Source organism: Brienomyrus brachyistius, unplaced genomic scaffold, assembly GCF_023856365.1.
Source record: "Brienomyrus brachyistius isolate T26 unplaced genomic scaffold, BBRACH_0.4 scaffold202, whole genome shotgun sequence".
Lineage (NCBI taxonomy): Eukaryota > Metazoa > Chordata > Actinopteri > Osteoglossiformes > Mormyridae > Brienomyrus > Brienomyrus brachyistius.
The window spans coordinates 131,752-203,840 of record NW_026042477.1 but is presented as its reverse complement, the minus strand read 5'-3'; the positions used below and the strand labels follow the sequence as shown (position 1 = coordinate 203,840).

Sequence of the window (72,089 nt, the reverse complement as noted above, 5' to 3'; positions counted from 1 at the left end):
GCAGCCTGACACTGACAAAGCAGCAGCAGCCTGACACTGACAAAGCAGCAGCAGCCTGACACTGACAAAGCAGCAGCAGCCTGACACTGACAAAGCAGCAGCAGCCTGACACTGACAAAGCAGCAGCAGCCTGACACTGACAAAGCAGCAGCAGCCTGACACTGACAAAGCAGCAGCAGCCTGACACTGACAAAGCAGCAGCAGCCTGACACTGACAAAGCAGCAGCAGCCTGACACTGACAAACCAGCAGCAGCCTGACACTGACAAACCAGCAGCAGCCTGACACTGACAAAGCAGCAGCAGCCTGACACTGACAAACCAGCAGCAGCCTGACACTGACAAACCAGCAGCAGCCTGACACTGACAAACCAGCAGCAGCCTGACACTGACAAACCAGCAGCAGCCTGACACTGACAAACCAGCAGCAGCCTGACACTGACAAACCAGCAGCAGCCTGACACTGACAAACCAGCAGCAGCCTGACACTGACAAACCAGCAGCAGCCTGACACTGACAAACCAGCAGCAGCCTGACACTGACAAACCAGCAGCAGCCTGACACTGACAAACCAGCAGCAGCCTGACACTGACAAACCAGCAGCAGCCTGACACTGACAAACCAGCAGCAGCCTGACACTGACAAACAAGCAGCACCCTGACAAACCAGCAGCAGCACCCTGACAAACCAGCAGCAGCACCCTGACAAACCAGCAGCAGCACCCTGACAAACCAGCAGCAGCAGCCTGACAAACCAGCAGCAGCCTGACACTGACAAACCAGCAGCAGCCTGACACTGACAAACCAGCAGCAGCCTGACACTGACAAACCAGCAGCAGCCTGACACTGACAAACCAGCAGCAGCCTGACACTGACAAACCAGCAGCAGCCTGACACTGACAAACCAGCAGCAGCCTGACACTGACAAACCAGCAGCAGCCTGACACTGACAAACCAGCAGCAGCCTGACACTGACAAACCAGCAGCAGCCTGACAAACCAGCAGCAGCCTGACAAACCAGCAGCAGCCTGACAAACCAGCAGCAGCCTGACAAAGCAGCAGCAGCCTGACAAAGCAGCAGCACCCTGACAAACCAGCAGCAGCACCCTGACAAACCAGCAGCAGCACCCTGACAAACCAGCAGCAGCCTGACAAACCAGCAGCAGCCTGACAAACCAGCAGCAGCACCCTGACAAACCAGCAGCAGCACCCTGACAAACAAGCAGCACCCTGACAAACAAGCAGCACCCTGACAAACAAGCAGCACCCTGACAAACAAGCAGCACCCTGACAAACAAGCAGCACCCTGACAAACAAGCAGCACCCTGACAAACAAGCAGCACCCTGACAAACAAGCAGCACCCTGACAAACAAGCAGCACCCTGACAAACAAGCAGCACCCTGACAAACAAGCAGCACCCTGACAAACAAGCAGCACCCTGACAAACAAGCAGCACCCTGACAAACAAGCAGCACACTGACAAACAAGCAGCACGACACTGACAAACCAGCAGCACGACACTGACAAACCAGCAGCACGACACTGACAAACCAGCAGCACGACACTGACAAACCAGCAGCACGACACTGACAAACCAGCACCCGCCTGACAAACCAGCACCCGCCTGACAAACCAGCACCCGCCTGACAAACCAGCACCCGCCTGACCCTGACAAACCAGCACCCGCCTGACCCTGACAAACCAGCACCCGCCTGACCCTGACAAACCAGCACCCGCCTGACCCTGACAAACCAGCACCCGCCTGACCCTGACAAACCAGCACCCGCCTGACCCTGACAAACCAGCACCCGCCTGACCCTGACAAACCAGCAGCAGCCTGACCCTGACAAACCAGCAGCAGCCTGACCCTGACAAACCAGCAGCAGCCTGACCCTGACAAACCAGCAGCAGCCTGACCCTGACAAACCAGCAGCAGCCTGACCCTGACAAACCAGCAGCAGCCTGACCCTGACAAACCAGCAGCAGCCTGACCCTGACAAACCAGCAGCAGCCTGACCCTGACAAACCAGCAGCAGCCTGACCCTGACAAACCAGCAGCAGCCTGACCCTGACAAACCAGCAGCAGCCTGACCCTGACAAACCAGCAGCAGCCTGACCCTGACAAACCAGCAGCCTGACCCTGACAAACCAGCAGCAGCCTGACAAACCAGCAGCAGCCTGACAAACCAGCAGCAGCCTGACAAACCAGCAGCAGCCTGACAAACCAGCAGCAGCCTGACAAACCAGCAGCAGCCTGACAAGCCAGCAGCAGCCTGACAAACCAGCAGCAGCCTGACAAACCAGCAGCAGCCTGACAAACCAGCAGCAGCCTGACAAACCAGCAGCAGCCTGACAAACCAGCAGCAGCCTGACAAACCAGCAGCAGCCTGACAAACCAGCAGCAGGACCCTGACAAAGCAGGACCCTGACAAACAAGCAGCACCCTGACAAACCAGCAGCACCCTGACAAACCAGCACCCTGACAAAGCAGCAGCCTGACCCTGACAAACCAGCACCCTGACAAAGCAGCAGCCTGACACTGACAAAGCAGCAGCCTGACCCTGACAAAGCAGCAGCCTGACACTGACAAAGCAGCAGCCTGACAAAGCAGCAGCCTGACAAAGCAGCAGCCTGACAAAGCAGCAGCCTGACAAAGCAGCACCCTGACAAACCAGCACCCTGACAAAGCAGCAGCCTGACCCTGACAAACCAGCAGCCTGACAAACCAGCAGCCTGACAAACCAGCAGCCTGACAAACCAGCAGCCTGACAAACCAGCAGCCTGACAAACCAGCAGCCTGACAAACCAGCAGCCTGACAAACCAGCAGCACCCTGACAAACAAGCAGCAGCCTGACACACCAGCAGCAGCCTGACAAACCAGCAGCAGCCTGACAAACCAGCAGCACCCTGACACTGACAAAGCAGCAGCACCCTGACAAAGCAGCAGCCTGACACTGACAAAGCAGCCTGACACTGACAAAGCAGCACCAGCCTGACACTGACAAAGCAGCAGCAGCCTGACCCTGACAAAGCAGCAGCAGCCTGACAAAGCAGCAGCAGCCTGACAAAGCAGCAGCCTGACAAAGCAGCAGCCTGACAAAGCAGCAGCCTGACAAAGCAGCAGCCTGACAAAGCAGCAGCCTGACAAAGCAGCAGCCTGACAAAGCAGCAGCCTGACAAACCAGCAGCCTGACAAACCAGCAGCCTGACAAACAAGCAGCACCCTGACAAACAAGCAGCACCCTGACACTGACAAACAAGCAGCACCCTGACACTGACAAACAAGCAGCACCCTGACACTGACAAACAAGCAGCACCCTGACACTGACAAACAAGCAGCACCCTGACACTGACAAACAAGCAGCACCCTGACACTGACAAACAAGCAGCACCCTGACACTGACAAACAAGCAGCACCCTGACACTGACAAACAAGCAGCACCCTGACACTGACAAACAAGCAGCACCCTGACACTGACAAACAAGCAGCAGCCTGACCCTGACAAACCAGCAGCAGCCTGACCCTGACAAACCAGCAGCAGCCTGACCCTGACAAACCAGCAGCAGCCTGACCCTGACAAACCAGCAGCAGCCTGACCCTGACAAACCAGCAGCAGCCTGACCCTGACAAACCAGCAGCAGCCTGACACTGACAAAGCAGCAGCACCCTGACACTGACAAAGCAGCAGCAGCCTGACACTGACAAAGCAGCAGCAGCCTGACACTGACAAAGCAGCAGCAGCCTGACACTGACAAAGCAGCAGCAGCCTGACACTGACAAAGCAGCAGCAGCCTGACACTGACAAAGCAGCAGCAGCCTGACACTGACAAAGCAGCAGCAGCCTGACAAAGCAGCAGCAGCCTGACAAAGCAGCAGCAGCCTGACAAAGCAGCAGCAGCCTGACAAAGCAGCAGCAGCCTGACAAAGCAGCAGCAGCCTGACAAAGCAGCAGCAGCCTGACAAAGCAGCAGCAGCCTGACAAACCAGCAGCAGCCTGACAAACCAGCAGCCTGACAAAGCAGCAGCCTGACAAAGCAGCAGCCTGACAAAGCTGCACCCTGACAAAGCAGCAGCAGCCTGACACTGACAAAGCAGCAGCAGCCTGACACTGACAAACCAGCAGCAGCCTGACAAACCAGCAGCAGCCTGACACTGACAAAGCACCCTGACAAAGCAGCACCCTGACACTGACAAACCAGCAGCAGCCTGACACTGACAAACCAGCAGCAGCCTGACACTGACAAACCAGCAGCAGCCTGACACTGACAAACCAGCAGCAGCCTGACACTGACAAACCAGCAGCAGCCTGACACTGACAAACCAGCAGCACCCTGACAAAGCAGCAGCCTGACCCTGACAAACCAGCACCCTGACAAAGCAGCAGCCTGACCCTGACAAAGCAGCACCCTGACAAACCAGCAGCAGCCTGACACTGACAAACCAGCAGCAGCCTGACACTGACAAAGCAGCAGCCTGACCCTGACAAAGCAGCAGCCTGACCCTGACAAAGCAGCACCCTGACCCTGACAAAGCAGCAGCCTGACAAAGCAGCAGCCTGACAAAGCAGCAGCCTGACAAAGCAGCAGCCTGACAAAGCAGCAGCCTGACAAACCAGCAGCCCCCTGACAAACCAGCAGCCCCCTGACAAACCAGCAGCCCCCTGACAAACCAGCAGCCCCCTGACAAACCAGCAGCCCCCTGACAAACCAGCAGCCCCCTGACAAACAAGCAGCACCCTGACAAACAAGCAGCAGCCTGACAAACAAGCAGCACCCTGACAAACAAGCAGCAGCCTGACAAACAAGCAGCAGCCTGACAAACAAGCAGCAGCCTGACAAACAAGCAGCAGCCTGACAAACAAGCAGCACCCTGACAAACCAGCAGCACCCTGACAAAGCAGCAGCACCCTGACAAAGCAGCAGCACCCTGACAAAGCAGCAGCACCCTGACAAAGCAGCAGCACCCTGACAAAGCAGCCTGACACTGACAAAGCAGCCTGACACTGACAAAGCAGCCTGACACTGACAAAGCAGCCTGACACTGACAAAGCAGCAGCAGCCTGACACTGACAAAGCAGCAGCAGCCTGACACTGACAAAGCAGCAGCAGCCTGACACTGACAAAGCAGCAGCAGCCTGACACTGACAAAGCAGCAGCAGCCTGACACTGACAAAGCAGCAGCAGCCTGACACTGACAAAGCAGCAGCAGCCTGACACTGACAAAGCAGCAGCCTGACCCTGACAAAGCAGCAGCCTGACACTGACAAAGCAGCAGCCTGACACTGACAAAGCAGCAGCCTGACCCTGACAAACCAGCAGCCTGACAAAGCAGCAGCCTGACAAAGCAGCAGCCTGACAAAGCAGCAGCCTGACAAAGCAGCAGCCTGACAAAGCAGCAGCCTGACAAAGCAGCAGCCTGACAAAGCAGCAGCCTGACAAAGCAGCAGCCTGACAAAGCAGCAGCCTGACAAAGCAGCAGCCTGACAAAGCAGCAGCCTGACAAAGCAGCAGCCTGACAAACCAGCAGCCTGACAAACCAGCAGCCTGACAAACCAGCAGCCTGACAAACAAGCAGCACCCTGACACTGACAAACAAGCAGCACCCTGACAAACAAGCAGCACCCTGACACTGACAAACAAGCAGCACCCTGACAAACAAGCAGCACCCTGACAAACAAGCAGCAGCCTGACACTGACAAACCAGCACCAGCCTGACAAACCAGCACCAGCCTGACAAACCAGCAGCAGCCTGACCCTGACAAACCAGCAGCAGCCTGACCCTGACAAACCAGCAGCAGCCTGACAAACCAGCAGCAGCCTGACAAACCAGCAGCAGCCTGACAAACCAGCAGCAGCCTGACAAACCAGCAGCAGCCTGACAAACCAGCAGCAGCCTGACAAACCAGCAGCAGCCTGACAAACCAGCAGCAGCCTGACAAACCAGCAGCAGCCTGACAAACCAGCAGCAGCCTGACAAACAAGCAGCACCCTGACAAACAAGCAGCACCCTGACACTGACAAACCAGCACCCTGACAAACAAGCAGCAGCCTGACACTGACAAACCAGCACCAGCCTGACACTGACAAAGCAGCACCAGCCTGACCCTGACAAACCAGCACCAGCCTGACCCTGACAAACCAGCACCAGCCTGACCCTGACAAACCAGCACCAGCCTGACCCTGACAAACCAGCAGCAGCCTGACAAACCAGCAGCAGCCTGACAAACCAGCAGCACCCTGACAAACCAGCAGCACCCTGACAAACCAGCAGCACCCTGACAAACCAGCAGCACCCTGACAAACCAGCAGCACCCTGACAAACCAGCAGCAGCCTGACAAACCAGCAGCAGCCTGACAAACCAGCAGCAGCCTGACAAACCAGCAGCCGCCTGACAAACCAGCAGCCGCCTGACAAACCAGCAGCCGCCTGACACTGACAAACCAGCAGCAGCCTGACACTGACAAACCAGCAGCAGCCTGACAAACCAGCAGCAGCCTGACAAACCAGCAGCAGCCTGACAAACCAGCAGCAGCCTGACAAACCAGCAGCAGCCTGACAAACCAGCAGCACCCTGACAAACCAGCAGCACCCTGACAAACCAGCAGCACCCTGACAAACCAGCAGCACCCTGACAAACCAGCAGCACCCTGACAAACCAGCAGCACCCTGACAAACCAGCAGCACCCTGACAAACCAGCAGCACCCTGACAAACCAGCAGCACCCTGACAAACCAGCAGCACCCTGACAAACAAGCAGCACCCTGACAAACAAGCAGCACCCTGACAAACAAGCAGCACCCTGACAAACAAGCAGCACCCTGACAAACAAGCAGCACCCTGACAAACAAGCAGCACCCTGACAAACAAGCAGCACCCTGACAAACAAGCAGCACCCTGACAAACAAGCAGCAGCCTGACAAACAAGCAGCAGCCTGACAAACAAGCAGCACCCTGACACTGACAGACAAAGCAGCAGCAGCCTGACACTGACAGACAAAGCAGCAGCAGCCTGACACTGACAGACAAAGCAGCAGCAGCCTGACACTGACAGACAAAGCAGCAGCAGCCTGACACTGACAAAGCAGCAGCAGCCTGACAAACCAGCAGCAGCCTGACAAACCAGCAGCAGCCTGACAAAGCAGCACCCTGACACTGACAAAGCAGCACCCTGACACTGACAAAGCAGCACCCTGACACTGACAAAGCAGCAGCCTGACACTGACAAACCAGCAGCAGCCTGACACTGACAAACCAGCAGCAGCCTGACACTGACAAACCAGCAGCAGCCTGACACTGACAAACCAGCAGCAGCCTGACACTGACAAAGCAGCAGCCTGACCCTGACAAACCAGCACCCTGACAAAGCAGCAGCCTGACACTGACAAAGCAGCAGCCTGACAAAGCAGCAGCCTGACACTGACAAAGCAGCAGCCTGACAAAGCAGCAGCCTGACAAAGCAGCAGCCTGACAAAGCAGCACCCTGACAAAGCAGCACCCTGACAAAGCAGCACCCTGACAAAGCAGCAGCAGCCTGACACTGACAAAGCAGCAGCAGCCTGACACTGACAAACCAGCAGCAGCCTGACCCTGACAAAGCAGCAGCCTGACACTGACAAAGCAGCAGCCTGACACTGACAAAGCAGCAGCCTCACCCTGACAAAGCAGCACCCTGACAAAGCAGCAGCCTGACAAAGCAGCAGCCTGACAAAGCAGCAGCCTGACAAACCAGCAGCCTGACAAACCAGCAGCCTGACAAACCAGCAGCCTGACAAACCAGCAGCCTGACAAACCAGCAGCCTGACAAACAAGCAGCACCCTGACAAACAAGCAGCACCCTGACAAACAAGCAGCACCCTGACAAACAAGCAGCACCCTGACACTGACAAACAAGCAGCACCCTGACACTGACAAACAAGCAGCACCCTGACACTGACAAACAAGCAGCACCCTGACACTGACAAACAAGCAGCACCCTGACACTGACAAACAAGCAGCACCCTGACACTGACAAACAAGCAGCACCCTGACACTGACAAACAAGCAGCACCCTGACACTGACAAACAAGCAGCACCCTGACACTGACAAACAAGCAGCACCCTGACCCTGACAAACAAGCAGCACCCTGACCCTGACAAACAAGCAGCAGCCTGACCCTGACAAACAAGCAGCAGCCTGACCCTGACAAACAAGCAGCAGCCTGACCCTGACAAACAAGCAGCAGCCTGACCAAGCAGCAGCCTGACCAAGCAGCACCCTGACAAACAAGCAGCACCCTGACAAACAAGCAGCAGCCTGACACTGACAAACAAGCAGCAGCCTGACACTGACAAACAAGCAGCAGCCTGACACTGACAAAGCAGCAGCAGCCTGACACTGACAAAGCAGCAGCAGCCTGACACTGACAAAGCAGCAGCAGCCTGACACTGACAAAGCAGCAGCAGCCTGACACTGACAAAGCAGCAGCAGCCTGACACTGACAAAGCAGCAGCAGCCTGACACTGACAAAGCAGCAGCAGCCTGACACTGACAAAGCAGCAGCAGCCTGACACTGACAAAGCAGCAGCAGCCTGACACTGACAAAGCAGCAGCAGCCTGACACTGACAAAGCAGCAGCAGCCTGACACTGACAAAGCAGCAGCAGCCTGACACTGACAAAGCAGCAGCAGCCTGACACTGACAAAGCAGCAGCAGCCTGACACTGACAAAGCAGCAGCAGCCTGACACTGACAAAGCAGCAGCAGCCTGACACTGACAAAGCAGCAGCAGCCTGACACTGACAAAGCAGCAGCAGCCTGACACTGACAAAGCAGCAGCAGCCTGACACTGACAAAGCAGCAGCAGCCTGACACTGACAAAGCAGCAGCAGCCTGACACTGACAAAGCAGCAGCAGCCTGACACTGACAAAGCAGCAGCAGCCTGACACTGACAAAGCAGCAGCAGCCTGACACTGACAAAGCAGCAGCAGCCTGACACTGACAAAGCAGCAGCAGCCTGACACTGACAAAGCAGCAGCAGCCTGACAAAGCAGCAGCAGCCTGACAAAGCAGCAGCAGCCTGACAAAGCAGCAGCAGCCTGACAAAGCAGCAGCAGCCTGACAAAGCAGCAGCAGCCTGACAAAGCAGCAGCAGCCTGACACTGACAAAGCAGCAGCCTGACAAAGCAGCAGCCTGACAAAGCAGCAGCAGCAGCCTGACAAAGCAGCAGCAGCAGCCTGACAAAGCAGCACCCTGACAAAGCAGCACCCTGACAAAGCAGCACCCTGACAAAGCAGCACCCTGACAAAGCAGCAGCCTGACAAACCAGCAGCAGCCTGACACTGACAAACCAGCAGCAGCCTGACACTGACAAAGCAGCAGCCTGACACTGACAAAGCAGCAGCCTGACCCTGACAAACCAGCACCCTGACAAAGCAGCAGCCTGACCCTGACAAACCAGCACCCTGACAAAGCAGCAGCCTGACAAAGCAGCAGCCTGACCCTGACAAACCAGCACCCTGACACTGACAAAGCAGCAGCCTGACACTGACAAAGCAGCAGCCTGACACTGACAAACCAGCAGCCTGACAAACCAGCAGCACCCTGACAAAGCAGCAGCAGCCTGACAAACCAGCAGCAGCCTGACAAACCAGCAGCACCCTGACAAACCAGCAGCACCCTGACAAAGCAGCAGCCTGACAAAGCAGCACCCTGACAAAGCAGCACCCTGACAAAGCAGCACCCTGACAAAGCAGCACCCTGACAAAGCAGCACCCTGACAAAGCAGCACCCTGACAAAGCAGCACCCTGACAAACCAGCAGCCTGACACTGACAAAGCAGCACCCTGACACTGACAAAGCAGCAGCCTGACCCTGACAAACCAGCACCCTGACAAACCAGCACCCTGACAAACCAGCACCCTGACAAACCAGCAGCCTGACAAAGCAGCACCTTGACACTGACAAACCAGCAGCCTGACAAACCAGCAGCCTGACAAACCAGCAGCCTGACAAACCAGCAGCCTGACAAACCAGCAGCCTGACAAACCAGCAGCCTGACAAACCAGCAGCCCCCTGACAAACCAGCAGCCCCCTGACAAACCAGCAGCCCCCTGACAAACCAGCAGCCCCCTGACAAACAAGCAGCCCCCTGACAAACAAGCAGCACCCTGACAAACCAGCAGCCCCCTGACAAACAAGCAGCACCCTGACAAACAAGCAGCACCCTGACAAACAAGCAGCACCCTGACAAACAAGCAGCACCCTGACAAACAAGCAGCACCCTGACAAACAAGCAGCACCCTGACAAACAAGCAGCACCCTGACAAACAAGCAGCAGCCTGACAAACAAGCAGCAGCCTGACAAACAAGCAGCAGCCTGACAAAGCAGCAGCAGCCTGACAAAGCAGCAGCAGCCTGACAAAGCAGCCTGACACTGACAAAGCAGCCTGACACTGACAAAGCAGCCTGACACTGACAAAGCAGCCTGACACTGACAAAGCAGCCTGACACTGACAAAGCAGCCTGACACTGACAAAGCAGCCTGACACTGACAAAGCAGCCTGACACTGACAAAGCAGCCTGACACTGACAAAGCAGCAGCAGCCTGACACTGACAAAGCAGCAGCAGCCTGACACTGACAAAGCAGCAGCAGCCTGACAAAGCAGCAGCAGCCTGACAAAGCAGCAGCAGCCTGACAAAGCAGCAGCAGCCTGACAAAGCAGCAGCCTGACAAAGCAGCAGCCTGACAAAGCAGCAGCCTGACAAAGCAGCAGCCTGACAAAGCAGCAGCCTGACAAAGCAGCAGCCTGACAAAGCAGCAGCCTGACAAAGCAGCAGCAGCCTGACAAAGCAGCAGCAGCCTGACAAAGCAGCAGCAGCCTGACAAAGCAGCAGCAGCCTGACAAAGCAGCAGCAGCCTGACAAAGCAGCAGCAGCCTGACACTGACAAAGCAGCAGCAGCCTGACACTGACAAAGCAGCAGCAGCCTGACACTGACAAAGCAGCAGCAGCCTGACACTGACAAAGCAGCAGCAGCCTGACACTGACAAAGCAGCAGCAGCCTGACACTGACAAAGCAGCAGCAGCCTGACACTGACAAAGCAGCAGCAGCCTGACAAAGCAGCAGCAGCCTGACAAAGCAGCAGCAGCCTGACAAAGCAGCAGCAGCCTGACAAAGCAGCAGCAGCCTGACAAAGCAGCAGCAGCCTGACAAAGCAGCAGCAGCCTGACAAAGCAGCAGCAGCCTGACAAAGCAGCAGCAGCCTGACAAAGCAGCAGCAGCCTGACAAAGCAGCAGCAGCCTGACAAAGCAGCAGCAGCCTGACAAAGCAGCAGCAGCCTGACAAAGCAGCAGCAGCCTGACAAAGCAGCAGCAGCCTGACAAAGCAGCAGCAGCCTGACAAAGCAGCAGCAGCCTGACAAAGCAGCAGCAGCCTGACAAAGCAGCAGCAGCCTGACAAAGCAGCAGCAGCCTGACAAAGCAGCAGCAGCCTGACAAAGCAGCAGCAGCCTGACAAACCAGCAGCAGCCTGACAAACCAGCAGCAGCCTGACAAACCAGCAGCAGCCTGACAAACCAGCAGCACCCTGACAAACCAGCAGCACCCTGACAAACCAGCAGCACCCTGACAAACCAGCAGCAGCCTGACACTGACAAAGCAGCAGCAGCCTGACACTGACAAAGCAGCAGCAGCCTGACACTGACAAAGCAGCAGCAGCCTGACACTGACAAAGCAGCAGCAGCCTGACACTGACAAAGCAGCAGCAGCCTGACACTGACAAAGCAGCAGCAGCCTGACACTGACAAAGCAGCAGCAGCCTGACACTGACAAAGCAGCAGCAGCCTGACACTGACAAAGCAGCAGCAGCCTGACACTGACAAAGCAGCAGCAGCCTGACACTGACAAAGCAGCAGCAGCCTGACACTGACAAAGCAGCAGCAGCCTGACACTGACAAAGCAGCAGCAGCCTGACACTGACAAAGCAGCAGCAGCCTGACACTGACAAAGCAGCAGCAGCCTGACACTGACAAAGCAGCAGCAGCCTGACACTGACAAAGCAGCAGCAGCCTGACACTGACAAAGCAGCAGCAGCCTGACAAAGCAGCAGCAGCCTGACAAAGCAGCAGCAGCCTGACAAAGCAGCAGCAGCCTGACAAAGCAGCAGCAGCCTGACAAACCAGCAGCAGCCTGACAAAGCAGCAGCAGCCTGACACTGACAAAGCAGCAGCCTGACACTGACAAAGCAGCAGCCTGACAAAGCAGCAGCCTGACAAAGCAGCAGCCTGACAAAGCAGCAGCAGCAGCCTGACAAAGCAGCACCCTGACAAAGCAGCACCCTGACAAAGCAGCACCCTGACAAAGCAGCAGCCTGACAAACCAGCAGCAGCCTGACACTGACAAACCAGCAGCAGCCTGACACTGACAAAGCAGCAGCCTGACACTGACAAAGCAGCAGCCTGACCCTGACAAACCAGCACCCTGACAAAGCAGCAGCCTGACCCTGACAAACCAGCACCCTGACAAAGCAGCAGCCTGACAAAGCAGCAGCCTGACCCTGACAAACCAGCACCCTGACACTGACAAAGCAGCAGCCTGACACTGACAAACCAGCAGCCTGACACTGACAAACCAGCAGCCTGACAAACCAGCAGCACCCTGACAAAGCAGCAGCAGCCTGACAAACCAGCAGCACCCTGACAAACCAGCAGCACCCTGACAAAGCAGCAGCACCCTGACAAAGCAGCAGCCTGACAAAGCAGCACCCTGACAAAGCAGCAGCCTGACAAAGCAGCACCCTGACAAAGCAGCACCCTGACAAAGCAGCACCCTGACAAAGCAGCACCCTGACAAAGCAGCACCCTGACAAAGCAGCAGCCTGACAAACCAGCAGCAGCCTGACAAACCAGCAGCAGCCTGACACTGACAAAGCAGCACCCTGACACTGACAAAGCAGCAGCCTGACAAACCAGCACCCTGACAAAGCAGCAGCCTGACAAAGCAGCACCCTGACACTGACAAACCAGCAGCCTGACAAACCAGCAGCCTGACAAACCAGCAGCCTGACAAACCAGCAGCCTGACAAACCAGCAGCCTGACAAACCAGCAGCCTGACAAACCAGCAGCCTGACAAACCAGCAGCCTGACAAACCAGCAGCCTGACAAACCAGCAGCCCGACAAACCAGCAGCCCCCTGACAAACCAGCAGCCCCCTGACAAACCAGCAGCCCCCTGACAAACAAGCAGCACCCTGACAAACAAGCAGCACCCTGACAAACAAGCAGCACCCTGACAAACAAGCAGCACCCTGACAAACAAGCAGCAGCCTGACAAACAAGCAGCAGCCTGACAAACAAGCAGCAGCCTGACAAACAAGCAGCACCCTGACAAAGCAGCAGCACCCTGACAAAGCAGCAGCACCCTGACAAAGCAGCCTGACACTGACAAAGCAGCCTGACACTGACAAAGCAGCCTGACACTGACAAAGCAGCCTGACACTGACAAAGCAGCCTGACACTGACAAAGCAGCAGCAGCCTGACACTGACAAAGCAGCAGCAGCCTGACACTGACAAAGCAGCAGCAGCCTGACACTGACAAAGCAGCAGCAGCCTGACACTGACAAAGCAGCAGCAGCCTGACACTGACAAAGCAGCAGCAGCCTGACAAAGCAGCAGCAGCCTGACAAAGCAGCAGCAGCCTGACAAAGCAGCAGCAGCCTGACAAAGCAGCAGCAGCCTGACAAAGCAGCAGCAGCCTGACAAAGCAGCAGCAGCCTGACAAAGCAGCAGCAGCCTGACAAAGCAGCAGCAGCCTGACAAAGCAGCAGCAGCCTGACAAAGCAGCAGCAGCCTGACAAAGCAGCAGCAGCCTGACAAAGCAGCAGCAGCCTGACAAAGCAGCAGCCTGACAAAGCAGCAGCCTGACAAAGCAGCAGCCTGACAAAGCAGCAGCCTGACAAAGCAGCAGCCTGACAAAGCAGCAGCAGCCTGACAAAGCAGCAGCAGCCTGACAAAGCAGCAGCAGCCTGACAAAGCAGCAGCACCCTGACAAAGCAGCAGCAGCCTGACAAAGCAGCAGCACCCTGACAAAGCAGCAGCACCCTGACAAAGCAGCAGCACGACACTGACAAACCAGCAGCAGCACGACACTGACAAAGCAGCAGCAGCACGACACTGACAAAGCAGCAGCAGCACGACACTGACAAAGCAGCAGCAGCCTGACCCTGACAAAGCAGCAGCCTGACCCTGACAAACCAGCAGCAGCCTGACAAACCAGCAGCAGCCTGACAAACCAGCAGCAGCCTGACAAACCAGCAGCAGCCTGACAAACCAGCAGCAGCCTGACAAACCAGCAGCAGCCTGACAAACCAGCAGCAGCCTGACAAACCAGCAGCAGCCTGACAAACCAGCAGCAGCCTGACAAACCAGCAGCAGCCTGACAAACCAGCAGCAGCCTGACAAACCAGCAGCAGCCTGACAAACCAGCAGCAGCCTGACAAACCAGCAGCAGCCTGACAAACCAGCAGCAGCCTGACAAACCAGCAGCAGCCTGACAAACCAGCAGCAGCCTGACAAACCAGCAGCAGCCTGACAAACCAGCAGCAGCCTGACAAACCAGCAGCAGCCTGACAAACCAGCAGCAGCCTGACAAACCAGCAGCAGCCTGACAAACCAGCAGCAGCCTGACAAACCAGCAGCAGCCTGACAAACCAGCAGCAGCCTGACAAACCAGCAGCAGCCTGACAAACCAGCAGCAGCCTGACAAACCAGCAGCAGCCTGACAAACCAGCAGCAGCCTGACAAACCAGCAGCAGCCTGACAAACCAGCAGCAGCCTGACAAACCAGCAGCAGCCTGACAAACCAGCAGCAGCCTGACAAACCAGCAGCAGCCTGACAAACCAGCAGCAGCCTGACAAACCAGCAGCAGCCTGACAAACCAGCAGCAGCCTGACAAACCAGCAGCAGCCTGACAAACCAGCAGCAGCCTGACAAACCAGCAGCCTGACAAACCAGCAGCCTGACAAACCAGCAGCCTGACAAACCAGCAGCCTGACAAACCACCAGCCTGACAAACCAGCAGCCTGACAAACCACCAGCCTGACAAACCAGCACCCTGACAAACCAGCACCCTGACCCTGACCTGATGTGTGTCTTACATATAAGGTTCAGAATTACCTGTTTTAGTTTCCATTCATACCTTTATGAATTAAGATTTTCTGAGTGGAAATGTTAAAATCATATAACAATATTTTAACAGTGGAATGAATGCATAAGCAATTAAGGAACTGTTAGTTAAATCCACATGAAGCAACATAACGTCTTTAGTAGTAAAATGTGATGTATCTAGGAGTGACAATATGTTTCCAAACATTTGTATGTGCTGTGGTTTGCTGACACTAAATAATGTTAGGGGAAACAAAAAAACGACCTATTGACAGTTACAGGGTAGTGTGATTCTTGTAATAAACTTAGTTTTACCAAAGTCCTGTGTTAGTATTCAGTACAACATACACTGCATACATCCATCTTGCTTTCAGTGAGGGAAGATTTTTCTTTAAAAAAAAAAAAAAAATTTGTTCCTTGGTAAAGTTGGTTTGTCTCACAGGTACCGAATTTGTATAATTAAAATAAGATAAGATATTGACATAATATATTTTTGGTTTTATAAACAACTGACAGGAAAAACAAAAACCTGAGATATTACCATATCCAGTGGTAAACAATAATCAGTCCCAAAAGGGCTTTCCTATATTTTGCATTTGTGTCAAACGTCCACATTATCAGAAGTACTCAGGAGTCCAGACGGTCTCCAGCAGCACTGGCATACAGCTCTCAGCTCACAGACGCCACCTGGCGAGTGAACGTGGCAGAACCCTGTCTGTGCTGGAGCCGGACTGCCCGTGGCATCAGCCTAGAACCTGCTCTGCTGATGCTTGCCGCTGGTTCCGGGGATCGGAATGAGCATCTCGTCAGGAAGCCTCAGCTCTGTCCGTTTGTCTTGGGAAGCGGGGTGGAGGCGGGGGCGGGGCGGGGGGCGTATGGCATGGCACCAATCCGCGTCGCCTCATTTGAGAGATTTTTGGTCGAACAGCTGCAGGTCCAGGCGCACCCACACCTCGCCTGTCGGCACCTCGTGCAGCAGCAGGCGCCTTGTCGCTGCTCCCTTGTTTTCCAGCTCCTTCTTGATGGTGGCCACAGGAACTTCAGTGCGGCCCAGGAAGTCTAACAATGATACAAGCAGCCATGATGAAAGCGGCCACCATCAAACGCTAGTAATAGAACACAGGCCATTGTGGCACAATGAAAGAAATTAAGCAATAGGGGGGGGAAAGAAATAAACGGTCAAACACAAAAGAAATTATCTAGTAGAAGGGTTGCAGTGAGACTGCAGAATATACCAGGGCATAAAGTAGAGAACGTAGTTCATCTGTATGTGTTCTTGGGCTGTAGGAGTAACCCGTACAAATACAAAGAGAATGTTCAAACTCACACACACAGAACCAGGGGGAGGATATGGAACCAGAACCCTGAAGCATGAAACCACAGTGATACCCCATGGAGAAACTTAAAATGACGTGTAATAAATAAATAAATTAAAAATAAATTAAAAGTTAAATTAAAAAAAAAAAAAACAAGACGAAACTTCAAATATGACACCCAAATTTTTCTAAGGGAAATTTAACATCAGCACATTTAACATCAGAACTGTTCCCAAGACGAATTTCAGGAAGTGTCAACGTGTAAAAAGAGGAGAAATAAACATCTGAAGAAAGGACTAACCATCGGGAGAGAACTGGTCCCTCTTGAAGATGGTGACACATAGAACATCCTGGTACAGGTCCTTAATGAAGAACTGACAGTTGAAGTTCCACTTGGGGTTGATTGTGTCATTTATTGTCCGGGAGGTGAAACACTGTGCCCCCATGGTCACCTCGCAATATGGATTACTCTTTCCTGGAGGGTGTAGGCCATCAAAAAAAACCATTAAACCCAACCATCAAGCCATACATGAGGTACAAGGCATTAGGGGGTTAGCGGCTGGAGTTTCGGGAGATAGGACTTGACCTTTGACCCTCACCATTGGGCTTGCAGGGCTTGAGCTCTGTGGCCTCCAAAATAGTGACCAGCAGGCGGCCAATGCCACTGGTTTTCAGGGAACGAGCTGGAAATGCATACAGCAAGTGATGCATGAGTCGAAAGACCAAGGAACAATAAATAAGATTCATAATAAAGAAGTTAAGATGCAAGGAACTCCCAAGGAATTGGCAGAAATAAGATACAGCAACTGGAAAAAAAAACTGTAGTTAATGGGGCACTGCAGTCTATGATAGGGTTATCAAGGGTTCAGTAATGAAGGTCTGCATAAATAGACTGTACAGCAACCAAAAGGGAAAGTAGTAGGTTCTTAAACTGCAACGGATGTGTTCACTGGAAGGACAGGCTGTGTAAAAGAGGGAAACTCAAATTCAGGAAAAACCAGTGCTCAGCTACAAACTCAGACCAAGATTTTGTTTTTACAAACCAGTTGAGTAGCCTTTGACTGACTCTCTATGCTCAACTGGTTGGAAGAAACAAATTCTTGCTCATGGGGTTTGTAGGTTCTGGCTGTGAAACGTCCAACATGGACTAAAACATGGGGTCAGGGTTCTGAAACACTGAATAGGGTAATGAATATATACTGGTGACTTAGAGGATTTTATATTACAGATACATAAATATACACACACACACATACATATAACTAAATTAAATAGGAAAAGGACAAGCAATTTTGTAGACAGATGAATAAAACCATTACATAATCAAACTGGACTGAAGGGTTATGCTAAGACACTGAAAAGGATTAAATGCAAATAAAATAGTTCACCTTGGTAAGCTTTCTCTCGCTTCTTCTTCTCAGTCTCTATGAAATGTTCTGAAGCAGCTTTGATTTTCTGCGCCCAGGCAGTCCTGATTGATTAAATAAGAAGAAACACCTGATTTGTTACCAGAACAGGACACCGAGGGAGCCTCCTTGTGGACTGAAGCCACAGCTTCCTTGTTCAATTCTCCTTAGTCTCTTCTCTAACTCCCTTCCTTCCCCACTCATTGATGTTCTCTGTCCTGAGAGTATAAACACGGTCGATGTGGGAGATGTGGAAGATTGGCTCATCGCTAGACGGATCGGAGGGCATCTTCACCAGAACTTCATTTAGAAACACGGGCTGGTTGGATAGAAGACCAAAATCGGGTCATAGACTCGCATTAAATTGGAAGTACACACAGTAGAGAAAGCCCGTAAAAATGGGCTAAACATACAACTAAGGAAATGGCACCTCTTTCTAGAAAGTTCTACTCCGAATTGTATGGATATGAAAAGTTCATTTAAAACGCAATGTATGATTTTGTGCCGTAAATGTAACTGTCTGGTATTGCTAGCCCCCTCCATTACTCCCCAGCATGAAAAAGAGTCTCACGTTCTTGTACATCTTGAACTGCATGTTGCACTTGGGACTGAAGAGCTTATCCGTCCCTGATGAGGTGAACTGCTTCACTGCTTGGGTGAGCAGCAGGAAGTCATTGAAGAGGAAGGTGTATAACTCCTTGTTGCTCTTAGTTTTATAGACCTTGCCGCTGTGTAGCAGCTTTCGGGGACCCAGGCAGTTGGTCAAGGAGTTGAATATCAAGTTCTGTAGGGAAATGGAACAATTGGAAGTGTCCAGTAAACTGTAGGAAAGCTGCAAAAATCCAGACCCTAACTTGTAGTAGGATTAACTCTGTAGACGACTTTGTTAGAGGCTGTGCATGTAAACAAACATTTGTTAAGAACTTCAGGAGGGAATATTGTAGATTATATAAAACCCAGGCTATAGACAAGAGCTTCGTGATATAGTTGCATTAGATGTGCTCACCTCAGTGATGCCTTCACACTGGACATGGCTCTGAATCCACTCTAACCTGTCGGAGTTCTCCTTCTCCCGGACCCCCTCGTTGACCTGCAGACAGAGCTCCTCGGCCCTGTCCAGAGCCTCCCGCAAGTGTCCATGGTCCAAGTGATTCTCTGGAGTGTTCTCGAGAATCTGGGGAGCAGGAGATTTGGAAATAGGTCTGGGACCTGCCTAAGAATGAACTCTGTCTTTGGACAAGGACTGTGGAGTTCAGGGTAGAGTGAAGTTACTGGCGGTTTGATGTTAATCAGATCCATCCATCCATCCATCCATCCATCCATAAATAAACTGGTGCAGCACGTTTTGTAACAGTTGACATCCAACATTTCACAATACCCATACTCACTGTTAGGTTGAAGAAACAGTTGTTAATCATTTCTGTATGATCAGCAATGAGTGTAAATATATATGTATACGTTATTTCTTATCTTCTAGCCACATACTCTTAGCTATTGTACTCTAAGTAGGTGGTTAACAGCTGCCTACTTAGATAAGAATCTCACTTCCCTCTCTTGCGCCCCCCATTGACTATAAATAAAGAAGCCAAGGGGAACCACCCTTTGTAACACATTCTGCTGTAGTTTGCATTGCAGAGAGTGTGGGTACCCTTGCAAGTAAAACTGTAACCTGTGTGTGTCTCGTAAATGTGGAGTTGGGGTGGAAACGCCGGGCGCTTTCCCCAACATAGAATTTGGTCCTTCGAGCCGGATCCGAGGAACCCCGAAGACGTCTCCAGTACGCCGAGAGAAGCGACACCGAAGTCTGTCGACAGCCACTCGAAGTCGGGTGCAAGAAAGACCTGTGATGTGAATTCGTCATCAGGCCGGTGGTTAGAACTGCGCTCGACGTCTGGTGATGTCTGAAGGACCTCGGTGACGGATCAGAGAGCACACTATACAGGTGAGAGATACGGCACCTAAGTGAGTAGGTGGCCAAGACATGCATGTGGTTGAGGTTAGCCGAAATTAACCGGGAGAGAAAGTAGGCGTTGTTGGAAATATATATATTGATGTATGTGGATGTGTTTTTATAGGTTTTAGATTAACCTACACGATCCACCCTAAAAGCAACAACATACTGGTGACTGAAGGATCAAGGACGGGTTTCATCCCTGAAAACTAACACCGCTGCTCTAATAGGGAGCAGTAGAAGGCCGTGTTAGTGTCCTCCTGAGGTCTCATGCCAGATACTTGCTTTTAGGATTTTTTATTTTTTGTAGTGTATCCATTAAAAGGTAACAATGGGGAAGAATCAAAGTAAACAAATGGAACTAGAGGGAGATGAGAAGTTTATGGAAGGATATAAGCCAGGATCAGGACAAATAAGTAGATGGAGGAAAAAACATGGGTTTGAAGGAAAACTCCACACTCCAGATATATATAAAAGCTCACAGACTTTTGTATAAAAGCTAAACTTAAAACTGGAGATGTTACAGACTACCAATAAGAAAGAAGGTAAAGACAGAAAAAAAGAATATGTTTTTTCTGATGCATGGTTGGAACAAAGTAAGTTAAGAGATGTACGTAGAAAACAGAGTATGCAACAATTACATGGAAGGATAGAGATAGTGTTTATGAGACGAGCAGATTATGGCAGAATAGCGCAATGTAAACAAAAAGATGGAGAGGAACCTGAGGATTTTATGGATAGAATGAGAGTTGTATTTAGAGGAAACTCAGGGATCCCATTTGATGAAGAGGCAGTAGGAGTGTACCAACAACAGCTAAAACGAGCTTTTGTCGCAGGCCTAAAGCCCGAATTGCGAAAATATCTTGACAAACATTGGGTACATCAGAATACTGGTTCAGTCCAACAAGCACTAGAATATGCCCAACACGCGCAGAGAGCGCAGAAACAGGAAAAGACAGACACAATATTCAGCGCCTCAGATGTAGTAGCGTTAGTGCAAATGAATCCTCCGGGGAGGGGAGGATTCAGAGGAAGGTCAAGAGGCCGAGGAAGGGGGAGAGGTGTTTTCAGAAACAATTACAGGAATTCGTCTCAGCAAGATAACATTTGCTGGACATGCAGGAAACCTGGACACTTAGCTAGGAATTGTAGAGTAGGGAAACAACCATATAACCCAAACTCCATTGAAAACAATGATCAATGACCCCCCTCGGAGGCCCCTGTTACCGACACCATCCGAGGCAAAACAGAGGTGATTTTAAGAAAGGAAACGGAGGTCACTTTACAAGACCTTTTAGATAAGGAAATAGATTTACAAGCAGTGTGTCAGTTATTAGCAGAAAGGCAGTGGGAAACCTTGCCAAGTCGGAAGTTAGTCATAAACGGCAAAGTATATGAATGTCTGTGTGACACTGGAGCATGTAGGACTGTCCTAACCTCCAGTCCTCCCGGAGTCACATATTCTTCATCAGTCATAAATATAAAAACGGCAGGAGGTCAGACAGACAGACATCAGTTAACAAACCCAGTTGCAGTAAAAGATAAGGAAACTGGACTTGAATGTCAAGCACAGGTGTTAATAAGCCCTTCTTGTCCTGTTAACTTGTTAGGTCGAGACCTTATGGTACAAATGGGCATTAGCGTGGTTGCCACAGCCACTGGCATGAAAGCAATCGTAAATGAGGAAGCTTATGTTGTGCAAGGAACCACAACACCACAATATTACTGGTCTCTGGACCTAGGGGGAACTGCACAGACACGAGAATTATTGCGGAAAACTAGAGAAAAGCAGTCCCCTAGACAGGCCCAGTTCATGCCTGACGATGCCTTACACGTCACTATGTGGTACAAAGACACCCTTGGACCAGATTACGTCTATGACAAAACGTTTCATGCCCTCCAAGACACTTGTATAATATATGTATGTTAACCCCACCACTGGGTTTTCAGCAGCCTCAGTCATTTTATCTAACAAGCAACAAGCTGTATTTAGAGAGAGAACACCACACGTATCTCTTTCAAAACCACCCCAGATGCAGTGGAGAGATGTAGAGATGTTCTTACGAGATTCTATGCACAGTTACAATGACTACCAACCCGTATCTGGCTCCTGTTGGAGCTATGATGAGAAACACAATGTGTGGCGGTTTCCTTTGGGATGGAGAGTTCAAACCACTCCCACCACACACTTAAAGGACCCAACCTGACAAATTTTTTCAACCCTGGAGGAGGGATCATGTCCAGATCTAGATCGCCTTCCAGAAGGGTTGTGGTCGTCCTCCCCCACTGATGTAGGGCTGGTAAAGGGATTCCCACCTTACAAAGTAACTGTGAAATCAGAACACCGTCCGGCAATACCCATTAAAACCTGAAGCAGAGAAAGGTATAGCCCCTGTAGTGCAAGACATGTTAGCATCAGGAATATTGCGAGAGGCTCCTGAAGCCACTTGCAACACTCCTATCTTTCCAGTCCAGAAGGGACATACAGGGAAATGGCGCATGGTGCAGGATTTAAGACCTGTTAATAACATAGTGCAACATGCAGCACCAGACGTGCCTAACCCACACTTATTGCTCAACTCATTGACTCCTGATAAAAGCTACTTCTCAGTAGTGGATCTCTCAACATTTATTTGGATTTACCTATAAAGGGAAAAAATATACATATACTAGACTCCCTCAGGGATTTTCTGAAAGCCCACATGTATATACCATGGCCCTTAGATACTCTATGAGTACCTGTGAAATACCATCACATAGTCAGGTATTACTATACGTGGATGATATCTTAATAGCAGCAGATTCAGAACAACATTGCAAAGAAACTACCCTAACTGTGCTTCAGCATTTATACAATACTGGACATAAAGCTTCTAAACAGAAGTTGCAGTACTGCAAAAAGACAGTTGTCTATTTAGGGCATAACCTTTCACAAAAAGGTCGCTCGCTGCTAGAGATAAGGAAACAAGCTATACAGGAAGCACCTAAACCACAGACTAAACAACAGATGCAATTATTGTAGAGAATGGTTACCAGATTATGCTTTTCTAGTTCAACCTTTGCAAAATTTAATATACGGGAAGGAGATGACTCTAAAGGACAAAATACAATGGACTGAGGACGGAGAAAATGCTTTTACAAATTTAAAAAGAATGTTGCAAACCAATGTGACCCTTGCTCTACCAGATTATCAACAACCATTCACCCTATGTGTAGATGCTAATCAAGGTTATATGAAAGCAGTATTAACACAGCCATTCGGAGCAAAAGAGAGACCGTTAGCATTCTATTCAAAACGATTAGATGCAGTAGCAGCTGGCTTTCCACAGTGTTTACAGGCCTGTGCAGCTGCTGCAGAAGCAGTAAAGGTATCAGCAGAATTGGTACTTTGTCACCCCCTCATACTTAAAGTTCCTCATTCTGTGTCTCTAATCTTGTTGCAGACACCGCTTCCATTCTTAACACATACAAGACATCTTACCTTAGTGTCACTTTTGCTCTCACAACGTAACATTGAACTTCAGCGGTGTGGCCTATTGAACCCTAGTACGCTTCTCCCTACCGCAGAGGATGGGGAGCCACATTCTTGCAAAGCAACAATAGAAGAACAAACAAAACCAAGAGCAGATATTCTGCAAACTTTTATACCAGGATCAGAAGTTGTTTATGTAGATGGCTCAGCATCAAAAAATGATATGGAAAAAAATAAAGTTGGGTATGCTGTAGTTACATCTACTGAAGTGTTAGAAGCCAATGCACTCCCTTCTACTTGTTCAGCACAAGCGGCTGAACTTTATGCTGTGATCAGGGCATGTGAACTGTTCAAGAACAAGTCACTTACTATCTACACTGATAGTCAATATGTGTTTGCAGCTGTCCATCACCATGCAAGAGTCTGGAAAAATAGAGGTTTTAGAACATCACAGGGCACATCTCTTACTCATACGAATTTGCTACTTAGATTATTAGACGTTGTGCATTTACCGACTCACTTTGCACTGTGCAAATGCAAAGCACACCAGACTGATGACTCTGCAGAAACCGCAGGAAATAGTTTTGCAGATAAAACCGCCAAAGAAGCGGCACTGAAACAACCTACCTTATCAGTGGCAGACATTCTTTTTATAGATAGCGATGTGCTATGTGATGCACAGATTCATGCTCCTAAAATAGAAGTACAAAGTTGGATCAAAAGAGGAGCAATACAACGAGAGAAAGTTTACTATATGAATGACAAGCCCATCCTACCAAAAAATTTATACAAAACAGCTGCTTTGGTGAGCCATGGAAATACTCATGTCTCAACAGGAGGGATGGTACATATCATACAACAATATTTCTATGCTATAAATTTTTCTGATTATGCAAAACAATTTTGTAGGACATGCTTAATTTGTTGTAAACACAATGCACAAGGAAACATCAGACCAAAACGTGGCCAGTTCCCCAAGTTGTACATATGGATTTTATTGAATTATCTTGGTCACAAGGAAAGAAATACTGTCTAGTTATTATAGACACCTTTTCTAAGTGGGTAGAAATATACCCTGTAAAGCATTGTGATGCAATGACCGTTGCAAAATGTTTGGTAAGCCATTATTTCCCTACCTATGGCATACCTCATATTATAAGATCAGACAATGGGACTCATTTTGTAAATCAGACTATGTCCCTTTGCTCACAAGCATTAGGTTTTACGCTTAAGAATCATTGTGCGTATCACCCCCAGAGCGCAGGCTTAGTGGAAAGGACCAACGGCACTATTAAAACAAGGCTAAAAAAGACAATGGAAGAGACAAAAAGGCCGTGGCCAGAATGTTTGTCTCTAGTAAAATTATGGATGAGAATAACTCCCACTCCTGCAGGATTAACACCTTTTGAAATAGTGTATGGTAGACCATTTCCCCTAGCAACTGAAATGAATGACATAGAAAAAGCAGACCGAGAAAATACGCTGGCTGATTGGATGCGTAAACTACTAACATCACAACAAAAACATAGCCCCAGTAGTCTGCCGGTAAATTCTGTTTCTACTCAACAGGATAACTTGCAGCCGGGAGATTGGGTCCTGGTCAAGGTCCTGTTGCGGAAAGATTGGAGCACACCTCGGTGGGACGGTCCTTATCAAGTCCTCCTCACAACACCAACAGCAGTAAAGATCGCAGAACGACCTTCCTGGATACACAAAAGTCACTGTAAACCCATCAAGCCCTTATCAGAGGCCTCAGCAACAGAGTAGCAGTGGAAGTCCGCTACAAAGGCACAGTAACCAATAGGGTGCTGTTGTCTCAACCCGGTGAAGAAAACAACTGAGCTGCACTCTATTTAGGATGGCCCTGATAGGGTGGGGATGTGGTAAAGTGACTCTAGGGGTCATTCTTGTTGTAGGACTTGTATGGTTGTCCTGGCTCTCACCAGCTCCATTACAGCACCTACGGCGATGGACCCATGATGACTTCCATCTACGCCCGTTGCCCGCTGACCACTCACATCCATTTATGCAAAACTACTGGTAACCGATATGTACATGATACTGTAACAGCGAAAAATGTGACAAATTGCTATGTTTGTTCAGTAATGCCCACTCATAGTGAAGGACCTACGGTGTATGGTAAAGCTATGAACATATCCCAAGCCAAGTGCGCTGCTTCTTTCGCAGGAATAGGATACCAGAGCCGTCTTTCCCTTATATTTTCGCTAGCAGGGGAAGATGTGAACATAACTATACCTGGGACTAATAGAATGACAGTGGTCCGAATTAAGTATCAGGAGGCTACAGGAAACTACCCAGATGACGTTGGGTTTCAAAATGGTACCTGTATACAGGATTTCTGGGTAGACTTCGCTGTTGCTAAAACTAATGTCTCACTTCCTTTTTCTGTCTTGATGGACCGAGACCCACTGACATATCAGCATGCCATTTGTTTTAAGCAAGATAATGGTACGCGATGGATAGGAGGAAACACCACGAACTGTAACCTAACATATGTAGACAGCATGTATGGATCTCCAATTTCGATGCTTCGCCCCAGTAATGGAACATATTGGGTGGACGGAGTAGCATGGTTGTGTGGACCTCGTGCATACTTTGTCTTACCACCGAACTGGTTTGGAGTGTGCGCTCTTATTTTTGTTTCAGATCACACCTTCCTGATAGCACAGGAAAGTAAAACTTTCTTCAGAAGCAGGAGAAGGCGTTCGATATCAATACAACCCCATGATAGTGTGTGGGGAACCGACGTGCCCGCTGAACATAAATTGTGGGGAACAGGCAGTAAAGTTATGCTGGCCCTGTTCCCTGGGCTAGGAATTGGAAAACTCATGCTACGCGTAGAAACTCTAAATTATAGACTAGGTCTATTTATGAATGATTCGATACTGATTAACCAAAAACAAAATGAACAATTAGACATAACCAGACAGATGGTAATCCAGAATCGTATGGCATTAGACCTACTGACAGCCGCACAAGGAGGAGTATGTGTCCTCCTGAACCAAACGTGCTGCACTTACATTCCTGACAATGTGCACTCACCCAATATGACATCTGCCTTAGACCGCCTCCGAAACTTACAAAAAGTGATGACCATGGACAGTCGACCGCAGTCCTCCTCATCCTGGTTAGACTGGTTTATTACAGGAACATGGTGGTCAATACTGATGAAAACATGCCTACCTCTTCTTTTGTTTTTCATTTTATTTTTCTGTTGTTCTGTTATACCATGTTTGAAAATGTTTATTAATCAAGCTCTTAATGCTGCTTTTCGGACACGCAGTACAATGTTTCTCTCCCTTACCCAAACTATAGAGACAGAGCCTGTTTCCAGCGATGGCGATGAAGAAGACATATAATTCATAATGACGGCCGAGCCGAAAGCACCCGTGCAGGGCTCGGACCTGAAGAAACGGAATTAAATGTTTTCCAGGATAATGACAATGTGGTCTAAATGAAGGTTGTACCTAAAGTGCTTTTGCAACTTCTACAATGTTGATGCTTCTGATCATACTGTCATGATAAACAGGAGGGACTGTTAGGTTGAAGAAACAGTTGTTAATCAATTCTGTATGATCAGCAATGAGTGTAAATATATATGTATACGTTATTTCTTATCTTCTAGCCACATACTCTTAGCTATTGTACTCTAAGTAGGTGGTTAACAGCTGCCTACTTAGATAAGAATCTCACTTCCCTCTCTTGCGCCCCCCATTGACTATAAATAAAGAAGCCAAGGGGAACCACCCTTTGTAACACATTCTGCTGTAGTTTGCATTGCAGAGAGTGTGGGTACCCTTGCAAGTAAAACTGTAACCTGTGTGTGTCTCGTAAATGTGGAGTTGGGGTGGAAACGCCGGGCGCTTTCCCCAACACTCACTCTTCTGCCTGAAGTTTTTGCATTTCATTGGTATTTAACTCCAGCAAAACAGCACATTCTTTCTTGTATTTGCTGACCATGATGATGGTCACAACCATTATCATTTGGTCCCCAAAGGAATTGACACGAACTGCATCTTTGGCAGGGCAAAGTCATACGTAGCAGCAACCCAAATTGAGCTAAATCCAAGGCAAATTGGATGAGGCTAATTCGTCATGCCTCCCACATCGCACACTGAAGGAGGGACCACGGGTGACAATGTGCAGGACTTACGTTCTTTATGATGAGTGGATAGCGGGTGATTCTCTGCATAGGCTTCAGCAGGAAGCTGGACAGTGGCATACCTTTACACCGGTGATCTGTAGCGATTTTCTGAGAGAGAGACACACACACACTTAGGAGTCAGAAACCCTAGCCTACGTCCTTATCTAAAGCACCACTCTAAATTTCAGTCTAGGTGCTTTAGAAGAGTTGAGTCCAGAGGTCTCATAGAACATAGTATTGGCCCGCAAGATATCTTTGTAATTCATTTCAGAAGAAAATAAAGAACAGTTCAACATCCATTTAACCCGCTACCGCTTTTTCACTGAGGACATTTGGACGGCTGCAATTCTCCCGCTTACCGATCGCTCTGGAACAGCCTTTAACAATGAACTATCTACCCCTCCCATTTGTTCCAGGGCTGCTGCCCACCATTCCTCACCTTGAGGAAGTCCTTGAACTCGGGTTCCTTGTCAGTCTTTTGTTGCAGCAGGGCTGCACCGTTAAGCTGGCAGCTGCAGAAGCGGATGTAGGCCTGCATGTGCGAGAGCTCCGAGGCCAGGATGTCCCCAATCATCTGCACCGGCATCTTCTCGCCACCCGTTTTCTTCCTCACCCTCAGTGCCCTGCCATTCACAAACACAATCACCAAAACCGCAAAGGCCGCCAAGTCCAGTACCAAGCAATTTCTTCGTAAAAGTTCAGGTGAGTTTCAAAAACAGAATGCTGGCCAGTGCCATTCTCAACAAACATTCCAGTTTCCATGATCTTTAAGTGCAAAAACTGTGCAGCCTGTTTTGTTATTATCCATCGACTGCATAGATAATTCCTTTTCCTGGCACTTCTCTATTTCTGGGACTTCACTCTGCCTATGACATTTGCTGTTGTGGGACACGATACTCGCAGTTCGTATTCCTAGAGCAAGGTGGCAGCATCGGATCACGTTTCATTCCCAAGAATTTCAGCTACCAAGAAGAAACAAGCTTGTGGAAAGACACACTTGTGAAGTTTGGTGTTGGACATAATCAGGTCCTTCCAGTTGACGAAGATCATGGCCATTTCAACATCTGTCAGGCGTCCCGACTCAGACATGGGCTTGTAAAACACCTGGAGAAAAAAAAATGAGAGACGGGCAAAGTTGGAAAGGGTTAGTAAAGGTTAAGAGGGATAACAAAATGTTAGGGAAAATAAGTTAAACATGTTCTGGCACAAAAACCTACACTCAAAGCCCTATACATGAGATCCATGACAAGAATATAAAAACTCAAAACTGCAAATGCTTAAAGCAGACTGAAGTGCAAAGACCTCACGGGGGCCCCACTGCAGATCATACCTCCAGGACCAGCTGAAGGTCAGCCATGTATCGCTCCTCCGTCTCAATGAGCTCGTGGATGTAACCCTGTCGCTTCCTCTCCTGCGGACTCATGGTGTCCAGGCTGGTCAGGTCAGCACACCCTGCAGGGTCGGGGATGACGGGGGTGGGGGTGGGAGTGGGGGGGGGGGCAGCCGCGGTCAGCAGCTGTCTTGCGTGGCCCCAAACATGTGGCTAAACCACTGGCTTGAGAAGCCGCTACCCGGAGCTGTCGCTAAGTCACTGCGCGAGAACAACCCTCCCGTCCGTCTTACCTTTTGCTGAAAATTCAGATGCGCGCAGACGCTGAAACTCCATTGGGTAACTTTCAATACGCCTTTTTGCATGAGCCTCATCCCCAAGCCTTAAAAACCGCAGCCAGGTTTCCTCTCTCGAACCCATTTTGCCTGGGACTGTAACCATCCTAGTGCTTAGCTTCTTGAATAACCTGGTCCTGGATATATATATATATTAGACGCTAATAACCAAACCTCACACCATCCTTGTGTAAGACAATGACTTGCCAAAAAAAAGCAGGTGCTTTTTAAGCAAATCCTTTATTTTCACGATAAATGTACATATGTATAATTTGAGGCACATTTTCAAAGTAACACAGCTTGGGAACTTTAACACAGACAAACTGACTTGACTACTGCCAATGCACTGTGGGTAAATTCCCAGTGGGGCCAAATGAAACCTCAAACTGCATAGACTGTTTAACAATTAATGCAAGGGATTCATTCAAAATGCATCTCTCTTGCCAGCAGCATAAACAGATTGCAAATTTGCATAAACAGAGCAAACCTTTAATTGCTTGCAAAATGTTTTCCAAGTAGAGGATATTTTTCAGCTGTTAAATACCTTATTCAGACATTTCTATGCCTTACTGCAAGTAATCACACATATTGTAGACTGAGCACACAATATCACAGTCATCCATTTTTTTTTCATTAAACTGCACTTTCATATAAAATAAAATAAGTCAATACAACTAAGAGTAAAATCTGGGCAAACCAGGTTACATTCAAAATGCTTGTAGTTTTACTACAAAGTGCCGCAGCAGTGATGATTTCTTGAACACTGAGGCACAGAGAGTTTCACCCTGATGTGAGAGCAAAAGACCACACTTTATAAACCACCAAATCTGCCATTTTTATCCTTAACCGAGTAATACGATTCTTTAGCATTTGTTCCAAGGACATTGTCAACACATGAATTTACCTCTGGCTAATAGTTACACTGGCATGGACCAAATAGTCAGCAGGCACCATGCAGAAGGATAATCTTCAGAGTCTAAACCTTAGTGACCAAAAAAAGAATTAGCCCATCTAACATCTGAATTTTATCAATAACCAAATAATCAATGGTATCTAACTGCAAGGCAGATTTTCATTTTAAGTTGCATGAAAAAGCAAAGTGTGAGGCTCAGTGGGCTAAAGCCTCGTTTTTCGCCCAGCCTCAGTACATCTGCGGGTCCTTCAGCAAGGCCCTTAACCCCCAGCTCCCTGGATGCTGCTATGGGTGGCTACCCTTTGCGGCCAGCTTGCTGTCACTTACAGAAAGCAAACTGGGGGTGGCGTAAAGAGAATTTCCCCATAGGGCTCAATAAAGTATCAATTATTATTAAATAAAGACATGTATCTTAGTTATAACTAGTTTTTAAACTTGTTAGAACCCAGAAACCGCAAAACATGTACTGTTAAACACCAGCAGGCCTTGTTTCGTTAAAGGTTATGCATATAATTACCTGAATTAACCACTCCATCTTGGTGGGGGGGGGGGGCATTTACATTGACGTTACCTCCCTAAGGTCACTTAAAGCAAAAAAAAATATATTCTAAAACATTTCCAGTATTATGGCAGATCAGCTGAAAACTCACAGCATCCTGGTCCAAACCCCCTCAGGCGGGAAAGCGGCAGACACTGCACCGGGGCACTAACAGGGCAAACCAAAGTCCACCAAAGCCCGCCGCGAGTGTTCGGAAAAAACAGCAAACAGTGAAGCAAGGACCCAGAACTTTGACCCTCGAATGGCTCACCGACCCCCACATAGGGAAAAGATGAAGGCTGCAACCAGTGTATGACTGCCTGCTTGAATACCCTTCCACTCCATACATTATAACAAATAACACCCTCAAAATACACAACTACATGTAAGGCAACAAAGGTTTCCCCTTAGTCTAGGTATGTATGACGAATATTCTACACACTATACCCATAGGCAAAACACAGTACTTAAAGAAGTACGTAAACAGCCAGTAATCGTTGAAGCTCATGTGTCGCCGTAGGCAAGCTACACCACCAGGGCCCCCTGTCTGCGACAAAGTGATATTGGCTGGCTAAGGCAGCGCCTCACCAAAAGATGGCACCCCAGGTGGCTGCCTATGTCACCTAATGGGTTGACCAGCACTGAGCACAGTACTATAGCTAAAGCCATGGGATTTCGTAGAGGGAGAGGATTAGGGTTAGGGTTAGGGTTAGGGTTAGCAGGGTTAGGGTTAGGGTTAGGGTTAGGGTTAGGGTTAGGTTTGCACTCATGGGGTTGGCAAAAAAAACCTACCAATGGAAAGCATGTGTCTGTGTACATGTGAATTCATACTGTGAACACACGCACACACACTTATGCAATTACCCAACGGTACGTAGCCCATAACTGAACTACAAGCTAAGCGTAAACGCACCGTTGCCTGCACAGATTATCCCAGATTTTCCATCTGCGCAGTAACATTCAGATATAACTGTCAGTGAGAGACGTTTTAACAAACAAACAAAAAAAAGTTAGGATACTCAATTGCACTTAGGGTAAAAAGCCATTTTTGAAAGAAAAATATGTTTTAAATAGTTAATGACTATGACTCTACATACCTTCACGCTCTCCCAAAAAGCTGTTTAAATGATATGCTTTATACTTTAAATATGGCATCAGCATCTATCACTGGCATTGTAATTGCTTTGCATCATAAGCAAGAACAATTTTAAAGACTAAAAACATGAATATAAAAATTACAGAGGGGGGCACTTGCTGTTGGACTGGTAGGTGTGTGGGACCTGCTTCAACACATGAGGAAAAAAATTTAAATAATAATAATAATAATAATATTAAAGCAGAAGTAAAAGAAAGTGAATTTGATGAGAAGGCAGGCCCTATCCAGCGAGGAAGCATTGACTGATATGGAGCACCTAAAGGGTATCTGAACAGCTCTGAGAAGCTGTGGAGGAAGAGGCAACGATGCCGTCCTACAAGAACAACACAGATAGAGGGAAAGATGGAGGGAAAGGTGGGGGGGAAAGAAGGGAAAGATGGCAGGAGAAGAGTGTAAGGAGGGTGGACGGATGGATGGAAGGAGAGGAGTGCTTCTCTGAAGCACAACTCTGAGAAGAAACCCAGTCCTAATAGGCGGATGGCAGAAGAGAGAGTATGCACGCCATGATGTGGAAACTCATCGACCCTCTCATCATGGTTTTTTATGAAGACATTTGCCAATACCAGGTAGTATCTTTCAAACTGCCCTACTTCACATCACCAGGCCTCCCATGAGGTCACCAATGAATCATTTCTTATCTGTGTTTAGGTTTCCCCTGCAGCACACAGCTACTGCAAACTCTCTCGATTCATCTTTGGACACAAACCATTTCTGTTCAGAAAGTCAGACCCAAGCAGGAAGCCAAACCGTAGCCTTGGTAGAGCTGCAGTCAGCAGGAGAACAGCCCTTTGAGAGACCCATACAATGCAGGTGGGCACTGTAACGTGGGTCAACTTTTACCCGAAGGTCACTTTCCACCTTAGATTTTGGAACTACCGCTCTCTCATTTATTGCCAACAGCATGAAACACTAGGCTGCAAACTTTGTATCTTAAGACATTTGCAACTATCAACAAGACAAACAAATATTACTTGGGGGGGGAAAAAAATTAAACTTACATTGTTGACTGGGATCGGACTCCGTGGTCATCTTGACGTAATTGGTGGGGAACAAGCCGACGACGCCATTCAGCTCCCCTTTCCACCAATCAGCATCGTCCTTGTTCAGCACATTGATCAGTTGACTTTTGGAGAAGCTCATCTCATCCTCGTTGCCCGCCTTGTAGTCGTACATGGTGATGACCTGGCAAACTGAAGGAACAGCCAACATGTAGGAAAGGCTGTTACGGAAGATGCAGACGGAGATCATCGCAGATCTTGGCATGTGATGCTGTTGATCTTACTTGGAACTGGAGCTGGTGTGGACTTCCCACTGGTGGGGCCCAAGAGCTTGACGTGGGAGGCGGGGAACCATCCGTTCTGGCGTTTTTTACCCCTAGCCTGGACAGATACAAGACAAGAGGTTCCTCATCAGGACATACATGCCAACCTAATTTAGGACAAATGCATCTGACCTGAGAGAGACCCGCAACTCAACTTCAATGCCTCCTCCCAAAAACAGCCCAGGATTAGACCTCATTATGGGCGGCCTCCACATTTGATTAACGTCACTATCATGACAACACGGGTCCACAGACCTGCAGAACCCCTTGCCACCACCCAGATGGGTTCTTGCCCTGGATGAGGATAAGCTGTCCCGGGGCCAGGCTCAGCTGCTCCGCTCCGGTGGCCGTGTACGCAGTCGTCACTTGGGCAACCTCTGTCATACACATTCACAAATGAATGCGAACGCAAACAAGCACACGTGTTCAAGGTAGATAGAGCTTCGCAACAGTCGGCACTCGCAAAGACTATTGAACACAGCTGTGTTTCATCTGTATACAGGACACAGCCTAGCTGCAGATGCACCAGCATCAACGGAAAGGCAAAGATAAAGGTGTGTGGTGGCTGCCAGTGAATTTCTTGGCTCTTTACTGAGTGGTGACTGTGGGATCCCGCATCCTTACCTGGCTTTTTGCCGACTCCACCTGACTTTCCAGTGGTGCTATATGTCTGTAGACAGACACAGAGTAGCAAAAGTTAGCCTGTCATGATTTATTATTTATAGACAATAAACTCTGCAGTTTAAGTATCTCTGAGAAAAGTCGTTCATGACAATTTACTTCAGATTCCTTTGGCGTTACGTAGTTGGAGGGGAAGACTCCACTCCTGTCTCCGATGTACCCTTTCCACCAGTCCCCTTCTCTTTCCGTCACAACGACGGTGTCTCCTTCGTTGAAAGTGAGGTCTCCTGACTCTGGGCTTTCATAGGTATATAAGGCTACATACTCTGATTGGATGAGAGACAGAATGGCCAAATGATTTTTAACTGCCACAAAACCTGCCTTCTGATTAGACAGAAAATCAACGGTCAACAGCCAGTGACAAAATCCGGCTTTCTCCTTTTCGACAATGGCCTCTCACACCAGACCCTGTTTCAAGGTTACTTCTGACATGCTAGCAGCAATACCATTAATATCAAGATGATTAAAAGGTACGCAAGAGAAGTCAAGATGACAATATGCTAGATTACAGATGGCCAAACAAAGTGAAGAGTAGTGACTGGCTAAAATGGAATGTTGGGTATCAAAGAAAGACACAATGTATGCAAAATGCGCTTCTGCTTAGCTTAATTTAACTTCTTTTCATTCAAATTCTTCCCTGGAAAAGAAACTTACCTTCTTGTAGAGTATTGTCAGGGTTATTGAACTCATCCACAGAAGAATATAGGGGTCTGGCAAAATAAAGTGAAAAAAAATGGATCGGCGATTCTGCTCATACGCATTTTTCAATAGAAAAAGAAAAAAATCCCTTACAAATTGATCTCGCTTATCTCAACCAATAATATAAGCACAAAAACATCACAATAGCATTCATAAGTGTTGAGTCAATCAGTCAAACCAAATTTACCATACTAAATCTAGCACATTTTCTCAAACATGTCACAAAGAAAAGGCAGGGATTATTTAAAATCACTCCTAGATGCCTGCCCCGAAAAATGCAAATCAAATACCACTTCAGTAATAAATACGTAGAAATATGGAATTAGAATAAGGAAATGGCTCAGTAAATGACCACCAGTCTCCAGGTAGCTGACAGGCTTTGGTCTGAGCAGAACCAGAACCCTTCTGGAACCTCCCGAGGAACCGCCAAGAGTGTCACTTACTCATTCCGGCTCAGCCCTGCACCCCATTCAGCTCCCCCAGCCACCAGTTTTCCTGCTGCTCCAGCACCGTGATGATGTCATCCTTGGAGAAGTTCAGGTGGTTGTCCGTCTTGGCCGTCCAGGAGCACAGCGCTTGCACCTGGAGGCCACTTGCCACCTGACAACGCAGAAAACATGTCTGTCAGCCGGGACACCACTCAGGAAACAAGATCTGATCTAGACGTACTTGAAACTACCTTAAAAATCCCCCCAAAAATGGACATTTTGATAAATGTTAACATGAAAGTTTACCAACTTATGAATATACCTAGAAAGTTAACACTCTCGTGCATACATGGTACATCTCAGTGTATTGTTATATATGTGCAAACACATGCACAAATATGACCAAAAAAACAACATATATACAAACTACACTATTAGCAAACATAGTTGACTTGTTTATGGCGATAAAATCATGCATTTGTGTTGGGGGCCCCTTGCTGGCCACAAAGTCACCACCTTGTGGAGGGGCCCCAAAGTGGCTTTTTAAATGGGTCCCCAGAAACAGCAAACCTGCTTCTGATTGTTATATATAAATAAAGAAAAAGCATAGTACAGAACAAAATACTGCAGTAACGTGCAAGACAGTCGCAGAAGCAGTTGAAGGCTTCTGAACAGACATGGTTCAGATGCAGCCATGCAAACAGGCCACAGACTCACTGGCACATAAATACGCATAGGCATGCAGTGGAAATACAGAAAAAGAACACGACCGATCGGGTGGGGCCAGTTCTGAATTCTCACTCGAGACAGTTACGGTATTCTTCAGGTAGGGGGCGCTCCCAGGATAACTACCTGTCCATACTCCATAGAGGCAGAGCCTGGAGGGTGGGTGGGAGTGAAGGCAGAGTTCTGCCCTGCCCCCCCAGGAGTGCTCTGTCCTGCTGGGAAGGTACTGGAATTAGCCTCCGCCTTGCTGAAGTAGGGACAGACCAGGAGAAAACGGTCAGTGAGACCCACATAAGCATTCAGATATGACACAGGACCAGTTTAGATGCTGGACACCAAGGGGCAACATTACCTTGCAGAGACTGAGGTAGATGCAGTTGTGGGCATCAGAGCCTGCTTGGTGCTGGCCGCAGATTCCGGTTGGCTGTGCTTCTCGACGTAGCTCTCAGGGAACCAGCCCATCTTGCCCTGGTAGCTGCCATACAGCCAGCCCTGCTCGCCTTCCGTCTTCTCGTCCACCTGCGGACTCAAGGCGATTGGTTAAGGGCTACCACATGACACACATGGGCGTACTATCCAAAACCAGGTCACGACTGGCCAGAAAACACCCTAAAACATATGAAAGGAGAAATGTGCCATTAATAAATTAAATATGTCTACATGTTTATTTATTTTGTCACAGGGGCACTTGTACCCCTCTGTCCTCCCCCCCCCAAAAAACTGCTCCTTGTTGCACTTTATGGTGAACAAAAGGATTCTAGATCTAACTGTAAAACACCCGAAAAGGATTCAGAAAAAAAGAGCTAATCAGGCACCAGGGCAATGATTCAGCACATTTAATTTATGGTACAAACAGATTAACATATGGGGGTGCACTCTGTATACCTCAATCAAGCTGTCCGTGTCAAAGGTGAGCTCGTCCGCGTTCCGTGCTGTGAAGGGGTACAGGGCTCTGTAGGTTGTCAGGGAGGCCGATTTCCTGTGCGTTGACTTGACGGGTCTCAAATTCCCTGCAACGACAGTGAGTCAGTCACCTCCTTGTGTGACTGTTCTTCAGAACGCTGTGTCACTAATGACGCACTGCAGCTATTGAACCAGCACACGACACCTCGGGTCTGCTGATGGGACACTTGCATTTGGAGGCTGATGAAGAAACTGTACAAACCCCACCGCTAATGGTAGCTTTACGTGTCTGAGATTGTGATTTGTCACTGCGTTTCCACACCTCCCGAAGGGGGCTGCATCGAGGCCATAATCCTTACCTTTTCGCTCCTCTAGGCCCCTGATCAGGGCCGACAGCTTCTCATGAATGTCTGTCTTGCCTAAATTGTGCTGCTGCTGCTGCTTTTGCTGCCGGGCCTCTTCCTCCCGCTGTCTGGCCACGGCCTCCTCCTCCTGTTGCTTTCTCCTCCTGTCCTCCTCTCGCCGTCTCTCCTCTTCCTGTCTCTTCTTCTCCTCTTCCAGCCTCCTCCGCTCCTCCTCCTGTCTCCTCCGCTCCTCTTCCTGTCTCCTCCGCTCCTCTTCCTGTCTCCTCCGCTCCTCTGCATCCCTGACAGCAGCTATCTGAGCCCGCTGACGTCTTCTCTCCTCCTCCTCCCTCTCCAGCTCCTGCTCCTCCTCCTTCTTCCTTCTGTTCTCTTCCTCTTGCCTCCTTCTCTCTTCCTCCTGCCTCCTCCTCTCTTCCTCAAATCTCTTTTTCTCTTCTTCCAGTCTTTTCCTCTCCAGCTCTAGCTTCCTTCTCTCTGCCTCCACCTTTCTCCGCTCCTCCTCTTGCCGCCTCCTCTCCTCTTCCTTCTGCCTCCTCTCCTCCTCCGCCCTTTTATGTTCCTCTCGCCGCCTCTCCTCCTCTATCCTCTTCTCCTCCTCCCTCTTCTGGGCTTCCTCCTGCCTCCTCCTCTCCAGCGGCCCGGCGGTTCCGCTCAGCCTGCTCCTGAGCGGCGCGCAGTTTGGCCCGGAGTTCACGCTCACGTTCTTCCTCCTCCTTCAGCTTGGCCTCCCGCTCCTCCTGGATCCTCCTCCGCCGCTCCTCCTCCTCCCGCTCCAACTTCACACGCCACTGCCGCTCTTTCTCCAGCTTGGCTTGCCTGTGAATGACATGATGCATCACATTGAAGCTGAATTTGGCCCAGCACCACATCATGGCCCTTCAATCACGTGATGCAGCTATATTTTCTTTAAACAAACCATCAAGGTCACGTCATCCATTCAAATTTAATGCTTTAACTGAACTTTGTCACACTGGGTCTGTAATTGACATTAAAATTGCTCTTAGCCATCTGACATGTTCTGACATTATGTAGGTGATGTGTTGACCCACTTAAAAATAGAAAAACAAACAAAAAATAAGTAAAAGGGAGCTCTGGATCCCCAAGGACCAGCTTGGGAAGCACAGTGTTAAAGTGATATTAAAAAGCGATTTAGGACAGGTCAGTCACCATTGCAGGGAAACCAAACCTGGCACCATGACAGCCAACAGAAATGCAAAAACGACAACAGAGCATGCAGGCCTTGCAGGAGGCCTAGCTCACCTGACCGCCTCCTCCTCCTCTCTCTTCCTCCTCTCCAACTCCAGTTCTCGCCTCCGCTGCAGGTCACATAGCTTGTCGGCCTTGACCTGCCGCAGTCTGTCCAGGACCTGCTGCTGCTTGGTCTGGCTTTCCCGGAGCTCCTGTGGGAAGGGACCGGGCCCGCACCACCATTAGCGCAGAGCACCAAGCCACACCGCCAACCACCACTCGCTATACAAGGTACAGACACCAGATCCAATTCAGAACACACGGGATTCTGGGCCATAGATTATGGATGTTTTGAGGCTTCACTTCTCCACTTTATTCTATTTACAAATGCTACTGGCCCCTGTACAGCACACATTGATGCCTTTCTACCACCAGTAATGCCTCCTCACCTTGATGTCCACGTTGTACTGGTCCATCTCCGACAGTTTTGCCACGGTATCCTTCTCCAGCACATCCAGCTGCTCCTTGAGTTTCCGACAGACGATGTCCTTCTCAGTCACGCCCCTCTTTACGGAGGAAAGTGTCGGACCTGTATACAGAAACACTACCTCTAAGCAAGACCCTTCACCTGCAATTGCTTCATCCTGGGACTGACAATCTACATCTAAGCCCTGCAAGGAAGTCCTCCAACTTGCAGGGAAAACTGCAAGGGGGTTGGTGGCAGGGTTGGCACTCCAGCCACCGGAAAAAAATGTACACTGTTCCATTCCATTCGGACTAGTGTGATGCTGAGGTGTCACCCGCTGCACGACTACACTCAGGTTCTCATCCCTGAGGTGGTTCGTGTGGAGGGTGCAGCAACGCGCTGTATCAGCAGGGGGCCCTTACATTAACAACCCTAAGTGCACCTCGAGGTTATATGGTAAGTATTTTCTTGTTGACATGTGAGAGGGAGGGCTGTGACAGATAACCTGGCCCCCACAATCCCCCACTCCACCCAAACCCTACAGAGCCGAGATGAGTTGGTAGCCGACTTGTGCCCAGAACTTCTGGAAACTCCTGTACTGCTGGAAAAGCCTTCCAGGGGGGGTTACATCTGAAAGCTGGCTGAAAGAACGCCAAGATTCTGCATTGCTGTCATCGAAGCAAAACTGTCGACTGCCTCCAAGCCTTTTACTCTAAGGTGAATAATGTAGCTAAAATATAAAGATGTATTACAAGTGGGTGCATCCAAACTTTTGTCTGGTAGTGTACACCTACATTTTAGAAGCACAAGAAGCATGTACCACCCATGTGCCACCATGACATTTAAGTACTTCAAGAATGACTGCAGGGGGGGGGGGGGCGCCAGGTAACGCAGGGAGAAGCAGGGAGATCAGACTCACCAGACCTACTGTTCAGCCCCATGTTGCATAGGATCTCCTTGCATCTCTGCTGCTCCACAATCAGCTGAGAATGTTTCCTCTGCCCCTCCTGCACAAAAACAGGCCAAACTCCCTCAGAAAGCTGGAGAATCCTGAAATAAACCCTCCCTGGAAACTTCACCCTATCTATCTATTGCTTTTATAGTAAATTCCCCCCCAAAAAAACTGCACATTCTCCAGGAAAGGTGTGAAGAACAGTCTCTCCCTTGGTTGCCAAAATCTGAAGACTGCTAATCAGACAGGAGTGGCACAGCTGTTGTATAACGCACAGCAGACATAACGCCAGATCACATGGAAAAAGAACCGTGTTGAATCTATTTATCAGTGTTGCAGCTGGTGCTCGTCCCATAGCTGCTGGGATCTTGGACGGCAGCGGAGGAAGGCCGCAGACCTCAAGCTGCCGCTGCAGGGCGTTGACCTCCAGCAGGCAGCTGTCCTGCTTCTGACTGATCAGTTCCAGCTCTCCCTTCTGGATGCTCCTCTTGCTCTGGACGTCCCTGAGTCGGTCAGAGATCTGCTTGTGCTTGTCTCTCTGAAATTAAACAGTGGTCTTATGAGTCCTGAGGGCGGGAATATTGTCGCTGTGGACACAAGCATGTGTACCATTGACATCTGAAAGGAAAACGTGCGTCTCTGATAGTGCGATTTCAACAGCTGGCTGTTCCTCGTTCCTGAAGGGGAATGCAGTCGGTCGGGGCAAACAGGTGCAGGACGGCCTGGTCCTCACCACAGCCTCCAGCTCCAGCTCCAAGCTCCTCTTCTTGGCCTTAAGCTTGATGATGTCCTCTTGTTCTTGGTTCCTCTGATTCAGCAGCTCCTGTCGCCTCCTCCACTCCCACTCCATCTTCCTCTGACGCTCCAGCTCCTGCTTAGCAGCCTGCAGGGACACACACATGATCACGACCAAACACACACACACACACACACACACACACACGCGCTAATCACAGGTCGCACACGTTCACACACAAGCTAAACCAATAACCAAATACATGCTGTCAAACCTTCCCAGCCATTCAGAGATGTACATAAACGGAGTTTCACCAGTAAACTAGTTTAATTAGTTATAATGCTGTATTTGCCCAACACAGGGTTACAATAATGAAGTTTTATTAACTTCCAGCCAATTATCACAGGGGGGCCTGGAGTCTATCCAGGACAGCACAGGGCACCAGGCTGGGGGGGTACACCCTGGACGGGATGTCAGCCCATCGCAGGGCACAAAACATGCACTTACACTAGAACCTCGCACTGCAGAGAATTTAAAGGCACCAGACCACCTAAGGGCATGTTTTTGGAGGAAGGCCACACAACACTGGGAGAACATGGAAACTCTCAAAGAGTGGAGGTGGGATTCCAACCCCCAGCTCTGAAAGGTATGAGGCAACAGTGCTGGTGAATCGCCAACAACATTAATTTGCTAAACCCAAATGTGATTGGCTGGGACTGGACCAATGACCAAAGAGCGACTGCCTAACCCCAAGTACAATGCTAGCATTCCATACTAGAAAGACTGACCTCCTTGCGTTCCAGCTCCTTTAAGCGCTCTTCCTCCTTCTGCCATTCCAGCTCGCGTTGCCTCTCCAGCCGCCGCTCCTGCTCCTGTTGCCGCCTCCTCTCCTGCTCCCGCGCCTCCTGCTCACGCCGCTCCTGCTCCTCCCGGGCCTTCTGGGCCCGCCTCTCTTGCTCGCGCCGCTCCTGCTCCTGTAAGACCTGCCGCCGCCTCTCCAGCTCAGCGTTTCCCCGCTGGAAGTTCTCCTTTAGCTTGTCCTCGAACGAAACTGCAAGGAGGGCCATGCACACGCACACGTGGTAACCATGGCAATAGGGGCAGTGACCTTTGACCTCCTGCAATTCAATGTGAATCAGGTGATTCTTTGTAAAGATACTAAGAACGGCACATCACTAATACACACTTGTGTCACCAAAAACATTCACTAGCTGAAGGTGCCTGTCTTTGTGTGTGTGTGTGTGTGTGTGTGTAAATCCGTCTGTCCGTTCTACTAATGCTACCATTACTCTTTGTCTTCTGGGGTGGTTCAACTTGAATTTCTTCAGGGACGATGGTGCGATTCAAAGGAAGCAATTCCCCCTGCTTCCCCGTTCTGCAAAATACAACATGCCTCCGTGTAGGTAGAAGGTGCTAGAACCTGAGACTCTGAGTCAGGCTACACAGGAACAACCACCATACAGCTTCCCGTGCTCACTCATCAGGAGTCCCTTAGCTGGGCTCAGTCGAAGTATCTCAGTGTATGGGGACACTCTCCCTTTCTGTAACAAAGCCTCCTAGCCTGTGATTCCAGATGGGTCAATGTCCAGCCTGACACAGCATATTCAACCCCCCCGCCTTTCCCCATTCATTACATATAACTATGGAAAAAAGTTAGAGACCATAGCACCAATTTTTGTTTCACTCAGTTCTCCTTTATGGGTATGGATCTGTGAATAATGTTTTTTTTTCTTTTGCAAACTGCAGCCTGGTTCTTTCCTGCTTCTCATTAATGAAGGGCTTCTTCCTTGCTTTATGGGACTTCAGCCCTGCTTCTATGAGCCTGTTATGAACTGTCCTAGCAGTGCACCTCACACCTGCACTTAACGTTTCCACCAAGTACAGGTCACTTGAGGTCATGATTCATGAGGCACTGTCGGATAAGTGAACGGGCATCTCAAGCATTGGGAAGTCGTTTCCACCCTTTACCTGGCTGCTTTCTGGCCTTTCTCAGTGTCTCCCGTTTCACCATATTCTTGTACACTTGCGTACTTAGAACCTGGAAGCAACCTGACGCTCAGCGTACCTTTCTGCCAGCAAAACCAGCTTTAAACAAGCAGATTTTTTTTCCAGTATAGAGTGGTCTCAATTTTTTTCCAGAGCTCTATTTACTGCTCTGCCGGGTTCACCGATTGGCCACCGGCGGCGGCTGTCTACCTGACGGAGGGGGGCACCAGGTCCCCGGGAAGCGTGAGGGGCAGCGGCTGTCCGGCCTTCGCCATGTCCACCAGGTGCATAGCCAGGATGAACTCCTCCCCTGTCAGCTGGCCGTCCTTGTCCACATCTGCCAGGTTCCTTGGGAGAACATGTGGGAAGGTCAGTAATCGAACCGGGTGCACAGATGGCGAAGACCAGCATAACTTCACCCAGACCATGAGGGGTCCAATTTAAAAACCAAACTAACCTACAAAAAAATGACAACTTACCCTGAGTTTTGTCCAACTGTAGGCTAATGCAAGTGTTCCAAGCATGTTTAAGGTATGCTAGGCTAGGCTATGAAGTTTGTTAGGTGAGCTGTAATAATAAAATGTATTCTCACCTAACAATATATTTTTTAGCAGTATTTTGAGAGACAGACATATAAAAAACAAAATGCCTTTAAATTTTTTTATTTTTTTTTAAAGCAGTGATTATTGCAGCACATTAAAAACCTGCGACACGCTTCCTATTAGTTGATTATCAGTAGGATCCCATGAGTCACAACTCAGAAGTACAGACCTCCTGCCTCGAGCCGTCGCACCAGCTGCCTGACGCGTGCTAACAGGAACAGACCACTTAAGAAAAGCAACCAGCCCTGGAAATATCATGATGGCTTCTGAAATCAGCGCAGGGTCAATTGGAGCAATTAGAGGTTGTTCAGGGGACCAGCAGAGAAATCACTGCCAATCCGGGGACTTGAACTGTCGACCTTGCGGTTACAGACATATGGTCCTCACCTGTGGAGCCACACACTGCCCGCATAGAGTGGATGCTGAAAGGATTGAGCTACGTAATTTAAGAGGGGCAAATAAACCAAGCGCACCACTGCGGCCGTGAAGAATTCAGTGGACACTCACCAAACAGTGGCTAGCTGAGTCTGAGTGAGCTGGGATGAGGCCAGAACGTTCCTGACCTGCACACCTGCAAGGTAGAAAAATGGCGAGGGGAATATGAGCTTCAAGCTGAACGACCTGAAAACTGTGGGGGGGGGAGGGGGGGTTCCCACCAAGAAACCACCATTAACGTACAAAATGTTTCATAATCTAGCTCCCGTCGAACACAGCCTGCAATGTCACTTGTGAGCTGTGACTCATTTAATTACTGGAGTAATTAAATCAACAGCCGGAGCCCTGAGCCTTTTACCAGTGATGCAAAAGTCTGTAATTAATGTGAACTGCTTTCCTATTATTACGAACATGCCTGACGAATCCCTGAACAAGCTTATTACAAATAACATGCTGTGTTTAATTGTCATTAAAAGGTGCTAACTGGGTTCGCTGGGGAACCTGTCAAGTGCAGAGGTGGCATCTGAATAATCTACTCCTTACACATCTCTGTGAATTACTTACTGTTATGACTGCAACACCCACATTCAGATCATTAAAGGAAAAGCGTTTATGGCTGTTTAATGTCGTCGACACTAGAAACAAAGTTCCTCAGATCAGAGTTGAGTAGAATCAGGTGATGAAACTAGCGTCAAAATAGGCACTGTATAAAAAAGCTACAAGCATTTTAATTATTTCAAAAGTTAGCATGCCTTGGCATGCTCAGATCAGGCTGAAAGGTTTGATCTAGGCGTATAGCAACACCCAGATTCAGAATATGGAGTAATCTCAAAACTTAGCATGTTAGCATATTAGCATCAAAACCAGATGTGTGGGCGTATCTCCGCCTAGGAATCTCGTAGAGACTAGAAACAAAGTTCCTCAGATTAGACATGATGAGAAAAGACATAAAACTAGCATCAAAATGTACAAAAAACTACAATCATGTTAACATATTAGCATCACAACCAGAAGTCGGCATCTCACCAGCCTAGGAATGCCCTAGAGATTAGAAACAAAGATCCTCAGATCCATCTTAATAAGTAGAGTAAAGACATAAAACTAGCATCAAAACAGGCAATGTACAAAAAACTACAATCATGCTAGCATATTAGCATCAAAACCAGAAGTCGGCATCTCACAGCCTAGGAATACCCTAGAGATTAGAAACAAAGTTACTCAGATCCGGCTTGATGAGTAGAATCGAGTGAAGAAATTAGCGTCAAAATAGGCAATGTACCGAAAAAAAAACTACAATCATGTTAGCATATTAGCAACAAAACCGGAAGTGGGCGTAACTCACCCTAGGAATGTCGTCGACACTAGAAACAAAGTTCCTCAGATCAGAGTTGATGAGTAGAGTAAAGACCACTTCCGGTTATCTCACTGCTGATTTCCTGGAGCTGCTAGATTCCCTCAACCTACAACAACAACATGTTGATGTCCCCACACATTCCAGGGGTCACACACTTGACTTGGTGTCAAGTGAGGCCAAGCACAGAGCCCTGTGGGACACCACAGGTGACGTTGTGGATGTGAGATTTTGCGCTGCTAAGGGTGACATGTTCGGTTCTGCCAGTTAGGTATGACGTGAACCAGTTATGAACAGTTCCTGAGAGTCCCATGGTGCATTGCAGGCGGTGAAAGAGGATGTTATGGTCTATTGTGTCAAAAGCAGCTGTCAGGTCAAGGAGGATGAGTATAGAAGGGGAACCAGTATCTGCAGTCATCAGAAGATCATTGGTGACCTTGACCAGGGCTGTTTCTGTGCTATGGCCAGGGCGGAAACCGGACTGAAATTTTTCAAACAGGTTATTCAGTTTGAGGTGATCATGAAGTTGTGCTGCAACTGTTTTTTTTCCAGAACTTTAGAGAGGCATGGAAGATTGGAGATGGGCCCATAGTTAGAGAGAACTTCAGAGTCCATGGTGGGTTTTTTCAATAGAGGTCTGATGACAGCAGTTTTTAAAGTAGAAGGAATATGGCCAGTCAGGAGGGATTGGTTTATGATCCTGGTGATGAGTGGAGAGACGGCAGAGATGTTGACCTTTAGCAGGGCTGAAGGGAAAGGGTCCAGGGAACTGGTAGATGGTTTCATTTTCCTGATGACGTTCTCCACCTCTTCCCGTGTGGTAGCAGAGAAGGAGCAAAGTGGCTGGACCTTCTCAGGTAGTAGGTCGACAGTTGGAGGAGGCAAGATATTCGTGATGGAGAGGTATGAACGGATATTATCAACATTTTGTCTGAAGAAATTGATGTGCATGTTGCACCTCTGCTGTTGCACTGCTGACAGGTTCAGAGGAGAGAAATTTAAGGTCCAGGGCCAGGGCATCTGCATTGATGGTCTTCAGATTTCTGAAATGGATCTGACGTTTTGGTTTGATATGGGGCGGAGAGAAAGGCCAGCTCCATTGACACTACTTTATGGTCCGAGATACCAAGATCATATACCTGTAGATTACTGATGGGGGCGAAGTTTGAAATGACCAAGTCAAGTGTGTGAACCCTGGAATGTGTGGGGACATCAACATGTTGTTGTAGGTTGAGGGAATCTAGCAGCTCCAGGAAATCAGCAGTGAGATAACCGGAAGTGGGCGTATCTCCGCCTAGGAATGTCGTCGACACTAGAAACAAAGTTCCTCAGATCAGAGTTGAGTAGAATCAGGTGATGAAACTAGCGTCAAAATAGGCACTGTATAAAAAAGCTACAAGCATTTTAATTATTTCAAAAGTTAGCATGCTAGCCTGTTAGCATGTAAAATGCCTTGGCATGCTCAGATCAGGCTGAAAGGTTTGATCTAGGCGTATAGCAACACCCAGATTCAGAATATGGAGTAATCTCAAAACTTAGCATGTTAGCATATTAGCATCAAAACCAGATGTGTGGGCGTATCTCCGCCTAGGAATCTCGTAGAGACTAGAAACAAAGTTCCTCAGATTAGACATGATGAGAAAAGACATAAAACTAGCATCAAAATGTACAAAAAACTACAATCATGTTAACATATTAGCATCACAACCAGAAGTCGGCATCTCACCAGCCTAGGAATGCCCTAGAGATTAGAAACAAAGATCCTCAGATCCATCTTAATAAGTAGAGTAAAGAAATAAAACTAGCGTCAAAACAGGCTATGTACAGAAAAAACTACAATCATGTTAGCATATTAGCATCAAAACCAGAAGTGGGCGTAACTCACCCTAGGAATGTCGTCGACACTAGAAACAAAGTTCCTCAGATGAGAGTTGATGAGTAGAGTAAAGACATAAAACTAGCATCAAAACAGGCAATGTACAAAAAACTACAATCATGCTAGCATATTAGCATCAAAACCAGAAGTCGGCATCTCACAGCCTAGGAATACCCTAGAGATTAGAAACAAAGTTACTCAGATCCGGCTTGATGAGTAGAATCGAGTGAAGAAATTAGCGTCAAAATAGGCAATGTACCGAAAAAAAAACTACAATCATGTTAGCATATTAGCAACAAAACCGGAAGTGGGCGTAACTCACCCTAGGAATGTCGTCGACACTAGAAACAAAGTTCCTCAGATCAGAGTTGATGAGTAGAATCAGGTGATGAAACTAGCGTCAAAATAGGCAAAGTACAGAATGTAGCGTCCCCGGTTGAAATGATGGTCTCTCAAACTGATGGTTCACAATCCTTTATTTAACCTTGCCTTGTGAACTCACCGTAAGAGCTATAAAGTGTACAGAAAATAATCACCATTAGTAGCTCAGACAGCAAGTTACCTTTAACACCTTTCCTTATTCCAAAACATAAATGAATTCTTTCCTTTAAGTTCTAATTTTGTTAACGTTTTCTACATGGATTATCTTTTACACGTATATTCAATTAAACCATTTTAACAACATGTAACAGACTGGGCCACAGCCTGCGTAGTAGAGGTCTAGGCTGCCCAATCCTCCAAACGGAGAAGGTACAGCAGGATGTAGGTCCCTGTACCCTCACCAATCGCCTCCCTAGTCTGCTACATGCACTACGTGAGCAGATCGGCTAAGGCTCCAGCACTTCCCTATCAGCGTCACGGTGCCAACCTGGAGTGTAGTACTGTTGGGGATAGCGTGATGTTTAAGTACCCACACCGTACCCCCACCCCCCGACCGAAGTACCCAGCAGTAGCAGGTGAGACGCCCCTACTCCGGAGAGAGCCTAAATAATAGAAGCAGGGTAACCACTGTACACCAGGATAGGGTAAATTGAACACATAGGCAGTTTATTCTCTGTAAGATTACTAAATTATTAGATGGAAAGAACCAAAGCTCACATAAAACAAAGGACTGCAATTACCAAATTGAGTTTCACCAACCACCTGACTCCCCTCTATTAATGAAACCCCAGCCCCAGTCACCCTACTGAGCGCTCAGTGTCTAACGGTGGAGGCTTCAAGCAAGAACTCCCGTTTACCTCCGACGGGATATTTTTTACCCTTCATATAACACGTTCGTAGTAACCTTACAACAGGACACATTCATATTAAACATGCACAACAACCTCATAACAGAAATGAACCTTATTCATTTAGCACTTTATACCACCGGCACATTGTAATAATCCGTCCGATAACATCAACACTCCCATGCGAAAGTCTGTTCAGTACATTTACTTCCAAAAATGACCGCCAGAGAAATCAGGCATCCGGGCATGCAGTTAGAACATAGCGGGCCTGCCCTGCCAGGTGGTAGCGTGCGCAGAAAATGGGGTGTGCAGCAGCGATCTTTTAAAACTCCGCTTAGTGTCCGTCACGTTAGCAGAAGTCTTCTACTTCTTGGCCAAGTTGCTGATCACCCTGATGTACATTCGCCGAAATAAACTTTATTAAATATCACCTGCGTCGTCCTTGGTACTGGAGCTGATGAGTCGTCTCTGTATAGCAGGGAAGCTACCGCGATTCCTCCAAGCTCCGGTTCCCACTGCGCGGCACCGGGAGCAGCTCTCCTCTGTCGTTCTGGTAACACACAGCAATTTCCCTTCTCCGGAGCACCAACGTGGCTCGAACCTGCCTTCAGACTAATCTGGTCCTGTGTGACTACATTAAGGAATTCTCCCTACTTACTCTACATCACCCGAACGAACCAAAAAAAAACCTCCTTTCCCCCTCTCTCTCCCGCCAACTCCACTGCCCTGCTATACGCAGCCACGTTACGTCGTGACGCACCGTCACACTTGCTTTTAAACACCTTTGAATCACGAAATAAACTAAAGTAAATCATTATCAAATTGTCCGTGACCTTACATGACAAATAAAACAAAGCAGCTTGTAAATTATAACCCTTTAACACGCTTAATTTATCCGTGCTCTTTAGCACCTTGTAGTGAGCAAAAACGTAGTCCATTTTACTCGGCAAAACACCTTACAACAGAAATATTAAACATATATACATTTACAAATCAACCTTCAAAACCCACCTTGTTCCTCATCAACCAGGAGCTAAAACCATCACTGGTATTTAAGAAATTAACCAAAAAAGAATCGTAATATAACTATTCCTTTTTCACGGAACACACCTTGCTTCGACTTCCATGAAGTTTTCCCGCTACTGTGCGGTTTGCAACACTGGTTTACGGCAGCTTGTTGTTCTATGTTCCTTCAAAATAAAAGCCGTTCTTTCACAATAAAAGGCATCACTCGTCTTATACAGTTAAACAAGGAATAACATTTGTAACTAATAAATGGAATAAACGAAATATTAATACGGTCATTTAAACTCCCACCAAATCATTAGAGCTCAAATGGGAACCAAACGGAGTGATAATGATTTCCTAATGAAGAAATGACCTGTAACCGTTGACCTGTAAACATTACATTGTATGAAAACACAGTTTACATGACAGAATAAACCTTAAACTTCAGAATGTAATTAAACAGTCTCCAATAGCAAAACCAGTTTCTGCACTGGGCGTTCCACTACAGAAGGTTTACTGTAACATTGTCCTTTGTCCATCTTCCTTTCTCCAAAACGAAGCTTTACCTTTCTTACAAGTCCATCTTTGTCAGTTGTTGTGTCCATTACACGTGCTAATCTCCATTCATTGCGTGGCAAGTCATCCATTTTCTCCATCACAACATCTCCAACCTTCAAGTTTCTCCTTGGAGAGTGCCATTTCTGTCTTGTTGCGATGTTAGACAGATACTCCTTTTTCCAACGTGACCAAAACTGTTCTGATAAATACTGCACCTGCCGCCATCTTTTCCGTGCAAATGTGCGAAATGTGAATTTGCATTTTTACAGGGTGGTTCTGTAACACTCATTAATATTCATGAGAGAATATTACTGATTGGTCACTGAATGCCTTAAACCAGGGGAGCCCAAATCCAGTCCTGGAGGGCCAGAGTCCTGCACATTTTTGGGTTTCCCCTCATTTAACACACCTGATTCATCTCCTTGTGCTAATAACCACACAGCTCTTGAGCTGAATTATTTATGGTGGAACAGGGAAAGAGCTGAGCTACACAGGGCACCGGCCCCCCAGGACTGGATTTGGACACCCCTGCTTTAGGTAGAAGAAACAGGCAGCACAAGTCGATGTTAACTGGCCAATGAGGTAGTGCCCCTCTCATAAATATTAATCAGCCAGCCAATCGTGTAGGGCTTCACTCATGAATATTAAAAAGTTCTCCTGATCCACGGTGCTAAAAGAAATTAGCGCCCAGGACACACTGGATGTGCATCATGTGCGGCGGAAAATATCAAATTTCATTTCGGCGCCCATGTTAACAGATTAGAGCGGCCGCGTGCGCGAGATGCGGGGCTCACGCCTCGCGGTAGCGGCGCCGTATCTAGAGTCACGCGCGTGGTAAGCGGTTCGCTATGGAAGCGTATTGCATTCATCTGGGAAAAAAATCAAGTCTGTTTTTTCGAATTAATAAAATAATAATCCCGTTTTTCTGAGCAATATTTTTCTGTTTAATGAGGTAATGAGAACCTTTCTGTTTTTCATGATGCACGTCTCACTGTGTAGTTTAATCCGCTTTTTTTGATGGTTTGTAGACGGTATTATCATTAGTTTGCCGGCTTTGCGCGGCACCTATTCCGCCCCGCTCCACACTGCAGCGTTTCTCCCGGATCAGTAGATACAGTATGACATATGCTTCATGGAAATGAGGCGATGCATTTGAAATGCATTCAGACCGGCTTTGCTGTGACTAAAGACCATCTTTAGCAATCGCTGTAAATACTGAATCCTCATGGAGCGCAACTCCGGCGCCGGAAACAGCTTTTGTATCAGAATCCAGGTCCAAACTTTTATTAAATGTCACTTTAAATATGTAATAATATTACTTAAATATTCTGTTATTGATGGCCATTTTCATGCCGCACTCGCCGGAATTAGCAGTTAGAAGGAAAGACACTGACTTTAGTATTGATCTCTGGTGCCGTTTTGTGGTAAATATGCTTGTGATGAATATGTCTGATGAATATCGCTGCTTTGTAATTTTACTTCCCCGTAATTTCACTAATTAAGCTGTTAGTTTAGCTCGCTTCCCTCCGACATTTCCTGAGCTGTTTCATAAGCTTCAGTTCCCGCTTCGTTAGGGGAAGCTGTGCTGTTTTTATATCGTACAGAAACATAAAGTACAGGCGGCCTGATGGGATTAATAATTCTTCCTCCTGCCTACAGACTCCTGCCAGCTGACGCTGGACCCCAACACAGCAAACAGACGCCTGTCTCTGTCAGGGGGGAACAGGAAGGTGACAGAGGGGGCAGAGCGGCAGCCATATCCTGATCATCCAGAGAGATTTGACAGCCGCCCCCAAGTTCTGTGCAGAGAGAGTCTGACTGGCCGCTGTTACTGGGAGGCTGAGTGGGATGGATATGAAGCCTGGATAGGAGTGACTTATAAAGGGATCAGGAGGAAAGGAGGGAGGGACTGTCTCCTTGGATACAATGACAAGTCATGGATTCTGTGCTGTTATACTGACAGTTACTCTGTCTGGCACAATAATAAAGAGACTCTCATACCCATACGGCCCTCAGGCTCCCGCAGAGTAGGAGTGTATCTGGACTGGGGGGCTGGTGCTCTGTCCTTCTACAGAGTCTTCTCTGATGGACTGACCCCCCTGCACAGATTCACCTCCTCATTCACTCAGTCCCTCTATCCAGGGTTTTGGGTTTATAGTGACTCCTCAGTGTCACTGTGACATGTTGCTGGTTCTCCTGGCAAAAAGGTGAAATCTCTGCTTTTTAACCTTTATAATCCTTTTCACTCTGAAAGTGTGTCATCTTCGCCATTTCAGAACCTCTGCTAAAATCATCCTAGTATTTGCAGCGACCGTCCAGTGCAGCCATGTATTTTTTGACTTGGCCACTAGCAGACCTCATACAGCTAGTCAATCTCGCACTGACTTTTTTAACCAATATATTTAATAATTTAATTGAGCTGTTGGTGAAATTTAGCAAAATCATGGAACGGCTGAGGTGCCCCTGAGGAGAAGTTTGGGAACTGATGTGGTGTTCATCTAGCCATCCAACTAGATATCAGTAACTTTTTAGAACACAGAAGAAATTATTACTAGTTTTTATTGTGTTACTCTTAATTTGCACACGTTCTAATGTTAAATTGTATTTTTTGTTCTAAGCCAAAGTACACTTGCTACCCAGATAAACAGCTTTAAACATTTCTTTGGACTGCCTAAGACTTTTGCACAGTACTGTATGTTTGACAAAAATAAATGCCTGTGTTCAGTGAGCTGATTAAACACGAAAAATATAGTATTATACATTTTCTCTCTGGCTAGAATATAACTAAATGTAATCCTGATTGGGGGGGGGGGCTTTCCCTCTCCCCTGTATATGTACATTTTATATATTTATGTGAAAAAATATTATGTGGTACCTTGGGCGGAGCTTAATTCTCCGCTTCTGACGTCATAAGAGGAAGTGGCTTATCCTTGATGCTGATTGGTCGAGGGTTTATGCCCATATATGGTATCAATACATGCTTATGCCACGTGTTGCAGATAGGGGGGTTTGGGAGATTAAACTTTAATAGAATAAAAATACATTACATGTATTTTATTAATGTGCTTTTTTAATTACGTTTTTAAGGTAAATAATAATAATAAAACATAGAACAGGATAATGGCAAGCTAGCGCATACACGTTCAGAGGGGGCGTCCGTCCGGCCCTGTGTTGTTAGTAAGCGCCGCGGCGTATTTTAAAAGAAAGCGCCCAAATGTTTTAAAAGAAGAAAGCACCAAGTGTGTTAAAGAAGAAAACCCTTAGTGTTATTTTAAAAGAAAAGCAGTGTGAATTTAAACAAACATGCCCGAAAGAAGCAGCAGAACAGCAAATTTAAACAAGCGAAAACAACAAACAAGCCCGTCGTTTTAAAAGAAGCGATCACTCATTACATTTAACCAACACGAAAGACTTTAGTTATATTTACCAGGTTTGAGAAAGCATGTAAGCGGCAAACTTTTAGAAGAAATAGGACGAAACGATCCTGGAGCTCCGACACATGCGACTGCCCTGTTTGAACAACGCGGGTCGGAATGGACGATCGCTAGTCCGGCGTTTGGCGCATGCGCACCCACGCCGACGCCCCTTTAAAAATGGCTACGCCGGCGGAGCGCCTGTTTTAGCAAATAAAACCCCTATAACCGTAATGATTTTAAGTAATGAAGCACATTTCTGTCAATGTGAATAATAAAGTAAAGCGCTCTGAGCATTTTCGATAGCAATAATCGCAGTATTTGCGAAGCGATGCTGGATGCGCTGAGCTCGCCGGGAAGGTCATGTGGTCCGCATTCCCTCCCCATGCACACGTGATCAGCTCAATCACACCGAAATTGTCGGTTTGCTGCCCTTCAGGGAAACAATCTAAAGGGTGTTACGGGAAAAGTAATCGATGCAAGAGCCAATGATGTTCTCCTGGTGCCTACCCGTGTTTATGTTATCGTTACTGACACAAACAATGATGAACGATAATAAGCATATTTGTGGCCACTGCCCCGTGTACAATCTGCCACTGAAGATCCACCGTGTGCTTCTCAATGGGGGGCTTGTACAGGGACCTCCAACATCCCTGCGGGGAAGATCCAGGCCTCAACAAACCTGACCACCTAGAATCTGCCAGTCCACTCAGTGCCCGAAAATGCAGCACTTTAACACAAACCTGGAACAGACCTTTCTCAGACAAATCTCTAAGAGCCACCTGCTGAGGAGACACGAAAGAGAGCAGCAAACCCACCTCCTCCCGATGACCCTCTACAGCAGGAGGGAAAAATGGGGACTACTGCCTCCTCCCAACTCAAGCACATTCTTAGTTGCCTCTGGTAGCGTGCAGACAATGTCCTCCAAAGCTCTCTGAAGAAGTCTGGGGGAGGGGGAAACATTTCCGCATGTAGGGGGCCAGTGGCATTTCATTATTTACAGAAAATTCCATAGAGCCAATGTAGGAACCTGAGGTCAGTTTAACACAGGTCACTGTCCGTGGTGCTGAAACCTTTACTTGATGGGCTGGTCCTGAATGAATACAATGGTTGGCCAGCGTGCCTCACTATGCGTTTCCACTGACTGACACCTTCACATGTAATGTGATTGTTAACAATGAGGAACATTTTACAAGTTACTACAGGAAGCAATATTTACATGCCTGTAGCTTTCATTTCTCACCACAGAAAACCCAAAAAAAAAGAAATAAGAAATACATTCATGTTATATCCAATATATTACTTCATCATTTAAAATCACAAAACATATCTGACTGTTAATCTCTATGTTTTAATAATTTCAATAGCATTGCGTGATTTGCTTATTTTTTTCAAAAGCCACTGTGAAAGCGAAATTTAAAGAAGTTTGGTCCCCTTATAACAGCATTGGGTAAGAGAGCCGAGGGCTGCTGGGATTGTTCTCAATGTCTTGTTGGTGCCGTGTGGGTTGTGCTGCACAAACAGCTTCAAGTTATGAGATAACATGAGCAGATGCCATTACGTCATTAGTGCTACACAAGATATTGTCATGACCTGGCTCAAGGCCATAAGAAAAAGTGGACCAGTGTTAAATCACTGTGCCCTCAGACCTCTTCAGATTGCAAGCCCATTTAAATGGCACAGAGGTACACAATGGGTGGCCTGTATCTGCTTCACTTAATGTGCACCAAAGACCTCATATGAGGACCACAAGAGCCACCCCAGATTTACCCACCATCATGAGAAAGACTAAGATCAGCATGGATCAAATGGCCTATTTGCGTGTACAACCACCACCAGACCACTCTGACTGGCTTTGGGTTTTTGAGACAATATGAGAAGGACAGGTGCCCTTTTGCGTGGAATGTCTCCGATTCCTGTTATTCCTTCTTCCTCTTTTTGTTTTCTTCAAGTGCCAACAAGAGAAATTAATATGACAATAGCAAAGCATCTGTAATTGCAACAATTTTCTAGGAGAAGGGGTGTGTTTTTTGACACAAGTGCCAATATTTTTGGCCATGACTGTAATAGTTATTTGTGATTTGTAATAATTATTTAATTTTATCGATCCATCTACTTACCTACACTAAAAAATGTACTGTTGGATGTAATTAATTTTAAGACTAGTGGTTACATGAGAGAGAGATGCAATACCGCTTTCGTCAAAATGACAGGTCAGGTCAAAGGTCACGTTCAAAAGTTCAGTGGGCGGAGCTTATGTTGTAGTGGGTTGAGCTTGGTTGTGTAACTGACGCAATAGCATGTGGATTTAATTATTTATTTAAATATTTTTTTTTGTCTTCTTCCCCGGGGGTTGGTTGTGTAACTGTTGCAATGGTATTTGTATTTAATTATTTATTTATTATTTTAAATGATTGTGGCTTAGGGGGCATGGGTTGGTTGTGTTAGTGATGCAATGGTATTTGGATTTAATTATTTATTATTTTAAATGCTTATTTTAAATGTTTATTATTTTAAAATGATATTGAGGAGAGTGCTTATGAGTGTGTATTATTTTAAAAATGATATTGATGAGAGTGCTTATGAGCGTGTGTTATTTGAATAAGTTATTATTATTATTATTTTGTGGGGCGCGGGCGGGAGTGAGCGTGGCTGGGTTACCTGATGGAGCGCGAGCGTACGGTGTGCGGTAGCGTGGTAAGGTCCCCGGGCTTCGGAGAATCAGCAAAGGACTTATTCACATACTGGTGCGGTAGCGCGGAAAGGTCCGCACGGCTTTGGATAATCCTCGGAGAGAGCGATGCGGGAGAGCTGAGAGGCGTGCTGCTGCGCGAGTCTGAGAGAAACTGTGAGAGACTGTGGGATAAAATGGTAAAGTTGGAGCAAAGAATGAGAGGAGGAGGTGCAGGGTCTATCGTCCAATAAAAACGCTCGGCGCTAGTTTTGACCGTGTGTTTTTTCCTCACGCGAGCGTTTGTATCACATCGGCGTATGGCGCCAATTTGTAAAGGTCATAAGTCGAGACATACATCGAGTCTGTCAATTTGTCCGCCAGTAAATTCTGCAGGGCCGTGCCACCTGGCCATCGAGGCGCCCCCCTACCCGGCCACGCGGGCCATACATCGAGTCTGACACTTTTGCCCTCCAGTAAATTCTGTTTAAAGTTTTGTTTTCACATACGTCCCAAATTACAGATAATTTTCTTACACAGGCACGAGTAGCATCATCAAGGCCGTACCACCTGGTCATACATCAAGTCTGACAATTTGCCCGCCAGTAAATTCTGTTTATAGTTTTGTTTGTCATACATGACCGTGCAGATATGGGGTGACAGAGACAATTAAATTGTATTACGTCGAGCGGGGGGCCTTTTCCTCCTCCTAGAGGCATCATCTTCATCCGTACCACGCCCCCACGAGCAGGCCGTGTAGAATATAGGGAGCTTCGCGCTGCAGGGCCAACTCTATCTTTTCAAAAAATACAGACATGTCTGGGACTTCCGAAATGAAAGATTCAACCTCACCTTCTAAGACTCAACAGGAGCAGGAGGCCATTATGCAGCCTCCGGGGGCTCCCAGGAAGATTCATACGGCACGTAGACGGGTACCTATGATGCGACCGTCGGAAGACCCGAGGGCTATCTGGGAGCTGCCCAACGGGAATAAACTGGTCTGCCTCTTTGACAACGTTGCGGAGGAACTGCGCGTCTTTCAGGTCACCGGAGACGGCCCAGACCCCCCGAAAGACGACCCGTATCTGGTGACTTTTTCCGAAACGGAATGGGGAAACTTGAAGACTGTCGTTACCCCGATGATGGAGGAGAGCACCGACCCCGACCTTGAGGTCGAGACTGGAAGAATGGAGATGCACTATAGAGATGCTCGTAAACAGCGTACCACCATTATGAAGTGGGACGTGACCGGGGAGCTGGACAAGAGAATGGTGAATATATGGCAGTGGCCTAAATGCGACTGTTTTGGCCTGAGAATACCGTTAGTGATTTGGATGCAGATGATTCAAGAAAAGTCTGGTTACTACCAAGCGATGTTTAAGGAGAGTCGGGGAGATGACAAAACCTACGCCGTAAGGACCCCCCTCACCCCCTCACCCACCGTCGCTATATAAAGTGGACTCTGTTACAACCCCTTTTCACAAACATCATGGCAGCAGCAGCAGCAGCAGCAAATTATAGCGACGGTGAAAGCGGGGACAATGAGGCTCCAGCAGCAACCCTGACCTCTGATCCCGGGGAGCTCCTTCCAACCCCCCCATCATCACCGGCCTCTGATCCTGGAGAGGACCCTCCGACGCCTGAGATCTGCACGCTTCTCTCCAGACCGGCTCTCTGCCGTGGGATGTTGGCTTGTATTAAGGCTATGATAGTGGGCCTTTTGCATCAGGAAGCATCAAGAGAGAAACTGCTACGGTTGTGAAGTGGATCACCCCAGTCAGAGACAACACCCTTGTCTGTTTCCTCCAGGCAGAAATTACTTTTACATACACTTTGACTCTGTGTTGCGTGACCTCTGGACCGATCGGCTGACACCCGCCTTGACCCACGTTCTATCGACCCTGGGCATCCGAGCGGCCGCCGGCAGGTTGGAGGGGGCCGTGGAAGCTATCCTGTACGATCTGCGTGAGGCCCGCAACGGCATGGTGGAAATCACTCGACTGGAACAAGATCTGTTTGAACAGAACCCAGCGTTTAAGCAGATCCTGGAAGAAGAATTTCTGACTCGTTGGGAGGCCCGAGACTAAAACAAAAAGCATCTTGTGATGGGGAACGGTATCAGCAGACCCTTACGGCGGTTTATGTTAAATGTTTTTTTAGAAAAAGTTAGTCCACTATTGTTGCGTGCTATTGATAAAAGTGATTGTCGGGATGATTATGCTTGTTGCTGCTTTCATAGAGTGTTATTTGAGATTTCTCAAGTCGGAGAAAATTATCAGCGGGGGATGGATTTACTTACTCAACTGATGTCAGAGGGTGAAAGACATTCCCCCGAAAGTCTCATACGCGCTTGTCTATCTTGTATTCCTGACAATGAATTTGACTGTAATCACATTTTTGTATTTTACGCTTTAATAGTAGATGTAGTCACCTCTAAATTTCATGATAAGCAGCCTATCGATGTTAATCAGATGCTTTCTACTCTACATACATGTATCGTTGAAAAAGCCACTATATCCACTTTACTGCATGTGACATCGCTAATCTACCTCAACAACTGTCACGGCTGTAACTAAATGTATACCTGCATTTTGAAAATGTAACCTTCACAAATTGTATACCAGCTTTTTTAAAATATATCTTTCACTAATTGCAAAAATAAAAAAAAATTAAAACTTGAATACCGTTGTAATAGTCTTTGTAAAATAACGGGTAAAAATGCTGAGCAGGTTGGCCGAGTGGTTAAGGCGTTGGACTTAAGATCCAATGGACGTATGTCCGCGTGGGTTCGATCCCCACCCCAGCTAAACTCTTTTGTAAAATAATAATAATTAAAAAACAAACTACACAATATGGGTTAAATGTAGAAAAAACACACAAAATTTCACTGATGTTCACTCAGTCTCTTAACAACCCCCATCCACAGTCAGCTATAAAACGCCGCACCCCGCTCTCCCCCCACTCAGTGTGTGAAAAGCATGTCTGTTGCCAAGACTACAGCTCGCGTCTTGAGCAGTTCGTACTATGACCCCAGCCAACCGGGGTCATACGGAGGTGTCTCCAGACTGCAGAGAGCCGTGCAGCAAGATACGGGGAAAAAAGTGGCTGCTGATGACATCAGAGACTGGCTGTCTATGCAAGACAGTTATACTTTACATAAACCGGTTAAAAAGAATTTCCCCAGGAACAGAGTGTTTGTTCCGAGAGCCATGTATCAGTGGCAGGCCGATTTATGCGACATGCAAGGGCTGGCCAAATACAACGAGGGGTTAAAATACCTCCTTACGGTGATTGATGTTTTTTCTAAAAAAGCCTACGCGCGTGCTATAAGAAACAAGACTGGGGAAGCTGTAAAGGAGGCCTTTGATTCTATTTTAACCGAGGGGGGCGTCCCCCTCAAGCTACAGACGGATGCCGGTAAGGAGTTTTTAAATGGGACTTTTCAGAAACTTTTAAAAACTCATAAAATCACCCATTTCACTACGGCTAGTGAACTTAAAGCTTCCATCGTAGAGAGATTTAATCGAACGTTAAAAGAGAGGATGTACAGGTACTTTACGGCTAAAAACACCCGGCGATATGTGGACGTGTTGGACGATCTAATAAAGGGGTACAACCAGTCATTTCACAGCGCTATTAAAATGAAACCTGCCGAGGTCAGGCCCGATAATGCTCATCTAGTATTTGATAATCTATACGGTCCCCTGAAGAAAAAAAGCACACGGCCACGTTTTAAGTTTAACATAGGGGACACTGTGAGAGTCTCCAAGCACAGTCAGATATTTGACAAAAAGTACGAGCAGACATTTACGGACGAGTACTTTGTCATATGCGAACGTGTACCCAGATCCCCACCGGTATATAAATTGAGGGACGTGAGCGGTGAAATACTCGAGGGAACATTTTATGAAGCGGAGCTGCAGAAAGTCAAAATATCTCCGAGACGCGCGTTCAAGGTCGAGAAGGTTATAGGCTCAAAGACCGACAGAAAGGGGAAAAAGTGGATTTTAGTACATTGGCAGGGTTGGCCCTCGAGGTTCGATTCGTGGATACCGCGGTCGGACTTGATACAGGTTTAATTTTTTAAAAAAGAGAAAAAAAAGAAAAAAAAAGAAAATGGACGCCCGCCCCTCTTTTTACCTCACGCTACCGTCTCTCCATCTTCCCCGATAACCAGAGTTCGGATTACACCGTGATGCTCTCGCGACCTATAGAGCTACGGGGGCCTTACGAAGTAGCTCTGGCTGAAATCATGTATTGTTACACGTGGCGAAATGTTACACACCCGGATAATACTTTTGAATTGCGGGATACGGAGGCGGAGGCAAAGAGAGAGGCCGATCCTTTAGTGGACCTACCTTACCTTTTTCCTCGGAAAATTAAAGTGGGCTATTATGAATCTCTGAAACAGATTGTGACAGAAATCAACGCTACGTTAAAAAAATTAGGTACCGAAGTTTCCTTCTCATACAGCGAGATTACACGAAGGGTTAATATGACGGGAAACCATAAATACAAGATCCAATTTAAACCTACTCTGGCCTACATGCTGGGCTTTGAGCCGGGTCAGTGGTATAACCTAGGAGGAGGTAGCGGGTCGACCTCACCCTACCCGGGCGACATTCACGCGGGATTCTACAATATGTACGTCTACTGTAACATCGTGGAACCGCAGCACGTGGGGGAATTTGTAGTCCCGCTCCTCAGAACCGTTAAAATAGACGGTGCGTTCGGCGACGTAGTCACTTTGCCGTTCCACAAGCTGCAGTACGTACCGGTGAACAAGCAGAGCCTACAGAATTTGCATATCGAGATAAAGAACGATCAGAATACTCTGATTAATTTCTCCTACGGAAAAACGATCGTCAAGCTACACTTTCGCCCCGTTTAAAAAAAAAAGAAAACAATGGCTTACCACAATCCACAGAGATTTATTACGTATTACACCAGTCAGGCGGGACATGGGCTCCCCGGTTTTGCGGGGAGCCCCGTGATGTACGGGCGTGGGTTGGGGTCCATGCTCAGTAGGGCTTTTAGATTTGTTTTACCCTTTCTTAAGCGTGGGGTCGACATAGCGAAACCTCATTTGAAATCGGCGGTCAAAGGAATAGGTTCGGATCTCGCCAGCTCTGTAGTCAGCGGCCGTTTTACAAACACAGCTGACCCCAAGCAGGAAGGGTCGGGTCTGCTATTCCTGTCTCGGAGGAGGAGGGGGAGTAGAACGAGAGCCCTTCAGGAAAGTCGTAAAAAAAAAAAAAACCTGGCAGAGTCGTCAGGATTCCCAAGTCTCGACCAGCTAAGAGAAACAAGAAACCCCCCGGGGACATATTTTAAGAGAGAGAAAACGCAGCGTAAACAAGAATGGCTCTAGCTCACCGGCTCTCGGCTGAATGTACCAAATCTGAATTGGACCTGTTTGCGGCCCCTATGACGCAATTATCCATAGATCAGACCAATTATGTAGAAATCAACCCATTAAATTCCATTACCGATCAGGATGTTTTGGATTTCCTAATACCGGGGTCGGGCAATTTCTATGTGGACCTCAACTCTACACTGCTATATCTAAGGCTCAAGATCGTTAGGGCCGATGGAGCCCCCCTGCTTGACGCCGACCCCTGCGGTATTATACAGTACCCGCTAAACGGCATATTCTCCCAGCTGGATGTGAGTCTGAACGACGTCCTGATCAGTTCTTCGTCGGCCACGCACCCCTATAGGTCAGTCATAGAGACCCTGCTCAATTTTTCTACGGATACGCTAGAGAGTCAGTTTTCGGCAGGGCTCTGGTACAAAGACGTCGGGGGCGACTTGGATAGCGTGGACGTCTCAGCGCAGGGCCCCAACGTGGGGTTACAGAAGCGAGCCGCCTTCTGTAGAAACTCTCAGGAGTTTTCTCTGATGGGTCCTATACACGCCGATATTTTTTTCAGCGAACGAATGCTGTTAAACAACGTGGATATACGCTTAAAGTTTGTAAAGGCTAAAAGCGACTTTAGTCTCATGTGTAGAAATGACACCGATTACGAGCTGAAAATACTGAGGGCCAGCCTGTTTGTGAAAAAAGTGGAGGTCTCCCCGGCGGTGTCACTGGGTCACTCGGCCGCTCTCATGAAAGCAAACGCCCTGTACCCTATAAGCAGGGTAGTCGTTAAAAATTATACGCTGCCCGCACAATCGCGGGTTTGCCCGCAGGACAACCTCTTCCTGGGCAACTTACCGCGCTACATCGTTTTGGGGATCGTGGACCACGCCGCGTTCGTGGGCACGCGAAACAGAAAGCCGTTCAGGTTTCAGCATTGTGACCTGGAATTTCTGAGCCTCTCAGTCAACGGGCGACACATACCCAGCAAACCGTTCCAGCCCGATTTTAGAGCGAGGCAGTCGGTCAGAGAGTTTTACAACCTTTTCCTGGCTACAAACAGGCATTTAAAGGATTCGCCCTTATGCATCAACCGCGAGGATTTTGAAAACGGATACTCGCTATTTGCTCTCAATCTCTCCCGAGACGACGAGCTGGACGGCGGTGCCCTGTCACCCGCCATCAGCGGCACGTGCCGTCTGGATTTAAGGTTCAGAGCCCCACTACCTCGAACCATGAGTCTCATCGTCTACGCCTGCTTCGACAGCGTGATTGAAATAAACGCCAAGAGACAGGTTTTGGTGGACTTTTAATCATCATCATCATCATGAACACTCACCAGCTGGAATGCGTTTTACGGCCCCTGCTGGGGGATGCTTTTGGAGGCGTGTGGCCTAGCGATTTATTACCCACCCGCATAGAGACCAGGCCCGCTTTTCTGGTCGCAAACACGCATGACCAGAATAGAGAGGGTGAACACTGGATCGGGATAATTTTGGAGCCCCAAGAGGGTAAAGCCTCCTTCTTTGATTCTTACGGTTATCCCCCCGATTCCCCTTACTACCCAAAGAGTTGGGGAGGCACGCTACCGAAATAAGGTATAATACGCGTCAAGTTCAACATGACTTTTCTTCCACGTGCGGGGCCCACGTCGCCTTTTTCCTCTACCGGCGCTTCAAGGGACTTTCATTTCAAGAGACTATGATGTTGTACTCTGACGACTTGAGGAAAAACGACGCTCTAGTATCCGAGTTTATCAAGAAATATCACAAGTGTATTAGCCGTGTTAATGCCGATAAACTTTCAAAGCCGCAAAATGTATGTTCGTTAAAACTATTTAAAGATTGTTATGCTTGTTAGATTCATGTTGGGGAAAAAATAAAAACGTGACACCCTTTATTCAATAAATTTTACATTTTATTAACCGACGCGTTACAGGCGTTTTAATTCTTTTTCACACACGTATATAAAACACTTAATCGTTGTAATCTATCCACGGAGCATAAGGAGTACCCTTTAAAGGCCATAAACGATATTCTGGGGAGGAATCGCGCGCTGTGTGAGGGGTTCCCTCAAGCGGTGGTGGTGAGTCGTCAACAATACGTTTTCTACGTCTCCCGAGGTTCTGTTTCACAGGAGGGGAGGAGGGAGGCGGGGGATCCCTTCCGCCGTAATCTTTAAGATGACTTAGGGCTTTCCTGGCTTGGATGTTACCCACGCTCGTGAGGGGGATGTTTAATTCTGATATCACGTTTAAAAAGGGTTCCCAGCCTTTAGGATATCCGCCGGCGTGGGATTTAGGCTGCGATAAAGTTTTCATCAAATCTAAAATATGGGAACCTTTAATGGGTCTATCTCTGATGATGAGTTCACCCGACTGGGTCCAACGTACCAATTAGCACCGATTCAGGCATCCCGATGAACAAATATGAAATTCATTTAAACTGTGGTACCTTAAATCCGTCAAGTTACCCCGATAAGCCAGTAACCCTGATTCGTAGTACAGGCCACTGATCGGTGTAAACGTATTGTTTAAACGGCGCTGTTGCATTACCAGGGTGAGACGTTGACTTGTTGGTTAGCTATAAAAACAGACGTTAGTGCAACTCCACGTTAATGGTGCGGTCATCATGGCTTATAAATGCTTATTATCGTTCATCATTGTTTGTGTCAGTAACGATAACATAAACACGGGTAGGCACCAGGAGAACATCATTGGCTCTTGCATCGATTACTTTTCCCGTAACACCCTTTAGATTGTTTCCCTGAAGGGCAGCAAACCGACAATTTCGGTGTGATTGAGCTGATCACGTGTGCATGGGGAGGGAATGCGGACCACATGACCTTCCCGGCGAGCTCAGCGCATCCAGCATCGCTTCGCAAATACTGCGATTATTGCTATCGAAAATGCTCAGAGCGCTTTACTTTATTATTCACATTGACAGAAATGTGCTTCATTACTTAAAATCATTACGGTTATAGGGGTTTTATTTGCTAAAACAGGCGCTCCGCCGGCGTAGCCATTTTTAAAGGGGCGTCGGCGTGGGTGCGCATGCGCCAAACGCCGGACTAGCGATCGTCCATTCCGACCCGCGTTGTTCAAACAGGGCAGTCGCATGTGTCGGAGCTCCAGGATCGTTTCGTCCTATTTCTTCTAAAAGTTTGCCGCTTACATGCTTTCTCAAACCTGGTAAATATAACTAAAGTCTTTCGTGTTGGTTAAATGTAATGAGTGATCGCTTCTTTTAAAACGACGGGCTTGTTTGTTGTTTTCGCTTGTTTAAATTTGCTGTTCTGCTGCTTCTTTCGGGCATGTTTGTTTAAATTCACACTGCTTTTCTTTTAAAATAACACTAAGGGTTTTCTTCTTTAACACACTTGGTGCTTTCTTCTTTTAAAACATTTGGGCGCTTTCTTTTAAAATACGCCGCGGCGCTTACTAACAACACAGGGCCGGACGGACGCCCCCTCTGAACGTGTATGCGCTAGCTTGCCATTATCCTGTTCTATGTTTTATTATTATTATTTACCTTAAAAACGTAATTAAAAAAGCACATTAATAAAATACATGTAATGTATTTTTATTCTATTAAAGTTTAATCTCCCAAACCCCCCTATCTGCAACACGTGGCATAAGCATGTATTGATACCATATATGGGCATAAACCCTCGACCAATCAGCATCAAGGATAAGCCACTTCCTCTTATGACGTCAGAAGCGGAGAATTAAGCTCCGCCCAAGGTACCACATAATATTTTTTCACATAAATATATAAAATGTACATATACAGGGGAGAGGGAAAGCCCCCCCCCCAATCAGGATTACATTTAGTTATATTCTAGCCAGAGAGAAAATGTATAATACTATATTTTTCGTGTTTAATCAGCTCACTGAACACAGGCATTTATTTTTGTCAAACATACAGTACTGTGCAAAAGTCTTAGGCAGTCCAAAGAAATGTTTAAAGCTGTTTATCTGGGTAGCAAGTGTACTTTGGCTTAGAACAAAAAATACAATTTAACATTAGAACGTGTGCAAATTAAGAGTAACACAATAAAAACTAGTAATAATTTCTTCTGTGTTCTAAAAAGTTACTGATATCTAGTTGGATGGCTAGATGAACACCACATCAGTTCCCAAACTTCTCCTCAGGGGCACCTCAGCCGTTCCATGATTTTGCTAAATTTCACCAACAGCTCAATTAAATTATTAAATATATTGGTTAAAAAAGTCAGTGCGAGATTGACTAGCTGTATGAGGTCTGCTAGTGGCCAAGTCAAAAAATACATGGCTGCACTGGACGGTCGCTGCAAATACTAGGATGATTTTAGCAGAGGTTCTGAAATGGCGAAGATGACACACTTTCAGAGTGAAAAGGATTATAAAGGTTAAAAAGCAGAGATTTCACCTTTTTGCCAGGAGAACCAGCAACATGTCACAGTGACACTGAGGAGTCACTATAAACCCAAAACCCTGGATAGAGGGACTGAGTGAATGAGGAGGTGAATCTGTGCAGGGGGGTCAGTCCATCAGAGAAGACTCTGTAGAAGGACAGAGCACCAGCCCCCCAGTCCAGATACACTCCTACTCTGCGGGAGCCTGAGGGCCGTATGGGTATGAGAGTCTCTTTATTATTGTGCCAGACAGAGTAACTGTCAGTATAACAGCACAGAATCCATGACTTGTCATTGTATCCAAGGAGACAGTCCCTCCCTCCTTTCCTCCTGATCCCTTTATAAGTCACTCCTATCCAGGCTTCATATCCATCCCACTCAGCCTCCCAGTAACAGCGGCCAGTCAGACTCTCTCTGCACAGAACTTGGGGGCGGCTGTCAAATCTCTCTGGATGATCAGGATATGGCTGCCGCTCTGCCCCCTCTGTCACCTTCCTGTTCCCCCCTGACAGAGACAGGCGTCTGTTTGCTGTGTTGGGGTCCAGTCTGTAGGCAGGAGGAAGAATTATTAATCCCATCAGGCCGCCTGTTTCTGTACGATATAAAAACAGCACAGCTTCCCCTAACGAAGCGGGAACTGAAGCTTATGAAACAGCTCAGGAAATGTCGGAGGGAAGCGAGCTAAACTAACAGCTTAATTAGTGAAATTACGGGGAAGTAAAATTACAAAGCAGCGATATTCATCAGACATATTCATCACAAGCATATTTACCACAAAACGGCACCAGAGATCAATACTAAAGTCAGTGTCTTTCCTTCTAACTGCTAATTCCGGCGCGTGCGGCATGAAAATGGCCATCAATAACAGAATATTTAAGTAATATTATTACATATTTAAAGTGACATTTAATAAAAGTTTGGACCTGGATTCTGATACAAAAGCTGTTTCCGGCGCCGGAGTTGCGCTCCATGAGGATTCAGTATTTACAGCGATTGCTAAAGATGGTCTTTAGTCACAGCAAAGCCGGTCTGAATGCATTTCAAATGCATCGGCTTATTTCCATGAAGCATATGTCATACTGTATCTACTGATCCGGGAGAAACGCTGCAGTGTGGAGCGGAATAGGTGCCGCGCAAAGCCGGCAAACTAATGATAATACCGTCTACAAACCATCAAAAAAAGCGGATTAAACTACACAGTGAGACGTGCATCATGAAAAACAGAAAGGTTCTCATTACCTCATTAAACAGAAAAATATTGCTCAGAAAAACGGGATTATTATTTTATTAATTCGAAAAAACAGACTTGATTTTTTTCCCAGATGAATGCAATACGCTTCCATAGCGAACCGCTTACCACGCGCGTGACTCTAGATACGGCGCCGCTACCGCGAGGCGTGAGCCCCGCATCTCGCGCACGCGGCCGCTCTAATCTGTTAACATGGGCGCCGAAATGAAATTTGATATTTTCCGCCGCACATGATGCACATCCAGTGTGTCCTGGGCGCTAATTTCTTTTAGCACCGTGGATCAGGAGAACTTTTTAATATTCATGAGTGAAGCCCTACACGATTGGCTGGCTGATTAATATTTATGAGAGGGGCACTACCTCATTGGCCAGTTAACATCGACTTGTGCTGCCTGTTTCTTCTACCTAAAGCAGGGGTGTCCAAATCCAGTCCTGGGGGGCCGGTGCCCTGTGTAGCTCAGCTCTTTCCCTGTTCCACCATAAATAATTCAGCTCAAGAGCTGTGTGGTTATTAGCACAAGGAGATGAATCAGGTGTGTTAAATGAGGGGAAACCCAAAAATGTGCAGGACTCTGGCCCTCCAGGACTGGATTTGGGCTCCCCTGGTTTAAGGCATTCAGTGACCAATCAGTAATATTCTCTCATGAATATTAATGAGTGTTACAGAACCACCCTGTAAAAATGCAAATTCACATTTCGCACATTTGCACGGAAAAGATGGCGGCAGGTGCAGTATTTATCAGAACAGTTTTGGTCACGTTGGAAAAAGGAGTATCTGTCTAACATCGCAACAAGACAGAAATGGCACTCTCCAAGGAGAAACTTGAAGGTTGGAGATGTTGTGATGGAGAAAATGGATGACTTGCCACGCAATGAATGGAGATTAGCACGTGTAATGGACACAACAACTGACAAAGATGGACTTGTAAGAAAGGTAAAGCTTCGTTTTGGAGAAAGGAAGATGGACAAAGGACAATGTTACAGTAAACCTTCTGTAGTGGAACGCCCAGTGCAGAAACTGGTTTTGCTATTGGAGACTGTTTAATTACATTCTGAAGTTTAAGGTTTATTCTGTCATGTAAACTGTGTTTTCATACAATGTAATGTTTACAGGTCAACGGTTACAGGTCATTTCTTCATTAGGAAATCATTATCACTCCGTTTGGTTCCCATTTGAGCTCTAATGATTTGGTGGGAGTTTAAATGACCGTATTAATATTTCGTTTATTCCATTTATTAGTTACAAATGTTATTCCTTGTTTAACTGTATAAGACGAGTGATGCCTTTTATTGTGAAAGAACGGCTTTTATTTTGAAGGAACATAGAACAACAAGCTGCCGTAAACCAGTGTTGCAAACCGCACAGTAGCGGGAAAACTTCATGGAAGTCGAAGCAAGGTGTGTTCCGTGAAAAAGGAATAGTTATATTACGATTCTTTTTTGGTTAATTTCTTAAATACCAGTGATGGTTTTAGCTCCTGGTTGATGAGGAACAAGGTGGGTTTTGAAGGTTGATTTGTAAATGTATATATGTTTAATATTTCTGTTGTAAGGTGTTTTGCCGAGTAAAATGGACTACGTTTTTGCTCACTACAAGGTGCTAAAGAGCACGGATAAATTAAGCGTGTTAAAGGGTTATAATTTACAAGCTGCTTTGTTTTATTTGTCATGTAAGGTCACGGACAATTTGATAATGATTTACTTTAGTTTATTTCGTGATTCAAAGGTGTTTAAAAGCAAGTGTGACGGTGCGTCACGACGTAACGTGGCTGCGTATAGCAGGGCAGTGGAGTTGGCGGGAGAGAGAGGGGGAAAGGAGGTTTTTTTTTGGTTCGTTCGGGTGATGTAGAGTAAGTAGGGAGAATTCCTTAATGTAGTCACACAGGACCAGATTAGTCTGAAGGCAGGTTCGAGCCACGTTGGTGCTCCGGAGAAGGGAAATTGCTGTGTGTTACCAGAACGACAGAGGAGAGCTGCTCCCGGTGCCGCGCAGTGGGAACCGGAGCTTGGAGGAATCGCGGTAGCTTCCCTGCTATACAGAGACGACTCATCAGCTCCAGTACCAAGGACGACGCAGGTGATATTTAATAAAGTTTATTTCGGCGAATGTACATCAGGGTGATCAGCAACTTGGCCAAGAAGTAGAAGACTTCTGCTAACGTGACGGACACTAAGCGGAGTTTTAAAAGATCGCTGCTGCACACCCCATTTTCTGCGCACGCTACCACCTGGCAGGGCAGGCCCGCTATGTTCTAACTGCATGCCCGGATGCCTGATTTCTCTGGCGGTCATTTTTGGAAGTAAATGTACTGAACAGACTTTCGCATGGGAGTGTTGATGTTATCGGACGGATTATTACAATGTGCCGGTGGTATAAAGTGCTAAATGAATAAGGTTCATTTCTGTTATGAGGTTGTTGTGCATGTTTAATATGAATGTGTCCTGTTGTAAGGTTACTACGAACGTGTTATATGAAGGGTAAAAAATATCCCGTCGGAGGTAAACGGGAGTTCTTGCTTGAAGCCTCCACCGTTAGACACTGAGCGCTCAGTAGGGTGACTGGGGCTGGGGTTTCATTAATAGAGGGGAGTCAGGTGGTTGGTGAAACTCAATTTGGTAATTGCAGTCCTTTGTTTTATGTGAGCTTTGGTTCTTTCCATCTAATAATTTAGTAATCTTACAGAGAATAAACTGCCTATGTGTTCAATTTACCCTATCCTGGTGTACAGTGGTTACCCTGCTTCTATTATTTAGGCTCTCTCCGGAGTAGGGGCGTCTCACCTGCTACTGCTGGGTACTTCGGTCGGGGGGTGGGGGTACGGTGTGGGTACTTAAACATCACGCTATCCCCAACAGTACTACACTCCAGGTTGGCACCGTGACGCTGATAGGGAAGTGCTGGAGCCTTAGCCGATCTGCTCACGTAGTGCATGTAGCAGACTAGGGAGGCGATTGGTGAGGGTACAGGGACCTACATCCTGCTGTACCTTCTCCGTTTGGAGGATTGGGCAGCCTAGACCTCTACTACGCAGGCTGTGAGATGCCGACTTCTGGTTTTGATGCTAATATGCTAGCATGATTGTAGTTTTTTGTACATTGCCTGTTTTGATGCTAGTTTTATGTCTTTACTCTACTCATCAACTCTCATCTGAGGAACTTTGTTTCTAGTGTCGACGACATTCCTAGGGTGAGTTACGCCCACTTCCGGTTTTGTTGCTAATATGCTAGCATGATTGTAGTTTTTTTGTGCATTGCCTGTTTTGATGCTAGTTTAATGTCTTTACTCTACTCATCAACTCTCATCTGAGGAACTTTGTTTCTAGTCTCGACGACATTCCTAGGGTGAGTTACGCCCACTTCTGGTTTTGATGCTAATATGCTAACATGATTGTAGTTTTTTCTGTACATAGCCTGTTTTGACGCTAGTTTTATTTCTTTACTCTACTTATTAAGATGGATCTGAGGATCTTTGTTTCTAATCTCTAGGGCATTCCTAGGCTGGTGAGATGCCGACTTCTGGTTGTGATGCTAATATGTTAACATGATTGTAGTTTTTTGTACATTTTGATGCTAGTTTTATGTCTTTTCTCATCATGTCTAATCTGAGGAACTTTGTTTCTAGTCTCTACGAGATTCCTAGGCGGAGATACGCCCACACATCTGGTTTTGATGCTAATATGCTAACATGCTAAGTTTTGAGATTACTCCATATTCTGAATCTGGGTGTTGCTATACGCCTAGATCAAACCTTTCAGCCTGATCTGAGCATGCCAAGGCATTTTACATGCTAACAGGCTAGCATGCTAACTTTTGAAATAATTAAAATGCTTGTAGCTTTTTTATACAGTGCCTATTTTGACGCTAGTTTCATCACCTGATTCTACTCAACTCTGATCTGAGGAACTTTGTTTCTAGTGTCGACGACATTCCTAGGCGGAGATACGCCCACTTCCGGTTATCTCACTGCTGATTTCCTGGAGCTGCTAGATTCCCTCAACCTACAACAACATGTTGATGTCCCCACACATTCCAGGGTTCACACACTTGACTTGGTCATTTCAAACTTCGCCCCCATCAGTAATCTACAGGTATATGATCTTGGTATCTCGGACCATAAAGTAGTGTCAATGGAGCTGGCCTTTCTCTCCGCCCCATATCAAACCAAAACGTCAGATCCATTTCAGAAATCTGAAGACCATCAATGCAGATGCCCTGGCCCTGGACCTTAAATTTCTCTCCTCTGAACCTGTCAGCAGTGCAACAGCAGAGGTGCAACATGCACATCAATTTCTTCAGACAAAATGTTGATAATATCCGTTCATACCTCTCCATCACGAATATCTTGCCTCCTCCAACTGTCGACCTACTACCTGAGAAGGTCCAGCCACTTTGCTCCTTCTCTGCTACCACACGGGAAGAGGTGGAGAACGTCATCAGGAAAATGAAACCATCTACCAGTTCCCTGGACCCTTTCCCTTCAGCCCTGCTAAAGGTCAACATCTCTGCCGTCTCTCCACTCATCACCAGGATCATAAACCAATCCCTCCTGACTGGCCATATTCCTTCTACTTTAAAAACTGCTGTCATCAGACCTCTATTGAAAAAACCCACCATGGACTCTGAAGTTCTCTCTAACTATGGGCCCATCTCCAATCTTCCATGCCTCTCTAAAGTTCTGGAAAAAAAACAGTTGCAGCACAACTTCATGATCACCTCAAACTGAATAACCTGTTTGAAAAATTTCAGTCCGGTTTCCGCCCTGGCCATAGCACAGAAACAGCCCTGGTCAAGGTCACCAATGATCTTCTGATGACTGCAGATACTGGTTCCCCTTCTATACTCATCCTCCTTGACCTGACAGCTGCTTTTGACACAATAGACCATAACATCCTCTTTCACCGCCTGCAATGCACCATGGGACTCTCAGGAACTGTTCATAACTGGTTCACGTCATACCTAACTGGCAGAACCGAACATGTCACCCTTAGCAGCGCAAAATCTCACATCCACAACGTCACCTGTGGTGTCCCACAGGGCTCTGTGCTTGGCCTCACTTGACACCAAGTCAAGTGTGTGACCCCTGGAATGTGTGGGGACATCAACATGTTGTTGTTGTAGGTTGAGGGAATCTAGCAGCTCCAGGAAATCAGCAGTGAGATAACCGGAAGTGGTCTTTACTCTACTCATCAACTCTGATCTGAGGAACTTTGTTTCTAGTGTCGACGACATTCCTAGGGTGAGTTACGCCCACTTCCGGTTTTGTTGCTAATATGCTAACATGATTGTAGTTTTTTTTTCGGTACATTGCCTATTTTGACGCTAATTTCTTCACTCGATTCTACTCATCAAGCCGGATCTGAGTAACTTTGTTTCTAATCTCTAGGGTATTCCTAGGCTGTGAGATGCCGACTTCTGGTTTTGATGCTAATATGCTAGCATGATTGTAGTTTTTTGTACATTGCCTGTTTTGATGCTAGTTTTATGTCTTTACTCTACTTATTAAGATGGATCTGAGGATCTTTGTTTCTAATCTCTAGGGCATTCCTAGGCTGGTGAGATGCCGACTTCTGGTTGTGATGCTAATATGTTAACATGATTGTAGTTTTTTGTACATTTTGATGCTAGTTTTATGTCTTTTCTCATCATGTCTAATCTGAGGAACTTTGTTTCTAGTCTCTACGAGATTCCTAGGCGGAGATACGCCCACACATCTGGTTTTGATGCTAATATGCTAACATGCTAAGTTTTGAGATTACTCCATATT

At 47.3% G+C, this 72,089-nt stretch overlaps 1 non-coding gene and 1 pseudogene across 1 annotated transcript; one reads left to right on the top strand and one right to left on the bottom strand.

Moving 5' to 3' along the window:
* Window positions 1-16,014: 16,014 nt before the first annotated feature.
* On the bottom strand, window positions 16,015-46,501 carry LOC125728212 (intersectin-2-like; annotated as a pseudogene).
* An 11,542-nt stretch (window positions 46,502-58,043) lies between these two features.
* trnal-uaa (transfer RNA leucine (anticodon UAA)) lies at window positions 58,044-58,126 on the top strand. The gene has a single exon. It is a non-coding gene; the product is annotated as a tRNA-Leu (tRNA).
* The last annotated feature ends 13,963 nt before the right edge of the window (window positions 58,127-72,089 follow it).